The sequence below is a fragment of the Helianthus annuus genome, chromosome 4, assembly GCF_002127325.2.
Source record: "Helianthus annuus cultivar XRQ/B chromosome 4, HanXRQr2.0-SUNRISE, whole genome shotgun sequence".
Taxonomy (NCBI): Eukaryota; Viridiplantae; Streptophyta; class Magnoliopsida; order Asterales; family Asteraceae; genus Helianthus; species Helianthus annuus.
The window spans coordinates 110,037,055-110,109,143 of NC_035436.2; the positions used below are offsets into that span (position 1 = coordinate 110,037,055).

General features: G+C 35.4%; 3 protein-coding genes across 3 annotated transcripts in view; all 3 read left to right on the top strand.

Moving 5' to 3' along the window:
- Window positions 1-15,016: 15,016 nt before the first annotated feature.
- Window positions 15,017-15,777, top strand: LOC110934775. Its single transcript, XM_022177580.2, has one exon. The coding sequence runs from the start codon at window positions 15,143-15,145 to the stop codon at window positions 15,611-15,613; it is 471 nt and encodes a 156-aa protein (XP_022033272.1). The 5' UTR covers window positions 15,017-15,142; the 3' UTR covers window positions 15,614-15,777.
- A 27,448-nt stretch (window positions 15,778-43,225) lies between these two features.
- Window positions 43,226-45,703, top strand: LOC110933580. The gene is made up of 11 exons (XM_035989385.1): window positions 43,226-43,378; window positions 43,475-43,754; window positions 43,835-43,937; window positions 44,041-44,168; window positions 44,264-44,348; window positions 44,425-44,560; window positions 44,637-44,689; window positions 44,911-45,031; window positions 45,107-45,286; window positions 45,392-45,460; window positions 45,515-45,703. Exons 1-11 carry the CDS (start codon window positions 43,226-43,228, stop codon window positions 45,701-45,703), a joined length of 1,497 nt encoding a protein of 498 aa, XP_035845278.1.
- A 21,891-nt stretch (window positions 45,704-67,594) lies between these two features.
- Window positions 67,595-72,089, top strand: part of LOC110933582 — a 12,019-nt gene continuing 7,524 nt past the window's right edge. Inside the window, exons 1-2 of the mRNA XM_022176797.1 lie at window positions 67,595-68,186; window positions 68,273-68,470. Coding sequence (XP_022032489.1) covers window positions 67,595-68,186; window positions 68,273-68,470 — 790 coding nt within the window. The remainder of the gene's footprint in view (window positions 68,187-68,272; window positions 68,471-72,089) is intronic.

The following is a 72,089-nucleotide window of genomic DNA, read 5'->3' on the forward strand; positions in this document are numbered from 1 at the left end:
CACACTTTCGCAATCGTTTCGGAGTCAAAACCGGTCCTAACACCATGGATCTTGGCGTTTTAGAAATGCAATGAATAATATTTTGTAAAAATATTTTCTTGAGAGAGTCCTAATGATTGTAGTCTAGACTCGAGAAGGAATCCTAGTTCACTACAATCGAAGCTCTAATACCAAACTGTCACACCATGACTTTTGCGGAAGCGTATTATGTGTGACTTACTTAATATCATTGCATTCAATTATAACAAACAAGTATATGATTAAAACCATGATGTTCATCCATTAATATGTTTCAAAATAATACAACCCAAATTGTTTAGTACCAACCATCAACTTCGAGTTTATCTTACAAACCATTTAACTGAAACAAGTTCCATAAAGGACTTCAAACAAAAGACATATAAAAACCAAGGCTTTGACTTGTATGTCTTATCTAAGATAAAACATCCAAGTCAAACCCTTCAAAAGTTTGGATGACATCATTTCTTGTAAACACTTCTTGAAACCTTTCAGACTTTGCCAGATCTATCAATTTCCTAAAATACATGTAGTTTGAAAACATCAACAAAAGTTGAGCGAGTTCATGTGTTTTTGTATGTGTGCGCGAATAACCTTGTAAACATTTGTATGTATGCCTTTGTAAACCGGTATGAAAGCGTCTATGAACAGATCAATTAATGTGTAGCTAATACATTAATATGTGTGCAATGGTGTAGGAAGGCTCAATCCTTTGCGAATTTCATACCTGGCCACCCAGCGGGGACGACATAGTCACCTCATGGTCCAACACGCGGTCTCATGGGTGGGGCTCGCAACACCTAAATAGATCAATCACTCATGCCCCTCGGTCCTTATACAAGGATTAATGGTCTTAAGTTAACGCCTACCCATTCACATGATCTAACAGTTCATTCCTTAGCTAACCATACCATTTGTAAACGTTTGAAACATTTGTAACATGTATTTCACTCCCGAAGTTATAAAACTGAAAACAGTTAAAAGAAAAGGGGGACATGAACTCACAGATTTACGTTCTTCTGTCAAGTAATCACAAGGCTCCTTTTCACGGGTCGTTCGACAACCTACACACGTGCTATGTTTTATTAGACGGCTAGGTCGGGTAACAACTCGTAGTCTAGGTATTATGACTTATCATATTTTGAGTTACGTCTTTGATGTAACTTTGTATAATTTCCCAAAGTATATAATTATTAGTTAAAATAATAATATTTTAACTTAAATTATATTTATCAATTATTTGGAATATTGGTAGATAATATATGTTTGTCTTATTTTGTTTTGTAATTCCTTTATGAATATTTCCCAAGTATGGGTATACTTATACTTGTGTATTTTTAGAGTTGTGTATTTTGCCAAGTATTGGTGACGTATTCCAGTGTGTATTTGTACGTATGAGAATACGTATTTTCTTGTATTTATTAAGTATTTTGTACTTAATCTTGTATTTAATTTTCCGGAATATTATTTTTAAACAACTAAAAATCACCAAATCTTATGTTCTCAAAATATATATATTTTAAGAGAATTTTTATAGAAAAATATCTATAAGTCTTTCTTGGCAAAAATATTATACCTTGATATACATCTCAAAAATAATATATATTTTTAAGATTAACTTTAGAAAATATATTTCTACCTTTCATCCAAAATAATATATTTTTAATTGTTTAAGAAAATATATATTTTTCTTCACTAAAAAATAATCTATTTTCTAATTGTTTTAAGAAAATATATATATTTTTTTCTCCACTAAAAATAATATATTTTCTATTTGGCAAAATATGATATATTTTGTATCACTTGTAAAAATCTTATTTTCCGTTTTTTTGGTTTCCAAAATACCGTTTGTCATACTTGTCGAGTTAAGAACTTATTTCCGGAATTTATATATTTATAGTCCATAGTCCTTGTCCGGTTTGTCCAATATTCGGGTATAATTTATATATTTTTTTTCTTGGAATCTTTGGTAATATTTTGTATTACAATTTTGGTATTTTGGTGAGTTATATTATTTTCAAGTTCCTAAAATAATATAACTAATACACATAGTATACAAGTAACACACAATTTGTGACATCTAAATATATATTTTCCTAAGTATATACTTAGTCATTTTTATTTATCAAAAACCAACCTCCAATGTTTGTAATTTTGTAATAAAAATTATGGCAAGTTTTTATATGAAAACCATGGTAAAAATTCATTTGTACACACTTGTTTAAAAGTATTTTTCTAAGTGTTTAATTTCTACAAAAATTTTGCCATAGTTTCCCCTTAAAAATGGAGGTTTCCATGCTTTAAAAGCATATCATTTTCTTTTAAAATGTATCACCAATCATCAACAATTTAATCAAGACATACCATGAGCCGAAATCATGCAATTTACACTATGTCATGAACTTGAAAGTTTGTAAAAATTTGTAGTAACTTCACATGTAGTTTAGTAAGTTTAGTTACCCTTAAAAACATGGTTTATAGTTTATAAAACTCATTCTTGAAGATTTTAGTTCTTTACAACTTACATGATGATTTTCTAAAAATACTTCTTCTTGTATTCTTCTTATTATCAACATTTTTCTAGTCTTATTTTAAGACTAAAAACATGTTTAAGTTCTTTAAAAACCATGATGATCATGTAAATCTTGTAAATAACTTTGGTTTCTTGAGAAGATTATTTTTGAAATCATCCATTTTCAAGACTTACAACATGTATCAATAGTCATCATACTCTAAAACGACTTCATTTTCAAGTTCATGATTCACATAAAGGATGATGATTACTAATTTCACAAGATTCATCCTCATACTTGCTAGATCATGTGTTTAATCATAATCTAGCAAGCTTCTTATGATGATCAACATCATAATCACAAGAAATCAACAATCAAGTATACTACATACAATTAAAACATCTTGTTCTTCATGTTATTAAGCTTTATGTTTATGTTCATGCTTATGTTTCTTTGAGATTCTTATGATTAACAAGTTACATAATCTTTTAACCACTAAAATTAGAAGCAAAATCAAGTTGTGAGGAGCTTACTACTAGCACAATGGCTAGGGAAGAAACTATGATGAAGAAGATGATGTAGGAGGTGGATAAAAGCTCTTGGTGATGGTCCTTTGATGTGTGTTGGGGTGTATAAATTTTATGTATATTTTTAGCCCTTTTTACACTTTAGTCAAGTTTAAAATTTATAAACACGATATTTTACTAACACTAAACACACATGTGGGCAAGTGCACCTATCGTGAGCGTAGTATAGCGTTTGTAAGATACCGAGGTCGTCCAAGGACACAAGAGCTTTTAGTACCGGTTTATCCTCAACGTTTAATCAAATCAAAATTTTAGAAAAAAGTTTAAACATGAAAATAAAAACTAAAAATGCTGAAAATAAAAATAAAATAAAAACAGATAGACAAGATGAATCACTTGGATCCGACTCGCCTTTAGTGTAACCTTTGATTATTTCCGCACTTTTGCACTTTTTAAGAGATTATCATAGTTATAGTAGTACGCCCCTCTTTTGAAGGTAACGTTACCCTCAACCCAGTAGTTTGAGTCAGCAAGGATACAATTCTAAAGGGTTGGATTATTGAAAGATAATTAATTAAGTTATTAATGCGTAATGTGGTAGGCCCCTCTTTTGAAGGAGACGTTACCCTCGGCTAAGTAGTTTGAGTCAGCAGGGATACAATCCTAAGTAGTCGGGTTAATGTTTTCATAGTAGTTTACATATGAGGGGATCAAGAAATTCGAACCCCCGCCATCCAATACCAGTGGGTATTGAAGGAGGTCCTACTAAGCTTGACCCAGGTCCTTGCAGGATCAATACACTGAACAAGGCAAGACTCTTACCAAGCCATTCCCTTAACCCCCGACCAGGTAGCCAATATATCTCCATATAGACCATGGAGATATGAACGGTGTAAATCTTTTATTTTATATAGACAGTAAAATAACACCAAGACACCACGGACAAATGATAAGGAAGTTTCACCTTCAACATAAGAAACTAGTTATTAAAGTCATTAATACATAACCAAATAAAAAGTGCGAAAAGATTAAAAATAAAAAATATTACACTAAATGCTTGTCTTCACCAAGTGATGTAAGAGACTTAGGTAAACATGGCCTTTGATTGTCAAGAACTCTTACTATCAATCTTGGATCCCGAGACTACTACACACACTCTATGTTGGATGATGGATGATGGTGGTGGATGTGGTTTGTGATGGTGGTGGTGGGTGGGTGAAGTGTGAGAGAGGTGGTTTGCCAAAGGATGCCTTTGAAGTGAACCAAGCACCTCTATTTATAGCCTGCACAGAAGCCCGGACATGGCCCTGTGTCCATTGGGCACGGCCTCGTGTCCATCCATCTTCTGTTTCTTCATTAAATGAAGTTTGTCTGCATTAGTTGACCACGCCCCCGTGTCCGCTCGGCACGGCCCCGTGTGCAGAAGCGTATCTGTACTATCAAGATTTGCTTAGATTCTGCGAATCTTAGCGTTGACCACGGCCCCGTGTCCGCTGGACACGCCCCCGTGTTGGGTGATAGAAGCTTCTACAACTTTGTCTTTTCTGCAGACACTTGGGCACGCCCCCATGCTTATTGAGCACGGGGTGTGTTCAGCCTTCTGTTCTTTGTTTTTGATTGGGAAGATGCTGTCGAGGGGTCAGGCATGCCACGTTTATTCCTTTTCTTGTAATATTGTTAGATTTGGCTGCATTTTTTGCTTCTTTTGTTCATTTAAGCTCATTTAACCCTGAAAATACAAAACGAAGACAAAAGCACACTTTTTCCAACATTAGTACTAAAAAGGGTTAGTTTTATGCCTCATTTGATGTAATTTATATGTTGCATTTTACACACATCAAATACCCCCACACTTGAATCTTTGCTTGTCCTCAAGCAAAACTCTTTATAATGTGGATTACACGCCCAAATGGAATGGGTATAAGAGAAGGTTTTGGGCTTGTCTTGAGTGTCAGGAATCCAAGATTTTTTTTCGGCTTTATTTTTATGTTATTTACAATCCTATTCGTTATGATTTATTTAGAACATTACATAAGAGAAATTACTTATTTGGGCATAACATGACTCTTTAAAATTCCATTTATATACAAGTTCACATACCTCACAGGAGATCACTCAACACTCCGCCGAAGATGTATTTTTGTGAAACACACAGGACCGGCATGGAACTTACTTCTACCATATGCTTGCTAAGCAATCAATCCTCCTCCTTTTTAACTATACACCTTTGTAAGTATTAAGAGGACTTTGGGGAAAAGGTTAGGCTTGGGTTAAAGGTAGGTGGTTGGGTTAGTGGTTAGTAGAAAAGGGCGAAAAGCGTAAAAAGCGTCGGTTTTCATAGGACTTATTTTTGTGACTTTTTATTCTAATGAAGCATTTTTCAAACAAGGTTCTTTTTGATGAACTTGTTTGTTTATTTCTTGACTTCATCATTATTTTTTTTGATAAGGAATGTCACATGCAAAAACAAGCTTTTTATTAATATAAAGGGATTAAAATGAAAAAGGGTTTTGTGGGTTTAGAAATGAAAAGGTTTAGGCTCAAAGGGGTTAACTAGGGGGATTTTGGGTAGGTGGTAAAAAAAAAGAAAAATAATGGTGTTGAAAGAAAAAGGGTTAGTCCTAACGCCTCCATCATTTACTTACTTGGGTTTAAGTTAGTAAGGACCGGGAATGTATTGTCATGGCAAGTTCTAGAGTCGTAAGAAACCAAGCGGCTATTCACACAAGCAACGAAAAATGAGCATTTAGTTTAAAGTGTGTATTTGTATGCTCAATAAAGGCTCAAAACTCACTTTTTGTGGGAATGGGTTTTTATGTGATCAAGTATATATAATCAAATTTTAACTAGATTTGTCATGCTGTTCATAATTTTCTTATGTTGGTCCTTTTTATCACGACACTGTCAGTTGTAAATTTGTAAAAATATAACATTTTTAGAACTTGTAATTCCGAAATTAAACCAAGACAAGTAAAAAAATGAAAAGTTTTTGAAAAAAATTTGGGGTGTTTAGCGGTTCCAATAGAGTTTTGTGTAAGGCTTGTAATTAGGACATGCAAAATTCAAGGTTTTAGCATCCCCCCCCCCCACTTAAATTACACATTGTCCTCAATGTGTCCCAAAAATAAGTTTTTTGGTTGATTGAATGTGTAAAAGGTGTGTTAAAAACAAAATTTAATGTTACTGGGCATCTGGACACGGGCCCGTGGTGTCCGGGCATGGCCCCGTGTTCAGGTTGCCAGTAACAGAAATTATAAGAAAGTAACAGAAGCTTGGGCACGGGGGCGTGTTCAGCGAACACGCCCCGTTTCCAGTTACCTGAACTGGTCATTTTTCTGCAGATTGTTCAGCACGGGGTCGTGTTGGCTGGGCACGGCCCGTGCCGAACTTGCTATAATGAAGAAAATTTGTTGGGAGGCTCTGTTTTTGTGCATCAGGTGTTGATTCAAGTTTCCCTTAGTATCCTTCACCATCTCAAGTGTGATTTACCCATTACAACATCATCCAAACAACAATTTAATTAAAACCATCATTCCATTAAAATAAAGAGAGTTATAAAAAGTTCCTAATAAACTAAAATTTTAGATAAATAGGTCAGAAAACACAAGAAGTCTAAACCCGGAAAGAAATCCTAGCCTATAGTTAATTCTAATAGCAAAATTTCCAAAAAGATAACTTTTTCGTGGATGTGGCTTAAACAACTTCCTCCTCCGGATATGGGTCCCTCACACGTCGGCGAGCCGCTCTTCAATCTCCCTAGGGAGAAGAAAAGCGGGCTCATTTGCATCATTTAGAGGGGGTGTAACTTCCACCGGGACTTCTTGCAAGTTGTCAAGAGTAGGTTCCGGGGGGATTTCATCCCATCCGGTAGGATTATTGATTCAAAGTGCTAAGTTCCAATCCTCTTGGGGGAGGATTGGTTCCATGGGAGGTGTCACAAGAATGTTCAACCTCTGGTGCAAGAGGTTGATTTCTTGAAAACTGTTTTCCAGCCCCACCGTAAGATAATTTATACGGTCTATCAGGACCTCCTCTGCTGATGTCATCTCGTCAAGAGCTTCACGTAATGCCATTTCATAGCGTACAAGAGTTGCTTCGATTGAAGACTTTCTTTCCCTTCGACTGTTTCTTGAATGTGTAGAAGTGGTTCCACTGTTTTGGCTTGACATTCTACGACAATAAACTAAAAAGAGTTCATTTTAATGAAACAGTAACCTCGGACAAGACCCCGTGCTCAATGAGCACCGCCCCGTATTCACCTTTCTATAGATTTTTGGAACAAGGAATCTTGGAGTTTCAAATTATTTTTCAGACTTTCGAAGCCTTTTTAAGCAGAAATAACTTAAAACAATGTTGTAAAAATTATTTTTAACAAGATTCCTTGAATAAAAATCTATCAAACATCTCAATAAGGCTTGAAACCATGGTGATTTCAAGCTTTAATGGAGGTGTTTTGAGGTAAAAGTAAAGAAGAAGGCAATAGACAAAAGTGGAAAAGACAATATGGTTGTTGGGAACCTTCTTTAGAATATACCTAGGATGGTTTGTGTGAAGATCCACCAAATCTCTGTCTTTTGGAGTGGTCCAAATGTGCAGGAATCTTGGCTGCATTTATAGAAAACAACAGCAAGCTGCACACAGCCCCGTGTCGGCTGGACACGGCCCCGTGTGCAGACAAGAGCCTGACACATTTTGTCCGTATTCTGACCAAGTGTCAGACGAGAATCTTTTGGTGGACACGGGGGCGTGCTGATCTGGACACGGCCCCGTGCCTAGAGGCTATTTATGAAGTTTCGTCTATTTCTAAGGAATTTATCTGGATCAGGTGGTTCCTTACTAGACGGAACAACATCGAAGTGCCTGAGATACCTTAATTGCTCTAGATTTAGACGAGAACGTAAGAGGTTATCGGTGAGGGTGATTCCTATGCTAAATGTAGGTGGACATGTCCAACCCTTTCCCGGGCTCTCCTTAAAGAAGGTGTATGTCGAATCGCTCAGGTCTATGTATGCATCGAAGGAGGTCGATGGGGAGTCCTTCACGGCACAATCGACACAGGGACGACTATCGCTCAAGTTTTCGCAAGAGTTAGAGGTGATTTCGGGAACAACGAAGTTGTTTTTGTTCGAATGCGATCTCAACAATTCTTCTTGGGTATCGTCTTGAGGTGAATTAATGATATCCATTTCAATTTCTTTTACCCAATTAAGAATTAGATCTTCCATTTGAAATAATTCATCAAGAAGCATTTCTCCTAGAAGGGTCTATTGAGAGCATTCGAGGGAGAGATAGGGGTTATTTTTTACTTTCGCCCCTCTTAAGGCTACAGGAAAACAATGGGTCTATATAGTGGGGCTTGTAATTTAAAAAGTAACATTTTAAATCTTCATGATTGCCACCACATATTTGACACCATGTACCATAAGAGGGCCAACAGTAAAAAAAATCAGTATCACTCATGGATGTGTCAGAAATTACCAACCGTCGGGATCTTACAGTTCTGTTTTCAGTATCTGAAACTTGAGCACGGGGCGTGTTGATTGGGTGCGGCCCCGTGCTCAGCTACTGTCTGACTTAAAACATGATTGTCAGTACCAAAGATTGGGCACGGGGCGTGTTCAGCGGGCACGACCCATGCTGAGTTCTACAGAAGCTGAAAATTAAGAAAAAATCCTAAAAAATAACAAAAAAAGTAAGAAAAACGATTAGGCCGTTGATTCCTAACTTTCTTAAAATCCTTGTGTCCCCGGCAACGGCGCCAAAAACTTGATGTTTGTTGGTGTGTATATAATTTTAAGTATATTTTTAGCCCTTTTTACACTTTAGTCAAGTTTTAAATTTATAAACACGATATTTTACTAACACTAAACACACATGTGGGCAAGTGCACCCATCGTGAGCGTATTATAGCGTTGGTAAGATACCGAGGTCGTCCAAGGACACAAGAGCCACTACGTCAAAATAGACCTTTAGCCACACTTTTTCTAAAACCACTCTGCCACACTTTCGGTTAAATGTGTGGCTAAAGGTCATTAATCAAATTTCAAAACCTTCTAGCTTACTTTTAGTCACACATTTTATTTATTTATGTGACCATTATATTACAGCTCAAAACTTTTTGCCACGCTTTATGAGCAAAACTGTGGCATTTACCAGCAACACTAAAAAGGGTGGTTAAATGTAACCTACGGTCACAGTATTTTTTTAATTTTTGATACATGTGACCAAAACACATATCTTCAAAACCTTTAGTCACACTTTAAATATAAAGTGTGGCATTTAGTAGCCACATTACAAAAATATGACCAAATGTGATCTAGTGCCACAATATTTGATTCGTGTGACAAAAAACACATTGTGACATTCAGTAGTCATACTAAAAAAATGTGGCCAAATATAATCTATGATATTTGTTTTGTAATGATGTAAAGGTTTTATTAGTCACTTATAACCTTTTATAAGTGTGGCCAAAAGTTATCATTGGTGATAGCAACACAAAAAAAACATATCAATGTAAGTGATCTATTGTCACACTTTATCATCCGCTCTAGTGCATTCGTTTATATCCAGCAACAACTCTCTCCTAATTCTGAAATTAAGAACCATTGGTTTGTGGAGGAAGACAATGTACTTTATCCTAATTCTGAAATCATTTCAATCTACAATGAAGACACCACTCTAAAACAATACCTTCATTGTCTTCTTAAACCCTACAAATCTTCCACAACCACCCTTTTCCCTTGCCTATCCTGACTCAACACAACCACCGTCATAAGAATTACAACAATCGGTCGCCATTGTCCCCTCATGCTCTCCTCAAAATCGCTCGTGAGTTTCCAGCTAGTCACAATTGTCTCGAGTACATCGCCTACCCCAACTCCCCTCTCAACGCTGGTGTCGTGCCTTTGTGATTTTAGATTTGCAGGTATAACATGGCTACTTTAATTGTTACCAAATTTGATTTTTTTTTTGTTAAATTTAGTGTAGAAATCTGTTCTTTTTGTCAATTTTTTTGCCTTGACTTTTTTTTGTGACCTAATCTGACATGATTTGAATTTTTACACTTAATTGAATCTACGTGTAACGATCTCTTAATTTAGATACTGAAGTCGTTATTTAATTTACAAAATGAGATGTTGTGATCTGTAGGATGAATCAACTCATTTAACACTTGGATTCTCACATGAAAGATTTAGTAGTTTACTTGTTTTCACTGTAAATGGCAGTTTTTCTCAAGCTTTCTTTTTTGGAGTTGGTTAGAAATCAACGCCCATCCCTCAAAAGAAAATTACAAATATAGGCTTGATGCCTTTTGTAAGATTCGATTAGATTTGTGGAGTGTAGTTTCTTTATGTAGTTGTTCCTGGTTCACATTTTTTGCATATTATAATTGTTCTTTTGCAACTGCAGGAATGGCCAATGCTAAAAAACTAAAGAAAGATGGTCCAGTATGGTCAAACCTTGATCATGATCTCTGGTTTTTAATTATGATGCACTTGGGATTAGTTGATTTTATTGCTTTTGGTGGTGTCTGCAAGTCATGGAGATCACTTGTGGTCTCTAACTAGAATAAGTTTATGTTGGCTAAACAAGCCATTTGTTTGTCCATCTCTTCTCATTTGAATGAGAAAAAGTTTTACTTAGAGGACTACCGAAGGAGAAAACTGAAAACCACCATTCCTGATTCTAACTATGACATGATTTGTGTAGGGATAACTTGTGGTTACTTGATTTTTATCGAGACAAGAACCTGTGATTTTTGGCTTGTGAATCCCTTCACAAGGAAAGAACTTCGTTTATGAGGATTCCCCTTTATGTGCATTCTATTCCAAAACATATCAGGGGCCTTCTTGTCTTTTCACCATCAATGTCCGGGTGGGTTCTTGTGGTAATCGGCCCCATATTTGTTGGTTCAGGCCCCAAACTCTACACTCACACAAGACACACTCACGAAACACCCCCTTATATGTGTAATTATATGAATGTAAAGTTGCAGAGGTTACTGTATTTGATAAAAGAAAAGGGATATTTACTATTGAGAAAAGAACATGGCTTTATAGCCTACAAGATCCAACGGAATAAATAAGAAAAGTAGAACATGTTTAAAGAAAATGTGGTACTTCCCACATGATTGCTTGATTGGTAACGAGTCCGGTTAGTTCTCTCTTCATTTTTAAAATTAGTATGATGGAATTGAGCAACACACATATATAATAATAACCAATGCTACTATATCTTTGACTAATATGTACCTGGGACATTGATGCAGCCCAACATAATATTGTCTCTGAGCAACCTACCGCCAGTGGGCTCGCAAGGCTGGAAGATTGACAAAAGCACTGGAAGTCTGGTGACAAGGGTTGTCCATCCAGTCAAAGATCATGTCAAAGTTGGTCTGTAGAACAGAAAAAGTCTATGTTTTCCATGATTTCTGTTACTACATGCATGAATTCGTAGATGTTAGGATGTAGTTAACTATCTTATTGTATATTTAAATTATATACTGGAGAAATTAATCCGAAAACTCTCTCTTTCCCATTGAAATTCTTGGAGAATTGCCATCTTGAATCAGCTCTATCAGACACAAATGCAAATAGGTCTGATGCTTGTTCCCTGACTAGATCAGAACCAAACATATCTATACAATGATTGAAAACAAATAGATCAGTTACCTTGCATGCATCCGACTCGAGCACGATAAACGAAACTCGGGTTCGGGTCGGAACGGATTCGGGTCAAAACGGGTCAATTACAAAAAAGGGTTGTTTTGGTTCGGGTCGGGTCCGGGTCAGAATGGGTTTTGGGTTGGGTCGGGTTGGGTTGGTTAAAAATTGCTTTCTTTATAAGCTGATGAAGTGGTTGAGTGGTTTTGGTGCGTGTGAAGCAATCAAGGGGTCGTAGGTTCGATCCTCGTTTATGCCCGGTTTTTAGGCGATTTTCTTGAAATTTTAGTTCTTTTATTTTGCAGTTAAATTGTTCAAATTATCTTTTTTTCTTGTTGGTCAAGACTAGACCTGGCAAACGGGTCGGTTCGGGTCAGGTCGGGTCACGTGTCAAAAGAGGTTAGGGTCAAAACGGGTCAATTACAAAAAAGGGTGTTTTGGTTCAGGGCACTGCATTGAAGACTAGAACTTAAATAAAAAATGTCAAGCCAAAATGACCAAACGAAAACTTGTTGCTGCTGCAACTCAACCAATTCACGTCGAAACGGTTCACGTCCAACACAAGAATACAATGCAAAAAAAAAAAAAAAAATACAATAAATGGCATATAAAAGAGATGTCAATAACATTTATGTTCGCCTAAACCGCAGGTTGGAAAACAAAGTCTTTAAACCATCATATATGGCAGTTCTCATAAAAAACCAAACATTACATAAGTTAAAAAAAATAAATTCAATAATATTAAAAAAACAAAACATTACATAAGTTTAAAAAAAGATAAACTTAAAAAATAAAAGTCCTAAGAACTGAAAAAATATTAAATCGGATTTCATTTCTCGCATTGATAGACAGTGTTTTCTTCATTCCTTTCGCCTTTTAATCGGATTTCATTTCTCGCATTGATAGACTGAAGTTCAAGTAAAGGTAAACCAGTGCTGGTAGTGTTGCTAGTAGATGAAACCATATCGAAGTTATCGTCAATGTCCATCGGATATGTTGACCAAGTTGACTTCAACCGGATTGTGTACATGCTCTTTGTGTTCCCTTTTATGAAAGTTTTGATTCCGACACCTAGCAATGTATTCTGACCCATTAAACCATAATTCTGCATTATATTTTAGTGTTAAAATGCTGATTTTTGCTGAAATATGCAGAATTCTGCAGTTTTTGTGAGTTTTAGGCACTTTCCGGCACTTAAACTATCACTAGGAAGACAGTTTTATGATCCCTACTTTCCTACACACTATACTGGTGTAACTCTTGGTTTCGGGCTCATTTTGTCTCTTAACATCATGTCTGTCTGAGTACTGAACTCCCGTCAGTACTTCTAGTTTGTCTGATAACTATGCTTACTTTGTTTCGTGCACTAATTGAATCATAATGTGTTGCATGAAATAATGATAAGAAATCATGCAACATGTAATGCACTTGTATGTATATGACAATAATCAGAAAATCATTCATGTCATTAATCCAAATCAGGCACAGTCATTAAGATACAAATTATTGTTTAACATGTACGGAATTACAAGGAAAAATTGACAATTGTCACACCATCATCCCTTTGCTCGTGGGGTAGAATAACGTCGGTGTTCCTGTACTACGCCCGCCTACTCCTGCCAAAACTACGCTTATAGGAATTCTATAGAAGAATTAGCAAAACTGTGAGTATACTCGAACCCCCTTTTCTTTACACACTTTGGGGTGCAATATGTTATCTTATAAACTTACACTTAGACTTTTATACAAAACGCACGAACAATCCAATATATGCATGCATATGTTAGACTTGATACTTTAATCTGTGTTTGTACGTTTTGTGTTGAACTTGTCATTAACTTCATACGAGCCTACCCTTGATATGTATAGCGCTATAGGAGTAACGCACCGCCTGTGAACGTTGGGTCATGTTAAGTCTTTCTTGCGTTAAACTTTGGGTTGACTTGTTTGTTCACATGCCAGTTTATTGTTTATCTTGAATAACTAGTTTGCCATGTGGATTCGTTTAAACTTACTTACTTATGCTATGTATCAAAAACTTGTATACTCGCCAATGCCTTGTGTGTTGATCTATACTTTATAACATATTGCAGGATGATGCTGATGATTAAATGGACGTAGTGACGAGGTCTTAGATACACATCTAGAAATCGTAGATTTTAATTGTTGTATCAATTTTGTACCATACTTTGTTGTATCTTGTTTTGTTGTATTGAACTATGTTGTACTTGAATTTCTTGTATTGTAATCTGACTTTTGAAATGAAATGAAATCGGTTTATGTTAATTCTAATGTCACTTTTAATGTTGTGTGCAATTAGCAATCTATCATCGTCTCACTCCGATGTTTCCGCCATCGGTTAGGGTGGGACACTCGGCTCGGCTTGTGACGAGCCAAATTGGCTCGGTTTATCTCGCTTAGTAGCTCGGCTCGGCTTAGCTCGAATTATTTTACTTATAATATATTTTATTTTTAAATACATATAATATATTAGAAAAAATGATTATTATTTACATGTAGTTAGCCTTATAGTTTGATATCTATGACATATTTAAAGGTTGCTTGTCGTGCTAATGAACAAATATTGTATTTACTTGAAATATAAAACTTATTTTGCGTTGTTGAACGTGATTTTGCTTTGTAATGTATTAGGTTGAACTTATTTTGAATATGTTCTTTTTAAGTATTAAATAATATTTTAGAATATTGAAATTTGAGAGCTACGTATTAATTTTTTTTTTTTAAAATCGAGTCAAACCAAACCGAGCCGAGTCAGCTCGGTTTAAAACCAAGCCGAGGCCGAGCTTAGATTTTCAGCTCGGTTTCTAATCCGAGCCGAGCCGAGCCAGCTCAGTTTATAATCGAGCCGAGCCCGAGTTTGTCGTAGCTCAGCTCGGCTCGGCTCGGCTCGGCTCATGAACAGTCCTAATTTGGACTCACATGGTTTTGAAATAATTTTTAAGTAAGTTACATTAATAAATATATACTTGAGTTATTCATATTATGTGACATGCTTTATAAAAATACAAACATTTTAAAAAGTATCTGTTTAGAAGTTATTTTCATTTTATAAAGTATCTGTTTATAAGTTATTTTGATTTAATATTAGGTTGACTAACGTTTTATAATGTGACACTAAAATCAAATTAAACCTTTACATATGGCGCAAATAACGTAAAATACAATTCACTCGAAACCAAATAATATAACATATTAATATATGAAAATTGGCATGCATAATTCACCTCATGAAGTCTCATGTACACCCATGATGCCAAATCATTCCCCCTTTATCCCCACATACTCATCATATACCATAAAATATGAGATTAAGTCACACTTTACATTTTACACTCCATCCATTCTCTCTCAATTTCTTCCGACCTAAACTCACCGGTAAATAAATTCCGGCCAACCCAACATGACTTCCACATGCATGTCAAGATGCATCGCCAACGACGCCCGCATGCCCGTTCGGGCCACTTACGTTAACCTCTACAAATGGCCCGATTCAGACCGCGAATTCGTCCGGTCAGTGAGCCAAAACAGCCACCTGGAGAACCGAAACGGCCAGGGCCACCCGCGGTTGGTCGATAGCATCTCCTGCCGCCAACTTTACCTCCGAAGCTACACGTTCTCGCGAAAAGAGAGTTTGAATGAGAGAACTATGAAATGTATTGGGAGAGTTAAGGAAAGAGCTAATGTTCGTGGGAAACCGGGGAAGTCTCCGGCGAGTAGTGACGGTGGCGGGCGGCGAAGAGACGGTGGAAAGAGGCGGAGTAGGAGGAAGTGTACGATGGTTATGAAGGCTAGGGAGGCATCGTATGCTGCCTTGGCTTCTATATTTCGTAGGTTGTTATCTTGCACTACAAAGGTTGATGTTGTGGATTAAGTTTTGATCAAATGCATGAAGATCTAGACTTGTTTTTATTTTATTTTTTTTTTATGGTGGCTTCGATTTTATGTTTTTTTTTTTTTTTTTTTTTTGCATTATTTATGTTTATTAATGTTAATACAACAAGTTTATAATAATTGAAGCTTCCATAATTCCTTGAATTATTCGGCCAAAACTTTTGTACCTACTTCCATAATTAAATCAAATAACAAATCATAAATAACCGAATATGATTTTCTTTTCTAAACTGAGTGTTACTTTTTGGTATAATAACCGAGTTGAATCGTAACTAATATATGGTTTTCCTTTTCATTAAAAATATTGTTAGATGGTTTCTATTTAACTCCAAACTTATTGGCTTTATTAAGTAAAACTGTCTTGAATTGAGCTACACACGAAACGAAAAATCGGTTATAAGTTCCATTTTAAACGAGGGTCGGCTTAAGTACAAGTATTTTGAGGCTTGGTCTTTGGGCCTCCAAATAAACAGGGTCTCCAGCTTTAAAAAAATTAATAATAATTATATATGATATTTGGGCTGGGTTGCGATGAATATTATTGATGTATATCAGATTTGTAGGGGCGTTGCATATGGAGTAATGTATTTGCGTGACAATTGCGATTTACTCAATTTTTTTGAGGGAAAAAGGCCTCTAGTTTTTATTTCGCTTTAGGCCATCAAAATGGTTGAGCCGGCCTTGTTTTAACCCACAGTCGTTGGAGCTAATCGACTTATCTCGCCCCTTGTAAGAAACCAAGCATTTATTCTATTTGTAATTTTTTTAACAAATGACACAAATATATGAAAACGACACACATTTATGTTTGTTGTAGTATGTGATGAGCATGCGGGGCCAGAACTTCCACGTGAAAGAAAACTAGTCGCATGCTTGGATTCTTCGCGAACGGAGGAGACCATGAGTATAGAGATTAGGATTTAGGGTTGAATATGATGAACTACAAATTAAGAGAGCATAAATATTACTTTTGAAAGTGATGTAAATGTAATATATATGACAATTAATGTACGGGTGTTCAAATATTTGTTTGGAAATGTAATCTATAAAAGTTCGAAAAATACATTATAAAATTTTGAAGCTGGTAACTTTTAGTTAAGATCTAACTTACTCCATTGCCGTTGAAGAAATAAAATTTAATGCATACACCAATCTGCATATGCAATATGACACTTAGGCTAGACGGTATGGGGACCGTCCCAGCCCCGTCAAGGCCCGTCGCCGCCCTGTACACCATTTCCCCCGCCCCGTCGTCTCAATCGTCAAAGGGCAGACGTTGAGGACGCTCGCATAAGGACAAAAGTTGTTGATCTTCTTCTCATACACACATATACATACAACATATACATATATATTATAGGCTCATTCCCCATTTTCTTAGCTCAATCCTCTTTGCCCCATTCTCACACCCGATCTACGTGACGCTTACGTGGCTGGTCATCCTCCAAGGATAAGCCTCAACCATACCGTCTAGCCTTATTAGTTATTGAACTAATCAGTAAAACGTACATTTTATTGATGATACATTACGAAGATGTGATACACGTGAGTTGTTTCATGTACGATGAACATTTACTCAGACGTTTCATGTAATGGGGTGTTAAAGGCATAAATAGAAGGTGATACATAACAAAGTGGTCACGTGAAATATTAGATGCATTAAGCCTGATTGTATCGTTGATTTTCTATGTCCATATGAGTACGCTAATTTTGTAATTGTTCCTCAATTATGTATAACATTTCCTAATTATGTAACTTTATTGATGTAATATTAAATAATATAGTTTCAAATGATGATAATAAGAAGAAAAAGAAATATTATTTTAATATATACAACCATCATAAATATTAACTAGAGAAGTATTCCTCACTCTTGTATGATTTGCATGAGAGATTTAGTGGCCACTATGATGACTAGACGAAGCATTCCGGAAACAAAAAGGAAAGAAAAGGTTATCCCCAAATGAAGAAAGATGATTCAACGCGCAAAGTCAAAGAAATGCTACTTCAAGTGCAAGAATGGTTGTCATTGTCAACTACAATAGATTGTAATATTTTAGTGATGCCTTGACATGTTTAGATGAGTAAAACTTTATGTTTCTTTTGCGAATTAAATAATAAATTTATTTTTATTTAATATTTTATTTTAGCACTCTAATATTTTCATATAATAATTTAAGATTGATAATTGATATAAAACATTTTTAACATGTAATCTTCTTGAAGTGGAAGTAGTTGGTTTATGTTTGTAAACAAAATATACCTCGCATCGTTGTTTATTTTAAATCATGTAGATGCTTACTTATCGAATGCTATGAAAACTTTCGTAATCACATATCATGCTTCCGCCTACGGGCAGGGTATTACAGAAACGAGTCACAACATTTCATGGTATATAATGTACGGAAAGCTTTAATTTTTTTAAGAGATATAACCTATTTCTGAAACCTTAGATTTTGATCATTAAACTTAATGTAATATGTTTGGAAGTTTTGGTTATAAAATAGTATATTTGAAATACAAGAAATTTTATCTTACACCAAACCTAAACCTAATGGAATGTATTTGGGGTGTATTTGTGTTACACCTAGGGCTGCAAACGAATCAAACGAACACGAACAAGACATTGTTCGTGTTTGTTTGATAAGAAATATATGTGTCCACTAACTGTTCATGAATGCTTACCGAACCAGATTTTATGTTCGTGTTCGTTTGTTAAGGAAATGAACTTTTTCGTGTTCGTTGTTTGTTTGTTAATTTTAGCCAACGAATGTTGATGAATACAAATGGGCACGAACTAATGTTCATGAACGCAAATGGAAACAAACAAACATAAATGAATACAATATATAATACACTAACATTTATTAACTATTTTATTTGTCGAAATTTTGAAGTATTTAAATAAAATGTAAAACTAAAAACACTAATGAACTATCGAAAACAAATGAACACGTTAACAAACGTTCACGAACGTAAACGAAAATGCAACCTCTATTCAAAAAAGAAAAGCTCACTCAAAGTAGTTGCTTGATGATCTATGTTTGAAAAATAATTTCAAGTACCTATGAATTTAAATTAAATAATAAAATATCAAGTAAAAAAAACCTAGCTACTGTTCATCACCACTTCGTTTTCATATGTATAGTAGTCAATCATAATAATATAACAATTAATGAAATGTGAAACAACAATAATAACAAGAGCATTAATTACTATTTTGGCCCCTGAGCTGTAAATATACAAAACTACACTTACACTTATCAGAAAAAAATAATAGAGTTAGTGTTAAGAGCTAAAATCATTATAAAATGCGACCTAAGGTCTGATATGTCAAAAGATTCGTTTTTGAAAATGAAAAGGTTGAGACCATTTTTACAGAAAATATTTTAGAAGCCAAATGATTGGTTTATTAAAATACTAGTTTTTAGTCCCGTTTATTACATGTGTTGAATGATAAGATTGGTTATATTCGAAGAACAAAATAATTACAAAATTTGAATTATTCTTGATATTGCACATGTTAAATATAAATTTTAATATAAACACATATTACTCAACATGAACTATCCATATCAAATTAAAGAGAATATAACATTACTCGCTATAAATGACGCATTAAAGCAAATACTTTATATTTACTTGTTACTTTAGTAATAATAATTAGATATACATAATATCTATCTATTATACTAAAGCAAAATAAGGGTTGACTTCTTGACTTTGATGTGGCTATTCTCTTTGGCCAGAGAATTACAATTTGGGCGGCATTTTGTGTATGTATATATTTCATTCTATTTTCATTCAATGCTATTCATTTCATCAATAATTCCACCGCCTTCTCTCTTCCATTCTTTTCTAATTCGACTTCTTCATCTTCTTCAACGGATTTCTCATTTTCTTCATTGATCCATATCTTAATCTGTAAGTGTAGATGTTAATTCTTAGTTTAATCTTTCTTTTTTTGATCTGAATCTGAATTATTTTTTCAGAAACTATTTTTCTGTTCAAGAAACCCTATCTCCGATTGTCATTTAAGATTTGTTGTTTATGTTTATTATCTGTATAATTTTTGGTATAGAATTTGATGTTTACTCATAACCCTAAACCGATTGTAATGTATACTACCTTTTGTTTTGTTTATGATTAATTTTTATTATCCAAGAAACCCTATCTCCGATTGTCATTATAGATTTGTTGTTTATGTTTATTATCCAGATCTGTGTTTATAACAACTTTTGTTTTGTTTTTTGATTAATTTTTTGAAGAAGTATTGTTCTGTTGTAGAAACCCTAAGTCCGAATGTAATTCCAGATCTGTGTTTTATGTTTATTACCATTATGTTATTGTTATTGAATATGATGTTTATTCATACTCCAGCTCTTTTTGTTTTTGTTATTGAATTTGATGTTACATTTATTCAAATCGCTAAATCTGAATTTCATGAAAAAATTGTTTCATTTTGATTGAATCTGTATTCTATGAACCCTAAATTATTTGAATGTATTATTTTTAAATGTGTTTGATTGGTTTGTTTTTTGATCATTTTTATTTTAATTTAAGCCTGTATCTGATTTTCTCTCAAGATCTGTTGATTTTTGAGTATTAACATTACAGATGATTTACAATATATAATCTGATTTTTTTTTGTCATTTAAACCTTTTTGTGTAGGTTTCTAATATGCCTGGGACTTCTTCATTAAGGTATCGTTCTGTTTTTATTATTCACTAACTTATTCTATTATACATTTTAGATGATACATATTAAAGGTAATCAGAAGAAACCCTTAGTTGAAGAAAAATACAGTGAAAGTGTTTTGCTTGGAACATGGAGGTGTCGTTGATGTTGTCAAGGAGTCTCAGGAAATGCTAAGTGATATCATTTCCTTACGCTCCTCGGGAATGTCAACGACCCCTCAAAAAATTCCATCAAATCTCTCACACTGGTACAGAGTGTTTATTTTTCTCACCGGAGATCTCCTCTATATTCCCTTCAATTCTTTAACCGCCTTCTTTTCATTATATATGGAAGGTTGCAATCTTATTAAATAATCATAATTTATTTTAGGTAATTTTGGAACCGTTTCCGTTTGTATTGCATATATACAAAATTTTTCTTTTAATATAATGTTTCAATCGTTCACTTGAGAAGCGTGCTCTTTTTTTGTTCATCATCAGACATCCAAATACAAGCATCGGTAAGTATATTGCACCTCTGTTATTGATTTTTATTTTTTATTATAAAACCACAATTAAGTTGTTTGATTTGTATGTTGTAGTTGATTGTAACGGATATGTTAATTGTTATCGATATCATAAACCCCAATCTCTATTTACAATTGTTCTAAATACAATTGATATACAAATCCTGATTCAACTTATTGAAACGAAAATCAGTTTATCGATTGTTATGTAATATATATTTTTATTAATTAATCTTTTTATAGAATTTTTTCAATTTGTTATTTTGGTTATTTTTACGTTATACAAATCCTGATTCAACTTATTCATGAATCCTTTGTTTGTTAATTATTTTGATTGCATAATCATTGATTTGATGTCGTTTGTTTATGTATCCTGTTTTTGTAGGTATTTACTATGGGTGAAAGTTCATCAAGGTATTTTGTGGCTATTTTTATTATTTTCTAACAATAACCTTAACATGTTATATTTTGTTAACATTGTATTATGTAATTCAGTTACAGAGGACCCTGGTTCTGTAGGGTAATGAATCGAGCAGACCAACTTATTCTGGTAAATGAATAATTATTACTTTAGTTATTTGTGTTCTTCTTATTAAATACAGTTTATTATTATTGTATTGTTTTAATCTTTTGACTATAATTATAATTCATTTTCCATTTCATTGTTTTATTAGTCCATTCCCGATGATGCTGCTTCCAAACTATGGGGTGTTGACAAAGGCCCTACTAATGTTATGATACACACTGAAGATGGCCGTGTCTTTAATGTTTTTTTAAGCGCTTCTAAAGGGAAGTTATTTTTCTTTCATGGTTGGTCCAATGTTGTAGAACACTTGGGTCTAACCAAAGGATGTTTGGTAGTATTTAATCCTGTAGATCCTACTACGTTTAAATTAACAAGTTTCGTTGATGAGGTTAGTCGTGGCTCTTTCTGGAGATATATGCTCCCTCCATCATGTAATTTTTATGTAAGATAAATATGATTTTATTTTTCCTAATGTATTGAATTATTACTTTAGATATATTAATACTAACCTTTTTCACTTTTTTTCATCATCCTACAGGTCATTCCTCAATGTATTTTGCCAAAAAGTTACGATTATTCGTCAAATGATGTAACCTCTACTGTAATGATAGACAACCAAACATTTAACGTTTCCATTGTAACGTCTGACGGCAAAGTCGGTTTTACCGTTGGTATGGATGTAATTGTTAGTCTGTTTCAGTTGGAGGTTGGTTGTTATTTCTTATTCACCAAAGGTTTTGGTAATTTTTTCTATTTAAAAGTCTTTGGAAAAACGGTGTTGAAATCACTTATCCTGACGTAGATGTTGATGAGGTAAATTAAATATTGGTAGTTAATTATAAATTTTATACATATCAGAATGTAATACATTTTATATATATTAATTTGCAGATTGAAGTTGCACCTGTAGATGCTGAAAATGAAATTGAAGAACAACGGTATTTAATTTACCAACGGTACCAGACGTGAAAGAAGAACCAATGGTCGTGGTTTTCGATACGCTTTAACCTCATGGAAGAAGTTCATGAAAGCCGCTCGAATTAAGGTCCGTGACCAGGTTCACTATTCTTTTGATGAAAATGAGCAGGTTTTGAGTGTTGAGAGGGTTGTACCTTACGTTAGCCGTAGTAATTAGTTATATGACAATTGTCGCATGTTTTTTGCCTTTCAAGTTTTTTGGTTTTAACATTGGTTTTGTTCTAGAATTTCAAGTTTTTATATAATTTTGATCTTACTTCTTATTTTAAACACTATATGCCATGACTTAAAAGTTTAATCTATTATTTTAGTAATTTTTATTCCCACTATAACATTTTATGATAGATCAAAAACGATATACAAACTACTTTTATGGATAAAATTAAATTGATATATTCGCATATTAACATTGTTGATTATTGTTTACAACTAAATATAGTGTTTATAAAGTCACTGTTCAATGTGTTATATATATCTAATAAATCTACACATATTATATATCAAAAAACGATATATAAACTAATTTTGCATATATAAAGATTTTAATATTAAGGTATTCAGATAATATTAAGGTATTCATAAAATAGTATTTTGAACTTAGTATTATATATACAATATAACACTATGTTGTTACATTATAAACTTTTTATAAACCTTGCATTATAGATTTTATATTATTTTTAATTACATAAACTCAACTTTGACTTAATAGGTTGCAAATTCTAAATTTTTTCATTACTTTGAAACTTATTAATCATAAAAATTCCCTCCTTACTTTGCAATTTCAAATTGATAATTATCGAAATTGATAATATGCCCCATTTTTTTTTCCAGTTGATTCGTTTACAGACCTATAATTAGCCGAAAAAGTAAAGAAATATAGTATAGATATGGATGCACATTATATGGATATGCTCCTGAATGTGTGATATGTCATATTTTAGGTATTGTTTTGCAATGCTATACAAGCCTCAAGAACATATTTTGTATCTTCATTTCAGTATGCGTGTCGAAGAAGGTTGTAAGTGCTGAGTTTATAACTGCTAAGGTTATAGAATGCTGGAAAGCTTCATTTTCAATTAAAGCTAAAGAAGGAATTTAATATTTCAAATCCGTTTAATAAGATGGTTAGTTACATTTCAATTTATCATTTTTTTGACATATTAACCTATTTTTGGACATTTAAATTGATTGACTGTATTTTTAGAAAATACCTTTCTATTACATATTTCCATGTTCATGGTTTATTATAATTGATTTTTTCGATATTTTAATTTTGTATAATATACAATGTTTACTTAATTAACATTGCCTACCTATTATAAATATTCTTTAAACATTTCACATTGAAATCAATCTTCTCTACTCAGAACTTTGTCTATCAGTTTTCATAAGCGTTGGTAAGAATACCATTGACTGTTCTATAAGATATTGATTGATAATTTATTACAATGTGTTAGTATATATTGTTGTTTTTTTTTTCTAATCCTTCATTTGAATTTTATGCAGAAATGGAACAAGCTGCAATCACACTGTTGAATAATTTGGACCTCAACGTTGATAACTACACCATCAGAATACGCATTGTTTGTTTGTGGACAAGAGCTGATTTCAATAACGCTAGAAAAGTTTATTGTTATGATATGATAGTCATGGACAGTGAGGTAAGCGTTCATACACTTATGTTATAATTTAATTTTATATACTGTTAATTCTTAAAGTACGTATTTTTTGTATAATATAATGTTGTTGTTTGTCAGGGAACAAAAATGCAAGCTTTTGTTTTGGCTAAAAACGCATCTGGATATCAACATCTTTTAGAAGAAAAGCGTTGTTTGACGATTCGAAATCCTTCCTTGGGTGAGAATCGTCAGAAGGTCAAGTACGCTAACGGTGGTTTGAAGATTAACCTTAATAACAACACCGTTGTTGAGGAATGCCACGAGGCTATTGGTTCTGAATGGGGTTTTGATTTTACTCCGTTTGATTCTGTTGTGGAGGATCCAACAGCTGACAACAAGTTCTTTAAAAGTCCAATTGGTATCATATACAATTAAAACTATATAATACAACATAACACATTTTTTATTTTGTTGACACTTTTTACCTTTTTTCCCCAGATGTAATTGGTTTTGTGGTCAAAGGTTTTCCCTTTGAGGTGGACATAGAAACTAATAATGGAAAAAACCAGAAGAAAGTCACCTTTATGCTTGAAGACTTGAAGTATTTATTTATTTTTTCTTCACTTTTATTCCTTATAATATTATGTATTCTAAACTACTACTTTTATTGTTAACCTTTTTAATGTTCAGCAATAAGCAGATGTTTGTGACACTTTGGGACGGTTATGCGGATCAAATAATGGAGTATGAGAGCAGTAATCGAGGTGAAAAAAATGTCGTCGTAATCATTCAGTTTGGGAAATACATATTCTGGGGAGGTATCGTATTATTTTAAATATATTGTGTTTTTTCTTTACGGTTTCACTTTAAATAGTTGTTTAAATTAATTAAAAAAATTTATAATTATGTACAGGGCATTTGTCTGTTTATAATTTGTATACCGTCACCCGAGTCTTAATTAACAGTGATATTGATGAAGTTGCTGAGTTTAAACAAAGGTTCACTATCCTAATATGTTTTTATAATTTTGTAGGCAGCTCTGTGATTGTAAATAATTATTTTTCATTTTTTATTAGATTTATCGAGAAACTTTCTCCCGAAATTTCTTCCAGTTATTCTGGCTTAAGTTCTTCAGTTGTGAAGTCTGCCACTGAAGAGTTCCTTTCTGACTTGACTTTTTATCCCATTGGGTCGTTAAACTCAATAGATACGGTAACACGGATAAAAATTGTTTTAATATGTTTTCCTTTATCTATTTTATTATACATTATCTATATCTTAAACACAGACGAAGTTTGTTGTCTGTGACAACTCGCAATTTGAACCTACTTTCTGTAACGTTACGTGCTTACGTGAACTGTGTTAATTGAATGTTATGTTTATTTATATGTGAATGTGTGTTTATGCAAGTGACCCGACCGCACAAGATTCACGAACGCACAACACAAACCCAAACGCACAAGGCCATTTGGGCCGCATTGCTTGTAACCGGAAGCCATGGGCAGCCCAAGTTGGGTTCGGCCCATCCCCCTAGTCGATTAACACATGATGTGTTGTAACCATTCCACACTTTTACCATAACATTCTCACACACAAGAACCCTAGTTCTCTGATTCTCTCTCAAACCCGACGGCAAGCACAACCGTTCCCTCGAGGACAATTGTTCGGATCATCCTCTCAACCGGTTAGTGTTGGTGTTATTTACTTTGATAGATGATGTTTTGATTGCATATGATTGAGTAAATTCATTAGGGTTCATGCTAGTGGAATCAATGATAATAAGTTACATGTTTGTTAATGATGTTTAATGACAATAATCTAGTTAATCGGCTACATGATTATGAAATCGGAATTGTATGATGATGTTAACCGATTATCATATCTCCTCCTCGGAATTGTTTGCATAACGATTTAGAATGGAATGAGGGTAATCGGTTGTATGTTGAAGTAATCGGACCGGACCATATGTGTTGTTTAGATATTGTTATGTTTTGAGCATGTTAGGGTTCATGAGATTTGATGTTAAAAATGCTTGTTTGATTCGTTTGGATTATAGCAAAACTGTTAATTGATTTGATTTGAAACTGCCAAATCTGTTTACAACTTGTTACGGAAATCATGGACTACAAATCAGGAAAGTCAGTTACACACCTTGTCTCGACTCGAGACCAACATACCGGCACAAAACAGCACAACTCGAGACCACGGTTGCGGGTCCGGTTGCGACTCGAGACCGTGTAGTCTCGACAAGCACATGACAACTCGAGATCACCTTGTTGCGTCTCGAGACTTGGAAACCAGGACAACCCGAGACCGCCTAGTCTCGACTCGAGAACGTAGTCTCGACTCGAGACCGTTTACACGTACACTTTGTCATTGGGCCGCACACTGTTACGAGTTCATCTGATTGGGCCACATATTTGGATTTTGTTTTGTGAAGCTACTGTTGAACTGCTATGCTTATACGTGAATGCAATGGTCAATACTTGTACACAACTTGTTATAATACGTGTAGAACATACGTGCAAAACTTGTATACAAACCTGACTTGTATGATAAACATGCTAGGACGTGGTTGATCACATTGTAGCTTAACTGAAACTTTTTGTGTATCATACCGAGCAACCACAGGTGAGTTCATTGCATTTTCTCAAGCATGCGTCCCGGTGGTTTGGGACAACTGGTAAACATTTGGAAGGGAAAACTCTGGGTAAACAATTAAATTGGGTCTTGGTTATTGTACATGGGATTGATCATTACCAATGCTCGGTTAGGAGCATTGGGGTTGTTAAGGGGCACACTCCCCGGATACATATGGGCACACTCCCTAGGGTATCTAGCATGAGCAACATCGTATGGCAACGTTGAATCGCATTAACATACATATGGTAACAAAACCCGTTAACGAAACCTTGAACTCACCAGCATAGTCTGACACACTTGTTTGCATGCTTGTAGGTCATTAACGTTTGGAACATGGACTTGCTATCTGGGAGTGCTGGAGTGGTCATGGATCGAGGCTCTTGAATTAACTTACATTTGATACATTGGTTTTAAGTATTATTATGAAACATTTGCTAAACGATTATTTACATGCTTCCGCTACACAACACTTTGGGAATTGATATTATGTTTTATTTAAGTATTTACCATTGGTTCAATGTGATTAGTGGCTCGTACTCTGATGCGTAACACGCCTCGCGGGATTTCCGCAGGTGGGATTTTGGGGGTGTTACAGTTGGTATCAGAGCCACTGGTTATAGTGAACTAGGTTTTAAAACGTTTTGTAAAACCAGACTATAACCGAACAACTTCGAAAATCGATCATGACACTCAACTCCGGATTGCAAGGTTCGTCTCTCTCTCACTTTATACATTACTTGCTTAGCAGTCACACACTCACAACGTATATGAACTGAAACATTTAACACCATAGTGACTTGATAGTGCGACACTAATCTTCGACTCATGCGAACCATAGACCTGTGATACCATCTGTTGTGTTGTTTGAACGGGGGAAACTTCGAGCGCAAGCTAAGAGGCTCTGAGATGAACATGCAAATCGCCTTATTATTATGGGTGCACACTTAATAATAACGTGGGGTGCATGCAAGTCCCAGTGAGGCTTATCGAGCGTGAGAAGGGTTCTGCCTTACTATGTGTGAACTTGGTAGTACGTAAATATCAGTATGATACTTGACTTCCATCTCGTTTCGAATTTCTGAATCGGTTCATTTCCAACTATAGAATCATGAGTGGACGAGGACACGGACGTGGCAACATCAACATGACTTAGGCTGAGTTGACTGACCTAATCAATACCCGTGTGGCTGAGGCCTTAGCAGCCTATCAAGCTGGTACGGAATGTACCAAGTACTCTTTACTCTTATACCACGTACACGTCTTTTCACTCCTATAATGTGTTCCCTTTCGTCCTTTAGGTCAGCAAGTGCAACCTCAACCCAACCAGCCTGCTTGTACATTCAAAATGTTTATGGACTGTAAGCCACAGACCTTCACCGGGACTGAAGGGGCTGTCGGACTTATGAGATGGTTCGAGAAAGCAGAGTCTGTGTTTGCTATCTGTAACTGTCCCGCTGGGGACAGGGTGAAATATGTTGCGGGTACCTTGGCGGATGGTGCCCTAACGTGGTGGAATGCCCAGGTGCAGTTGTTGGGCATCGAGGGAGCGAATGCCACAACCTAGGAAGACTTTAAAGAACTGATCAGGGAGGAGTACTGTCCTCGGGATGAAGTCCAGAAGTTGGAAAACGAGTACTACGACTTGAAGATGGTTGGATCTGAAGTCGAAGCATATGTGAAGCGATCGTATGAATTGGCCGACATGTGCCCGAACTTGTCCCGGCCTATGTCTCGGAGGATCGAGTTATTCATCAAAGGGTTGCCTCCGCATGTGAAGAGCTTGGTCACTGCAGCCCATCTCAATGATTTGACACAGATTGTTCGTCTGACTCATAAGATTATGGACCAAGAGGTAGAAAGCAATTCGTTACCCCCGCGCATTTCAGCCGCTACTGCTGCCGCCCCCACATCTACTACTATATCTGCTAATGATAACAAACGGAAGTGGAACGATTACGACAAAGCATCTAGTGCGGGTCAGACCCAGAAAAGGCCAGACAACTATAGCAATCGCGGCACCAGCCAGTCGTCTTCTGTCAACCAAGGCCAAGGGGGTAGCCAAAGTCAGGGTCAGTATGTGGGGAGGAAGCCACGGTGTAACAAGTGTGGCTATCATCATTTCGGGCCGTGTGGTCGGACCTGTAACAGGTGTGGTAAGGCGGGCCATGAGGCCAGGGATTGTAGGGCCTCCCAGCCCAAACACCAGCAGCAACAGAACCAGCAAAACCAGAGGCAACAGGGACAACCACCTCAGCAGAACCAGGGTTTCAGGAAGGGGTGCTATCAGTGTGGTGACGAGGGCCACTTTAAGCGGGACTACCCTCAGCTAAACTAGAACGCTAACGACAACAACCGCCCAAATGATAACAATGCTGGGAACAACAACAACAACAACAACGGCAACAACGGGGGTAATGGTGCTCGAGGCAGAGTGTTCCAGCTCGGAGCAGGGGATGCCAGGAATGACGGCAACGTTGTAACTGGTACGTTTTCTGTTAACAATCGTATTGCTTCTGTATTATTTGATTCGGGTGCCGATTGGAGTTACGTGTCCCTAGAGTTTAGTCAACGATTAGGGATAACCCCAACACCTTTAGAAGTTAAACAAGTAGTAGAACTAGCAGATGGTAAAACGATAGAAGCCTCGAATGTCCTTTTTGGGTGCAAACTAGATCTCATGGGTCAAGTGTTTGATATTGATCTCCTTCCCGTTACGCTCGGTAGTTTTGACATAGTGGTTGTCTAAGAACCAAGCAGAAATTTTGTGTAAAGAGAAGATCGTGCGTATCCCTCTCCCTGATGGGGAGACATTATTAGTTCAAGGGCATCGTAGTGGGACGATGGTTGGTATTATCTCGGCCATGCGTGCACAGCAATATCTGCAAAAGGGGTATCCTGCAATGTTAGCGTTAGTCACTAACGCTCAGTCTGAGGAGAGAAAGATCGAAGACTTGCCAGTGGTGCGAGACTTCGCCGATGTGTTTCCAGAGGAGCTACCAGGGTTACCCCCTCACCGTCAAGTAGAATTTCAGATTGATCTTGCACCAGGAGCAGCTCCAATTGCACGTGCTCCTTACCGTTTGGCACCAGGGGAATTGCAAGAACTGTCTAACCAACTGCAAGAATTGTTGGATAGGGGTTTCATTCGACCCAGTTCTTCGCCTTGGGGAGCCCCAGTTCTGTTCGTAAAGAAGAAAGACGGGTCATTCCGTATGTGTATCGACTATCGAGAGCTCAACAAGGTGACCATTAAGAACCGCTATCCGTTACCACGCATCGACGACTTGTTTGACCAGCTGCAAGGGTCAAGTTTCTATTCCAAGATCGACTTAAGATCGGGATATCACCAGGTAAGGGTTAGGGAAGAGGATGTTCCCAAGACAGCCTTTCGAACGCGCTACGGACACTATGAGTTTTTGGTCATGCCGTTTGGATTGACCAATGCACCAGCGGTTTTCATGGATCTCATGAACCGCGTATGTAAGCCATATCTCGACGAGTTTGTTATAGTGTTTATTGACGACATCTTAGTCTATTCCAAGAACAAGGAGGATCACGAGCGTCACCTACGTCTCATCTTGGAACTTTTGAGAAGGGAACAGCTGTATGCGAAATTTTCTAAGTGCGACTTTTGGATTCGAGAAGTGCATTTCCTTGGGCACGTTGTTAACGAGAAAGGGATACATGTGGATCCTGCAAAGGTGGATGCAGTTAAGAATTGGGCGGCACCAAAGACTCCGTCTGAGGTGCGACAATTTCTTGGTCTCGCAGGGTATTATCGAAGGTTTATTAGAGATTTCTCGAAAATCGCACAACCTCTCACCTCGTTGACACAGAAGAACACGGTATACTCTTGGGGAACGAAGCAGGAAGAGGCCTTCCAGTTGTTAAAACAGAAACTTTGAAGTGCACCGATCTTGTCGTTACCAGAGGGAACCGAAGATTTTGTGGTCTATTGTGATGCTTCGATTCAGGGTCTCGGTTGCGTGTTGATGCAACGCGAGAAGGTGATAGCTTATGCTTCTCGTCAGCTGAAGGTGCACGAGAAGAACTACACGACACACGACTTGGAGCTAGGAGCGGTGGTATTTGCGTTGAAGATTTGGAGGCACTATCTGTACGGTACCAAATGCACCATCTACACCGACCATAGGAGTCTCCAGCACATCTTCGACCAGAAAGAGTTGAATATGCGACAACGACGATGGGTGGAATTATTGAACGATTATGAATGTGCCATCAAGTATCATCCGGGCAAGGCAAACGTCGTAGCCGACGCCCTCAGCAGAAAGGATAATGCACCTAGGCATGTGCGAGCATTGCAACTCACGATCCAGTCCAACCTTCCTTCCCAGATACGAGACGCTTAGTTAGAAGCGTTGAAACCAGAGAACGTTCGAGCTGAAGCTTTACGTGGCTCGAGGAAACGACTAGAACGAAAGGGAGACGGTGCTTACTACGTAACTGGACGCATTTGGGTCCCATTCTTTGGCAACTTATGAGAACTTGTAATGGAAGAGGCACATAAATCACGCTACTCTGTACATCCTGGATCAGATAAGATGTACCACGACTTGAAAACTACCTACTGGTGGCCCAGCATGAAGGCTCATATAGCAACCTACGTCAGCAAATGTTTGACTTGTGCTAAAGTCAAAGCCGAACATCAAAAGCCCTCGGGTCTACTGCAGCAACCAGAGATACCCACATGGAAGTGGGAACAGATCGCCATGGATTTCGTGACAGGGCTACCCCGAACTCAGGCTGGGAATGATACCATTTGGGTGATTGTTGATCGCCTTACGAAGTCAGCACATTTCTTAGCAATCAAGGAAACAGACAAATTCTCTCAGCTGGCAGCAGTGTATCTTAAGGAGGTGGTTTCTAGGCATGGGGTGCCAACTTCTATCATTTCAGACCGAGATCCGCGTTTCACTTCTGAGTTATGGCAGTCAATGCATAAATCGTTCGGTTCCCAACTCGACATGAGTACCGCTTATCACCCGCAGACGGATGGTCAAAGCGAGCGCACCATCCAGACACTTGAAGACATGTTGCGGGCGTGTGTGATTGATTTTGGGAAAGGGTGGGAGAAACATTTGCCATTGATAGAGTTCTCCTACAACAACAGCTACCATACAAGTATTAAGACAGCTCCGTTCGAAGCATTGTACGGACGGAAATGTCGTTCACCTCTCTGCTGGCTTGAGGTGGGTAATAGTCAGATCACAGGCCCTGAGTTTGTGCTTGAAGCATCAGAAAGCATTGTGCAGATCCGAAACCGTATGGCCGCAGCTCGCGATCGCCAGAAAAGCTACGCTGACAAGCGTAGTAAACCGCTGGAATTTGAAGTTAATGACCGCGTTATGTTAAAGGTTTCACCCTGGAAGGGTGTGGTGCGTTTTGGGAAACGCGGCAAACTAAACCCTCGTTATGTAGGACCATTCAAAATTGTAGAACGGATTGGAAAGGTGGCCTACAGGTTGGAATTACCGGCTGAGTTAGGTAATGTCCATGATGTATTTCACGTATCGCAGTTAAAGAAGTGTTTGGTTGATGAAACACTACTAGTACCATTTCAAGAGCTGAAGATAGACGACAAATTGCAGTTTGTCGAAGAACCAATTGAGATTATGGATCGGGAAGTTAAAGTTCGTAAACACAGTCGTATACCGATTGTGAGAGTTCAGTGGAACTCAAGGCGTGGTCCAGAGTTCACATGGGAATGCGAGGACCAGATGAAACTTAAGTATCCACATTTGTTCCCCAAAGATCAGGCAAAACCTAGCAAACTTAATGTTGATGCAACTAGTGAATTTCGGGACGAAATTCCCATTCAAGTTGGGGAGGATGTGACACCCCAGGAAAACCAGCAAACGATATAACTTACCTAGCTTTAACTTATCTAGCTTTCTCAGTGAGTGCGTACCAAATTTCGGGACGAAATTTCTTTTTAGTTGGGGATACTGTGACAACTCGCAATTTGAACCTACTTTCTGTAACGTTACGTGCTTACATGAACTGTGTTAATTGAATGTTATGTTTATTTATATGTGAATGTGTGTTTATGCAAGTGACCCGACCACACAAGATTCACGAACGCACAACACAAACCCAAACGCACAAGGCCATTTGGGCCGCATTGCTTGTAACCGGAAGCCATGGGCAGCCCAAGTTGGGTTCGGCCCATCCCCCTAGTCGATTAACACATGATGTGTTGTAACCATTCCACACTTTTACCATAACATTCTCACACACAAGAACCCTAGTTCTCTGATTCTCTCTCAAACCCGACGGCAAGCACAACCGTTCCCTCGAGGACAATTGTTCGGATCATCCTCTCAACCGGTTAGTGTTGGTGTTATTTACTTTGATAGATGATGTTTTGATTGCATATGATTGAGTAAATTCATTAGGGTTCATGCTAGTGGAATCAATGATAATAAGTTACATGTTTGTTAATGATGTTTAATGACAATATTCTAGTTAATCGGCTACATGATTATGAAATCGGAATTGTATGATGATGTTAACCGATTATCATATCTCCTCCTCGGAATTGTCTGCATAACGATTTAGAATGGAATGAGGGTAATCGTTGTATGTTGAAGTAATCGGACCGGACCATATGTGTTGTTTAGATATTGTTATGTTTTGAGCATGTTAGGGTTCATGAGATTTGATGTTAAAAATGCTTGTTTGATTCGTTTGGATTATAGCAAAACTGTTAATTGATTTGATTTGAAACTGCCAAATCTGTTTACAACTTGTTACGGAAATCATGGACTACAAATCAGGAAAGTCAGTTACACACCTTGTCTCGACTCGAGACCAACATACCGGCACAAAACAGCACAACTCGAGACCACGGTTGCGGGTCCGGTTGCGACTCGAGACCGTGTAGTCTCGACAAGCACATGACAACTCGAGATCACCTTGTTGCGACTCGAGACTTGGAAACCAGGACAACCCGAGACCGCCTAGTCTCGACTCGAGAACGTAGTCTCGACTCGAGACCGTTTACACGTACACTTTGTCATTGGGCCGCACACTGTTACGAGTTCATCTGATTGGGCCACATATTTGGATTTTGTTTTGTGAAGCTACTGTTGAACTGCTATGCTTATACGTGAATGCAATGGTCAATACTTGTACACAACTTGTTACAATACGTGTAGAACATACGTGCAAAACTTGTATACAAACCTGACTTGTATGATAAATATGCTAGGACGTGGTTGATCACATTGTAGCTTAACTGAACCTTTTTGTGTATCATACCGAGCAACCCCAGGTGAGTTCATTGCATTTTCTCAAGCATGCGTCCCGGTGGTTTGGGACAACTGGTAAACATTTGGAAGGGAAAACTCTGGGTAAACAATTAAATTGGGTCTTGGTTATTGTACATGGGATCGATCATTACCAATGCTCGGTTAGGAGCATTGGGGTTGTTAAGGGGCACACTCCCCGGATACATATGGGCACACTCCCTAGGGTATCTAGCATGAGCAACATCGTATGGCAACGTTGAATCACATTAACATACATATGGTAACAAAACCCGTTAACGAAACCTTGAACTCACCAGCGTAGTCTGACACACTTGTTTGCATGCTTGTAGGTCATTAACGTTTGGAACATGGACTTGCTATCTGGGAGTGCTGGAGTGGTCATGGATCGAGGCTCTTGAATTAACTTACATTTGATACATTGGTTTTAAGTATTATTATGAAACATTTGCTAAACGATTATTTACATGCTTCCGCTACACAACACTTTGGGAATTGATATTATGTTTTATTTAAGTATTTACCATTGGTTCAATGTGATTGGTGGCTCGTACTCTGATGCGTAACACGCCTCGCGGGATTTCCGCAGGTGGGATTTTGGGGGTGTTACATTGTCATTGTTGGGACTATCAAGAGTTTTGCATCGAACAATGAGTGGTTTTACAACGCGTGCACAACCTGCAACAAAAAGGTTTCAACCATTACTGTTGTTAAAGAGAAGCAGGATGGTACTGATGGTTTTGAAGAGGTTACTGTCTTGGAATGCAAGACTGATGTTTGTAATACAAAGAACGTTTCATCAATTCCAAGGTAAATATTATCCATGTTAAGTTTTGTTTGTCAAAAAAGGTAAATCTCATTAATATATTTTGCAGAATTAGGCTTTATATACGTGTGCAAGATTGTACTGGTATTGTGAGTCTGACATTGTTTGAGCGTGAGGTGACACAACTTTTGAAGGTTAATGCTAATCAGCTTTTAGACAACAACATTGAAGTATGTACTAAATAATTCATTTTATCATATTTATGGATATTATACAACAGTAAAGTATATTTTGCTTTTCAACAGTTAGCAAACGAAGGAAGCTTTCCAAAGGAGCTAAATTCTTTACTCAATATGAAGTTAGCGTTCAAGATTGCTGTTTCTTCTTTTAACATTAGCAAGAAGTCTGATGGCTACTCAATCTCCAAGATGACTAATAACCCGGTGGTTTTGTCCGAGCTTGATTACCATTTTGACACTATTCAGGTATATTTATTCCAATTCACCTTTGTACTATTATTACAATTTGCCAACAATGTTTAACTATTAATTATTATCATTTTTGTTTTTTTACTTTTTAAAAAAAAATCAGCCTATTGATGAGGAAGCCGTCAATGTCGAACCATCCGATTCAAATCGTAATGATGATTTGCCTGTTAAGGTTTACTATCCTTTACCTTATATATGATTGTTGCATCTGGATCCGCCACTGCAGATTACCAACGGTACCAGACGTGAAAGAAGAACCAATGGTCGTGGTTTTCGATACGCTTTAACCTCATGGAAGAAGTTCATGAAAGCCGCTCGAATTAAGGTCCGTGACCAGGTTCACTATTCTTTTGATGAAAATCAGTAGCTTTTGAGTGTTGAGAGTGTTGTACCTTACGTTAGCCGTAGTAATTAGTTATATGACAATTATGGCATGTTTTTTGCCTTTCAAGTTTTTTGGTTTTAACATTGGTTTTGTTCTAGAATTTCAAGTTTTTATATAATTTTCATCTTAATTCTTATTTTAACCACTATATGCCATGACTTAAAAGTTTAATCTATTATTTTAGTAATTTTTATTCCCACTATAACATTTTATGATAGATCAAAAACGATATACAAACTACTTTTATGGATAAAATTAAATTGATATATTCGCATATAAACATTGCTGATTATTGTTTACAACTAAATATAGTGTTTATAAAGTCACTGTTCAATGTGTTATATATATCTAATAAATCTACACATATTATATATATCAAAAAACGATATATAAACTAATTTCGCATATATAAAGATTTTAATATTAAGGTATTCAGATAATATTAAGGTATTCAGATAATATTAAGGTATTCATAAAATAGTATTATGAACTTAGTATCTATCTATTATACTAAAGCAAAATAAGGGTTGACCATTTGACCATTATGTGGCATATCTCTTTGGCCAGAGAATTGGGAATTTTGGGCGGCATTTTCCTTCTTCTTACCTACGCTTTTCTTCAATTTGGAAACCTAATCAATTCTCTCAATCAGTTACGCTCTTCTTCAATTTGAAAATCATTCTCCAGGCAAATTGATTTCTCTTTAAATCTCAAAACCTAATCAAATTGACATTGCTGAGATGCCAGGAAATTGAGAATTGAACGGCAATACTTTTCTCCTCTTTTTGTTTCACGCTAATCGTGTTCCTTCATCATCTACGATCCTAATCTCTGTCGTTCTTATTCATAAAACAAACAGGTTAGCGATCTTTCAATTTTTTTGTGTTCTTCAGTTATTGAATCTATTTAATTTCTTATCTTATGATCGTCTTTTCAAATCGAGGGCTAAGTGGTAGGTAATTTCACTATTAATTGCAAAACAGAGGGCATCTAGGGTTTTGCAAATTGAGTAGTGATTTGGGGGTTTATTCAGAATGTCCTTCCATCTCTCTTTTGTCAACCAAAACTATCGTCACTAATCTTGATTACATGTGTTTCGTCGAAGGCTCAGTTACATGGTGGTGAGACGGTGCATATGGTGGTGGTTATGATGAAGAAGGTTGATACCGTGGAAGCCTTAACGGTGATTATAGATGTGGTGGTTTTTAATCATCATATTTTGATTAATAGGATGCGGGTTGTTTAGGTTTAGCGGTTGAAATCATCAGTATGTTGAATCAAGAAGCGAACATCAACAATCATCATCATGTAAGTGAAGATTTGATTGAATCTGTATTGTTGTTGATTGTTTGCTTGAAATTATTTAATGAATGATCATTGTTTGCATGTGATGGATTTCGTCTTTATTTGCATGTGTGGATCTGTGAGATTCATTTTTCAAATATCGACGATCTGTTGATGCTTTTGGTTACTGGAACGACTTTTGAAGAGGTAATTTTCATTTAATAATCCATTGTAGATATTATATTATTGTAGATTGTATATGTAGATTAATTGTATGTCTTGAATCAGTTTTTTATTGTTTATGGTTTTCCATCAGATCTGGGAACCTAATGTTTGACGTTTGTTTGCTATTTGAAATCCCCAATATGATGTTGTTTGTTTAAATCTTTAAGTATAATTTGGGAATTTTAAATAATTCTTAAACCCTAATTGGGGGGTTTCTATAAATCTGTATGCTTCTATTTAATTTACTGCTTCTTTTCGTGTTCTAAAAATTGATTTGTAGGTTTATTGTAAATGTGAGCTTATGTGACCGACGATACGACATGTATTCTTATTTGCAAAAGTAGTGGCAGAGGAGACTTTCAGATGAATATTTTACTTGCTGAATGAGTCTATGGGTGTGGAATAACTTAGGTGTGTACTTTTTTCATGGAGTATGTAGTATCGAGGACCAACTATTCTCTCCTCCATAGGTGAAATTTCAAAATTTTTGCGCTAATTCATGCTGAAATGAAACATTAATTCGTGTTTAATTATTTATTCTGGTTTTTATAAATCAATTCTCTGTATTTTTTTTTTTCATTTTTGCGAAGATTTGTTGTATAAAGATTAAAGAGCTATGGAAGACATGTACATGGGCCACTGGTGGATGTTCTAAGAGATAAAGAGAGTTTTCTAGCTTTCCTCAAAGCCTCCTGGTACATCTGATTCCTCAAACATTTGATTTATAATTGTTGGGTTTTTATTTGTGGTTCAGAACAAAACCTTAATTAGGTTGTTCACTTTGTATTTTCTATTCAGATTCAGTAGAACATCTTTCTTTAATAAAAATCCATCTGCTGAAATTTGTAATTCATGCCGGCTAACTGTTTGTGTAAATGTCCCATTAAGTAATTTTTCATATGCCCAACATTTTGAAAAGCATGGTGAGAATTTTGGATAGATTACGTGGTTTACAGTTGTTTATTTTAAAAGGTTGATATGAAACAATACGTATAGGTAGTTTTCGTAAGCAATAATAAGGCTATGTCACTCTAAAATGACCTTTCCCTTCCATGAATCTACTTATTCAATCCAATGTAGAGGTGGAATTTTAATCCAAATACTTATGAATGGGTTAAATTGTTTTTTTTAATCTCAAGCAGGTCAATTAAGAAGATTTAGCTTAAAACACATGGGTCAAACTGAATAAGTGGGAAAATGGATGAAAGTCATGCGAAGTATATTTTCTCTGCACGGAATATCCTAAATCATTTTGTTTAAAGATGAAGATAGGTAATTAAAAGGGGCTCTGTATTTGTAACTAATGTTAAATGAGTGGATATACTTGGTAGGGATTTCTTTACACTTGAAAACATTAACCCTGCTGCTAATAAAACTATTTTCTTTTATTCTTTTTTGCTTGGCACAGATGGAGAAAGTTAAAGTTTGGTTAGGACATAATACGAACAAAAGTCAACATCTTTGATGTGATTACATATATATGGGACCTGAAGCAATAGATATTATGTTGGCTTCTACGTTGGCATAAACATCACAACACAATTAAAAACGCCAGGTGTGTTTCATCTATTTTACTCCAATCATAATTTATATTTAATAAATAAATATCATTTTAGAAAGGGGTTGACTAGCATTTGTATCAAATGAGGATATTGATGGACTTGAGCGATCTAAGGGGAGGCATGGCCGGGTTTTGTGGGATAGTACTAACTTCTATCGTGATAGTATTTATGCTAATCAATTTTCTATGTGGCAAACTGCAAAAAATAGAAACACGCTAATACGCTATACACTATTCCTGATTTTAGCAACTTTTTTTTATTTATGCACATAATAGAAATCGACTTGCATTTTATTGTCGATTTTAGCAACTTACGCTTTGTTTTCTACTGTAGCAATTAATGACAGGTCAAAATTTGTTGATCGGTATTTGTTACAAATTCCACATTTGAGATTTAATAATCTATCCAATTATAAACAAAAGAAAAATCTCACCTGCTGTTGATTTTGGCATGTCTATCTTCTTTATGCTAGGTAAATTATGTTTAAGATAGCTAGAAACTGAGGTAAAGGCCTACTATTTGCTATTGGGTTTTTGTGTGTGCATTTGAAAGTGATCACATGATAACTGATAATTCAGAAAGGATAATTTGCTCTAATAAGTTTGTGTTTTATGTTGTTTTCAAGCATCAAACCGTTGTACAATAGGTTTTTTGGCTTGTGCTTATAGGTAAAATCATATATAAACCTTATTTATAGCTATATTTTGGATAAGAGTTGCTAAAAACCTATAGGATATGTATGAAAAGTTATATAAGCACTTTGCGCCTCGGGTACGAAAAGTCCGCCACTTTTGCGCTTCGCCCTTCGCGCCTTGGTTTTAGAGGTCGTCGCTTTTGTGTGCCTTTCGCTATTTAAACCAAGGCGAATTGTATATGAACATCTCACATGTATTTACTTGGATTAAAACAACCTATATGATTTTCTTACATGATGTCATTCATAATTTTGTGTTCTAAGTTGAATAATTTTAGTACCGGCATTTAATTTATGTAGTTAATAACCGAATCAAATAGTTATATGAAAAGTAAAGAGATTAAACATATGGATTAGGAATTTTGATAAAAACTTATGCTCTCAATGATCTTTCTAGCATCCATGGAACTCTAAAATTGAAGGCACATAATAAAAAGGTTATCTAGGCTGGCCAGGGCTAGGGGTGGAGAGCCTAAGTGAAGAAAGTTATATTAGTATAGTTATGTAAGTTTGTGGTGTAAAATTGAAAGTATTTTTGTTTATCAATGCTTATCTTAGTTTACTTATACTTAACTCAGAAGTGAAATTGGTACCTTCTACGGTTCATAGAAGCATTTAATAAGGCACCAATATTTTTTTATTACCAAGTGGTTTGTGACGTAATGTCAATACTTGATTTCATGACCACGATGGCATTTTATATATGTGGAGGCATTTAATAAGGCACCAATAAGTTTTTTTACCAAATGGTTTGTGACGTAATGTTAATACTGGATTTCATGACCACCAGTTGGCATTTTATATATGTGGAGGGAAATATCAGTATCTTTTAGACACAATGGACATCAATCCCGATCCCTTAGACTTGATATTGATGATTTTATTAATGAGTTTAGAGACCGAGTTTAGTTATCCTAGATTGTTCCAACCGAGTATAAATACATATCGAAAGAAGTCTTACCCACAAATCAATTCTCTGTTACCGAGTACTTCTCCCCGATGAATGAATATGACAGGACATGGCCAGGTTTGTTACTGAAATAAATTATTGTTTATTATTATTTTATTAATAGTTAATACCAGGATTAATATTCTGTTTTTATGTGAGGTTTACCTAATTTTTTTACATGATTCAGCGGTTTACTTTTTATATTATCTTTCACCTATTACTGTTACCATCAAAGAAGAGCGACAGAGTTTTCTCCACTTCATAACTCGGTTATGTGCGGTGCTATGTGGTACATTTGCTTTGACAGGTTTGTCCTAACTCTTCTGCTAGAGCTTTAGAACCTCTAATTAACATTATAGGTAAATGGACTATAAAACTAGGGGAGGCAAATTGAGTGTGTTTAGGTCAAGATAAGTAATTTATATTATGGTTGAAAACGGGTTGGGTTGGGCCGGCATGCTAATACTTTCTGTTCATTTTTATATCTTTAATAAATATTTATGCTCATTTTATTGGACTAGCTGTACTCCACAGTACTTAAATGTAACTTAGACTCTATATATACACAAAATTAATAAACCCTATTATTCATGTATGCAAATAAATTAGTTATACGACTCTCTAAATACGAGTACTAAAACTATGTTAAAGTAACGCCATTTAGGAGGTTTTGTGCATTTGAATACTTTCTGGATGACTTTTGACCCGCTCGACCCGCTATTTTATAGTTAGATCTTGGCTTGACCCGAATCGATGCATTTGTGTACAAATGGGTCGGAATAGCCACCTCTGTATAGGACGATTTAGGTCAAGACTAGGAAATATATGTTCAAATATATCCTTAATTTTTTTGCGAAACAATCTTTCAATAGTTTGAGCTTTTGTTAAATGGTATGTTGTGAATTGAACCAACACCAGATATAGGAGAATTTATAAGTTAATGAAAGAGTTTGGCTTACTCACATGATAGAATTGTTTGGACTTCAAATTTATGTCTAAAACATCCAACATCATCAGTAATCTCTAATGAAAATAATTGGTTAATTTGTAATTTTATCTTGAAAATTGATTAAGAAAGGGTAAATTACAAGGTATATACTTATATGGTACATGAGTTTGCCACTCAAAATTGGAGACAAAACACCTTATTTGGTGGTGTGTTTTCTTTGTAAGCATGGTACGGTGATATTATGATTCAAAGTATAATCGTATATGGAATAACTTTGTTTTTTTGTCTTCCAATGTATGTGTTTTTACATAATATTAAATTTGAACATAAATAATTGGTTTTTTGTTGAATCCGCGTTTAACGAGGGCATTGAGGATGCTTTTCATAAATAATTAAGTACCGTTATACTTAATCGTAAAAAGAAGTGTGGATTGTGAATCTAAAATAAAAAATGTACTTAATGGTAAAAAGAAGTGTGGATTGTTAATCGAAAATAAAAAATAATGGTAAAAAGAAGCCATGTCAATAGGAATAAAAGCATGTTTTTTATGGCCATTTGTGAAGATAAATGCAACAATGACCATCAGAGAAAGACTACTTCTGTTGGATTACCTCTTTTTGAAAATAGCAATTGTATGCTTAGAATTGTGTGATGCTTTGTAAACAAAAACATTTGTTGTTACTTTGATGATTTTATTCATTTTTTTAGTATTCAACTGCTATCACAAATTGGATATGGAACACATGGTGGATTTTCGGTTTTGAGAAGACATTTTTTTTTACTTGAGAAGATTGCTTTCTTTCCTGAGTTAGTTTGAGTTTTAAAGCATGAGCATGGGTTTGATCGGCTCGGTTTTTAGAAATCGTATTTATATTCGAACAATTAAGAGAGACGTTTGTTCGAACAAAAGGCAATCATTAATATTCGAACAAACCTGTTTTTAGAAATCGTATTTATATTCGAACAATCGATTGGGCAATAACTAAAAGTATAATTGGGCACTAAAAGTATAATTGGGCACCATTAATATTCGAACAAACCTGTAATAAAGTATTTATACGTATTAAAGTATAAATTTTTTGTTGTTTAGCCACCCGTGTATTACACGGGGACTTAGACTAGTTATATATACAATATAACACTATGTTGTTACATTATAAACTTTTTATAAACCTTGCATTATAGATTTTATATTATTTTTAATTACAGAAACTCAACTTTGACTTAATAGGTTGCAAATTCTAAATTTTTTCATTACTTTGAAACTTATTAATCATAAAAATTCCCTCCTTACTTTGCAATTTCAAATTGATAATTATGGAAATTGACAATATGCCCCATTTTTTTCAAGTTGATTCGTTTACAGACCTATAATTAGCCGAAAAAGTAAAGAAATATAGTATAGATATGGATGCACATTATATGGATATGCTCCTGAATGTGTGATATGTCATATTTTAGGTATTGTTTTGCAATGCTATACAAGCCTCAAGAACATATTTTGTATCTTCATTTCAAGTATGCGTGTCGAAGAAGGTTGTCAGTGCTGAGTTTATAACTGCTTAGGTTGTAGAATGCTGGAAAGCTTCATTTTCAATTAAAGCTAAAGAAGGAATTTAATATTTCAAATCCGTTTAATAAGGTGGTTAGTTACATTTCAATTTATCATTTTTTTGACATATTAACCTATTTTTGGACATTTAAATTGATTGACTGTATTTTTAGAAAATACCTTTCTATTACATATTTCCATGTTCATGGTTTATTATAATTGATTTTTTCGATATTTTAATTTTGTATAATATACAATGTTTACTTAATTAACATTGCCTACCTATTTTAAATATTCTTTAAACATTTCACATTGAAATCAATCTTCTCTACTCAGAAATTTGTCTATCAGTTTTCATAAGCGTTGGTAAGAATACCATTGACTGTTCTATAAGATATTGATTGATAATTTATTACAATGTGTTAGTATATATAGTTGTTTTTTTTCTAATCCTTCCTTTGAATTTTATGCAGAAATGGAACAAGCTGCAATCACACTGTTGAATAATTTGGACCTCAACGTTGATAACTACACCATCAGAATACGCATTGTTCGTTTGTGGACAAGAGCTGATTTCAATAACGCTAGAAAAGTTTATTGTTATGATATGATAGTCATGGACAGTGAGGTAAGCGTTCATACACTTATGTTATAATTTAATTTTATATACTGTTAATTCTTAAAGTACGTATTTTTTGTATAATATAATGTTGTTGTTTGTCAGGGAACAAAAATGCAAGCTTTTGTTTTGGCTAAAAACGCATCTGGATATCAACATCTTTTAGAAGAAAAGCGTTGTTTGACGATTCGAAATCCTTCCTTGGGTGAGAATCGTCAGAAGGTCAAGTACACTAACGGTGGTTTGAAGATTAACCTTAATAACAACACCGTTGTTGAGGAATGCCACGAGGCTACTGGTTCTGAATGGGGTTTTGATTTTACTCCGTTTGATTCTATTGTGGAGGACCCAACAACTGACAACAAGTTCTTTAAAAGTCCAATTGGTATCATATACAATTAAAACTATATAATACAACATAACACATTTTTTATTTTGTTGACACTTTTTACTTTTTTTCCCCAGATGTAAATGGTTTTGTGGTCAAAAGTTTTCCCTTCGAGGTAGACATGGAAACTAATAATGGTAAAAACCAGAAGAAAGTCACCTTTATGCTTGAAGACTTGAAGTATTTATTTATTTTTTCTTCACTTTTATTCCTTATAATATTATCTTTTTTATGTTATGTATTCTAAACTACTACTTTTATTGGTAAACTTTTTAATGTTCAGCAATAAGCAGATCTTTGTGACACTTTGGGACGGTTATGCGGATCAAATAATGGAGTATGAGAGCAGCAATCGAGGTGAAAAAAATGTCGTCGTAATTATTCAGTTTGGGAAATACAGATTCTGGGGAGGTATCGTATTACTTTAAATATATTGTGTTTTTTCTTTACGGTTTCACTTTAAATTGTTGTTTAAATTAATTAAAAAAATTTATAATTATGTACAGGGCATTTGTCTGTTTCTAATTTGTATACCGTCACCCGAGTCTTAATTAACAGTGATATTGATGAAGTTGCTGAGTTTAAACAAAGGTCACTATCCTAATATGTTTTTATATTTTTGTAGGCAGCTCTGTGATTGTAAATAATTATTTTTCATTTTTATTAGATTTATCGAGAAACTTTCTCCCGAAATTTCTTCCAGTTATTCTGGCTTAAGTTCTTCTGTTGTGAAGTCTGCCATTGAAGAGTTCCTTTCTGACTTGACTTTTTATCCCATTGGGTCGTTAAACTCAATAGATACGGTAACACGGATAAAAATTGTTTTAATATGTTTTCCTTTATCTATTTTGTTATATATTATCTATATCTTAAACACAGATGAAGTTTGTTGTCATTGTTGGGACTATCAAGAGTTTTGCATTGAACAATGAGTGATTTTACAACGCGTGCACAACCTGCAACAAAAAGGTTTCAACCATTACTGTTGTTAAAGAGAAGCAGGATGGTACTGATAGTTTTGAAGAGGTTACTGTCTTGGAATGCAAGACTGATGTTTGTAATACAAAGAACGTTTCATCAATTCCAATGTAAATATTATCCATGTTAAGTTTTGTTTGTCAAAAAAAGTAAATCTCATTAATATATTTTGCAGAATTAGGCTTTATATACATGTGCAAGATTGTACTGGTATTGTGAGTCTGACATTGTTTGAGCGTGAGGTGACAAAGCTTTTGAAGGTTAATGCTAATCAGCTTTTAGACAACAACATTGAAGTATGTACTAAATAATTCCTTTTATCATATTTTTGGTTATAATACAACTGTAAAGTATATTTTGTTTTTCAACAGTTAGCAAAGGAAGGAAGCTTTCCAAAGGAGCTAAATTCTTTACTCAATATGAAGTTTGCGTTCAAGATTGCTGTTTCTTCTTTTAACATTAGCAAGAAGTCTGATGGCTACTCAGTCTCCAAGATGACTAATAACCCGGTGGTTTTGTCCGAGCTTGATAAACATTTTGACACTATTCAGGTATATTTATTCCATTTCACCTTTGTACTATTATTACAATTTGCCAACAATGTTTAACTATTAATTATTATCATTTTTGTTTTTTACTTTTAAAAAAAAAAGCAGCCTATTGATGAGGAAGCCGTCAATGTCGAACAATCCGATTCAAATCGTAATGATGATTTGCCTGTTAAGGTTTACTATCATTTACCTTATATATGATTTTTGCATCTGGATCCGCCACTGCAGATTACCAACGGTACCAGACGTGAAAGAAGAACCAATGGTCGTGGTTTTCGATACGCTTTAACCTCATGGAAGAAGTTCATGAAAGCCGCTCGAATTAAGGTCCGTGACCAGGTTCACTATTCTTTTGATGAAAATGAGCTGGTTTTGAGTGTTGAGAGGGTTGTACCTTACGTTAGCCGTAGTAATTAGTTATATGACAATTATGGCATGTTTTTTGCCTTTCAAGTTTTTTGGTTTTAACATTGGTTTTCTTCTAGAATTTCAAGTTTTTATATAATTTTCATCTTAATTCTTATTTTAACCACTATATGCCATGACTTAAAAGTTTAATCTATTATTTTAGTAATTTTTATTCCCACTATAACATTTTATGATAGATCAAAAACGATATACAAACTACTTTTATGGATAAAATTAAATTGATATATTCGCATATTAACATTGTTGATTATTGTTTACAACTAAATATAGTGTTTATAAAGTCACTGTTCAATGTGTTATATATATCTAATAAATCTACACATATTATATATCAAAAAACGATATATAAACTAATTTTTCATATCTAAAGATTTTAATATTAAGGTATTCAGATAATATTAAGGTATTCATAAAATAGTATTATAAACTTTGTATTATATATACAATATAACACTATGTTGTTACATATAAACTTTTTATAAACCTTGCATTATAGATTTTATATTATTTTTAAGTACAGAAACTCAACTTTGACTTAATAGGTTGCAAATTCTAAATTTTTTCATTACTTTGAAACTTATTAATCATAAAAATTCCCTCCTTACTTTGCAATTTCAAATTGATAATTATGGAAATTGATAATATGCCCCATTTTTTTCAGTTGATTCGTTTACAGACCTATAATTAGCCAAAAAAGTAAAGAAATATAGTATAGATATGGATGCACATTATATGGTATGCTCCTGAATGTGTGATATGTCATATTTTAGGTATTGTTTTGCAATGCTATACAAGCCTCAAGAACATATGTCACACCCCCAAATTACCACCTAGGGTATGTCCCTATTGGAGGTGCAACGATCCAACAAAGAGCCACCAATCATATCAAACACAAGTTATAATGTACTAAAATACCCAATTGAAAGAAAATATATCGTTTGAAAAGTTTAACCAAAACCAAAGTATTGAGCGGAAGCATAAAAGTATAAATGTATAATTGTGTCGAAACCCAATCGACATGAATGTTTATCATGACCATAACCACTCCAGCAGCATCAGACAGCAAGCTCCCAAGTTCCCTCAATAGTTACCTACAAGCACGTAAACAAGTGTGTCAGACTACGCTGGTGAGTTCAAGGTTTGTGTTGGTTTACCAAGTTGTGTTACCGATCATGTGAGTAAAACAGTTTACAAGACGATATGTTGTTTGTTGTTATGATGTTTGATGTTTTGATGTTGCTCATGTTAGATACCCTAGGGAGTGTGCCCATAAGTATCCGGGGAGTGGGTACCCCTTAACGACCGTTTGCTATGTTGCCTTCGTTAGATACCCTAGGGAGAGTGCCCATATGTATCCGAGGAGTGTGCCTCTAACAACCATAGCCATACCCAGATAATTAGTTCACGCCCGTCCTTACGGCCCGGTGTGAGGTTTCCCACCTAATAGCGCTATCAACTAATCACCCCCATTGCCCTCCAGGCAATAACCAAAACCGATTAAGTTATTTACCCAATGTTTTCCCTTCCAAATGTTTACCAGTTGTCCCAAACCATCGGGACGCATGCTTGAGAAAAGTGCAGTGAACTCACCTTTGGTTTGCTCGGTAAGATTAAGTACTCGTTTATCAGTTAATCAAACACGTCCTAAAATGGTTACCGACAACAATTAGTCTTAGGTGCACATAATCCATATATTTCACGAACAATCAATTCACGTATTTCTTGTTCACATATTATACAGTCAAGATGCACGTATCACACACATATAATTCAAGTCATAACAGTTAGTCCATCAACCCTGTATCATCCGGGAGTCACTTAGCATGTAACAGCCCACTAAGGCTTCGGCCCACTAATTAATGTTGTACTAGTTTACAAATCCAATTTATAACATAACTCCATATTAATACTAGTTTACCAATTTAAGACTAATATTGGTCCCTTAGATTTCAGCCCACACTAACACTAACTCCCAGCCCAACAGATTGATAATACACCATGCCTCATGAGGTGTACGGCCCATCTACGAGCAGGGCCCAATCTGCTTATGTTTGCCCCACAATATGGGCTACTAGGCGATATCATCAAAAAAAATATAGCAGACTTCATACCATTAATCTTATGCAATAAGCCCCATAATTCATTTGGATTTTGATTTTGCTCGGCCCATAAGTCCTATTATACTAATTCCATTAACAGTTGTCATATGACTTATACCTTCTGAAACAACCATGTGCCTAGACTCGGGACCAGGAAACCTTGTATACTCAGATTTTTATAACTAACCGCGGAACAAATAAACCCAATCCAACATCACAGATTGAATCAACAATATAACTATCATCATACAATAATTATCATACATGCAGATTTATGTTTAGGGGCCTTAAACATTATGATTAATCCGATCACGAGTTTACATCAACATAACACGACCACTAAAACGCATGATCAAGGGACTCACCAATTAACAAATACATATCACGTAACTTTACAGGTTAACCTAATGTTACCTATAGCCTATCCTACCATTAATTCCCTGTCCATATTTCATGTAACATGCATACTATTATGTAGTCCTGGTCGTTTATTAATTCACACAAGAGATTACGATTAATAAGGTTCCACATAACCAAGACACAACATCGCCATACCTCTATGATAATTCATTAATCTCCTTCAACATCTCAAATAAACAATATCATGCAATCAATCAGGTTCGATATTACATATAATCACACCATGCAGTTATGAATATCAACAGACAAGAGTCACTAACCACGATTTTAATCCAACAAGATGCTTCACTCGATTCGGGGGGGGGGGGTTCCTTGTTGCCGAACGTAGATTAGAGAGAGAGATAGGGTGAAGTTTGTTATGGTTTTAAACTAGTCAAAGATAGGATTAGAGTATATACGTGATTTATACTCTAGCTCCCATCCAACCGATCTAATATAATCCTACTCGGATTCCTCCAGGCCAGACGTGCCTACCAAGGTTTAGCATAAATGTGCAAGCTAAATAACGGCCCAAAGTACAATGAAATAATGTTCGGCCCGACTACATAAGTGTTGGCGCCTGTTTATTGTTATACTAGCTACCGGCCCAATGAATTAGTGTCCGGCCCAGGTATATTAATTATCGGCCCAATGCTTAATGGACATGAATTGGGTGTAAGTTAATACGTACAACAAAATAGTGCACAATGGAGTAAAATAATGAGGATCTTAGGATTGTTAAGACGACGATGCTAACCTGAAAGGTTCGGTAAGGTTCGGGTTGTCACATCATCCCCAACTTGAAAGAAATTTCGTCCCGAAATTTGACAAGCGTCAAGTGAGAGGAACGAAGTGAGAAATCAGGATTGTTGCGAGTTCTGCTCAGTTGTGACATCATCCCCAACTTGAAGAGGAATCTCGCCCCGAAATTTAGCAAACAGTCACTGAGGAAGCTAGTTTTGTTAAGCGTTTTCGCGGGGTGTCACATCATCCCCAACTTGAAAGAATTTTCGTCCCGAAAATTGATCTAAAACAATGGTTTGAAGTAAGTTCCGACGAACTCGATTTATAGATACTTTACAACGCCTGGGGGACTAATCTTGTGATCAGTGGAAATCATGGTATGGTGGTTAGCATGTGGTTATATCAGTTGCCGATCAAAGAAATAGGGGATTAATGAGGTTCGTACAAAGAATCGAGCGAAACAGGGGTCCATTAAACATCCGAAGGATTTGGCCAGCAAATTTGTTGTCTAGAAGTAATTTCCAGTAGTGGTGCATGGCGGCATGGCACAACAGGGAGGTTCGTCACATTGCGGTCACGCGAGTGTATAATTTGTCCAAAACAGAGTTTGGTGGGTAAAGGTTAGAGTTTGGTGGGTAAAGGTTAGTGTTGCAAAACGACATACGCGTGTAACTGTGACTGCTTCACTTCTAGCGGCGATGACAAGTGAAAGTGATAAGGTTCGTCTACAGGGATGCGTGGGTATAGTTCTCCTAATCCCGTGTTCGTTCGGAAGTTCCATTCTAGCGATGCCTTCACATGGTTAGCTCTATTGAAACAAGGGTGCACTGGAGGCCCTTGTGATCGGTCTAATCGGTGCCTTCAGTACCGTCCAAGTAATGCCTCCCACTTAAATCCAATGACCACGGTTTCCACCGGAGGTTGTAGGTCGTGCAATTCCTTTCCGTAACACCATCATGGTATATCGCTGGATCATCGGTACCCTCGGATAGAAGCGATGCTTCGTGTGTTGTAGGGTTGGGTTTCAAAAGCTGTAAGGACGTTCTCCGATTTTATTTCTCAGGAATTCACAGCTCCCCGCTATGCTAAGGAGGTTGAAGTTGCGAAACCTTCGAAAATCCTATGATGAAGCTGTGATAGTATCTAGCAAACCTAAGGGATTTCTGTTTCCCATAAGGAATCTGAAATTGCATAAGGTCAATCTGAAATTCCGCCTAACGATGTGGTAGTAAACCAGCTCACTCTTCAGGAGGTATGTCAGAAAATTCATGGATAAGTGGAAGACACTCGATCTTCCTTTCTTAAAGCGGCAAATCGGTGACAAGAGTTAGTATGGCAGGGTAGCCCTTCCGTAGACACTTCTGGGCTTTCATGATTGTGACAATGCCAACAACGGCACCATTACGATGATCTTAAACTGATAAGGATTCCCCACTGGGGGGAGGGAACGCACGATTTTCGGTTTGCAGGGAATTTTTCCGCTTGATACCTAGATAACCAAGTCCATGTCAACGACCATGTCAAAACTTACAAGAGTATTGCATCAACCAACAGAGGCATTGCATCAACCAATAGGCACCGGATAGTACAAAGGCCAGCGAGAGGTTTACCATAATTAAGGTAACTGTCGTAGAGTCAAAGATGTGACTCTTGTGGTGCAAGGGTAAAAAGAGGTAAGGTGACGACTCAGTACAAGAAATATCCTTTAAACGATAAAATAAGAAATCCATTCAAATTAAACCATATAAGTCACTACATCGAATATTCGCAAAAGTTTTAATCACCATGATTGTTTATACGAAAACAACTGAAAGAAAAATAACTAGATAAACGATTGAAAGACGAGTCAGTCGTCCACGTCACCATCCCCGAGGTCACTACCATCATCATCGTCCCCGTCATTATCCGAGACCTCCTCTGGCTCTTCTTCCTCCTCCTCTGGCTCTTCCTCCTCCTCTTCGGGCTCTTCATCAGACCCTTCCGCCTCTGGTTCGGGAGGTGCCGGGACTGGGGCTGGCTCGGGTTCAGGTGCGAAGCGGGCTTCCTCCAACTGATGGACCCTCCAATCCATCATACCTATGCTTTCGGCATGCGAGTTAAGCCTTTCATGATCCACTCGAGCGTCTCTCAGTATCAGACCTTGTACCTCACGCCCTTTTAGGGCTTCTGCCTTCAAGTCAGTAGTCCTCCTAATAAGTTCCTGTATCTGCTTCTCTTGAGCTTCCAATCGCCCTCCTTGGGTATCAACCTTTCTTAGTAATTTCTGATTCTGCTCCATTAAGACTTGGTTTTGTTCTATTAGAATCTGGTTATAATCTCGGAGGGCCTTACTCACAGCCGACTCGGCCTGAGCGCTGAGGGAGTTAACTGGTAGTGCATGCGTAGGTCGGGAGGACGACTCCCCGCCCTGTGCGAGTCTCTTCCTATAAGCAGCACGCGTCTCCATCTGACGCGGGGGTGAGTGAGTATCAGCGGGTGCCTTCCCTGGCGCCCGGGATTGGTCGGAAGATGCGGACGATGTAGACATGCCTGTCGAGTTGATGACGTAACGCAAGTTAAACGAAAGAATGCACACTCACAATGTTCCAAAAGAGGGTATTAACGCAGAAAGGAAAAAAAATGACAGAAAGAGTAAGCACACAAGGTTTCAATCAATAGTTGCTACGTCCGTTTCCTCGTCCACTCATGTTTCTATATATGGAAATGAACTGATTCAGGGGTCGAAAACGAGGAAAGTGTTCAGGTTTATCACGTTGAGAACGATTAACTACCATGTTCATACACAAACAGGGAAGAACCCCTCTTACACTCGTTAAGCCTCATTAGGATTTGCATGCACCACGCGTTATTATTATATGTGCACCCATGATAATAAGGCGGTTTGCATGCTCCTCTCGATGCTTCTTAACTTATGTTTGAAGTTTCTCCCACCCCAATCAACACAAAATATGCACTATTAACAAGATTAGGATTTACTAGATGCAAGTGTTAGGTTACACTATCAATGTGTCATGATGCCTACCATGTCGTATCGTGCATGCTATAAATATGGTTACGTTGACTAGGCATATAATGCATAAGCTAAGGAGGAGCGAACCTTGCAGTCTGAAGCTGAGTGTCATGGTCATCGTTTAGATCAATTCGGTTATAGTCTGGTTTTATGAAAACAATTTTTAAAACCGAGTTCTCTATAACCAGTGGCTCTGATACCAAACTGTCACACCCCCAAATTACCACATAGGGTATGTCCCTATTGGAGGTGCAACGATCCAACAAAGAGCCACCAATCATATCAAACACAAGTTATAATGTACTAAAATACCCAATTGAAAGAAAATATATCGTTTGAAAAGTTTAACCAAAACCAAAGTATTGAGCGGAAGCATAAAAGTATAAATGTATAATTGTGTGGAAACCCAATCGACATGAATGTTTATCATGACCATAACCACTCCAGCAGCATCAGACAGCAAGCTCCCAAGTTCCCTCAATAGTTACCTACAAGCACGTAAACAAGTGTGTCAGACTACGCTGGTGAGTGCAAGGTTTGTGTTGGTTTACCAAGTTGTGTTACCGATCATGTGAGTAAAACAGTTTACAAGACGATATGTTGTTTGTTGTTATGATGTTTGATGTTTCGATGTTGCTCATGTTAGATACCCTAGGGAGTGTGCCCATAAGTATCCGGGGAGTGGGTACCCCTTAACGACCGTTTGCTATGTTGCCTTCGTTAGATACCCTAGGGAGAGTGCCCATATGTATCCGAGGAGTGTGCCTCTAACAACCATAGCCATACCCAGATAATTAGTTCACGCCCGTCCTTACGGTCCGGTGTGAGGTTTCCCACCTAATAGCGCTATCAACTAATCACCCCCATTGCCCTCCAGGCAATAACCAAAACCGATTAAGTTATTTACCCAATGTTTTCCCTTCCAAATGTTTACCAGTTGTCCCAAACCATCGGGACGCATGCTTGAGAAAAGTGCAGTGAACTCACCTTTGGTTTGCTCGGTAAGATTAAGTACTCGTTTATCAGTTAATCAAACACGTCCTAAAATTGTTACCGACAACAATTAGTCTTAGGTGCACATAATCCATATATTTCACGAACAATCAATTCACGTATTTCTTGTTCACATATTATACAGTAGAGATGCACGTATCACACACATATAATTCAAGTCATAACAGTTAGTCCATCAACCCTGTATCATCCGGGAGTCACTTAGCATGTAACAGCCCACTAAGGCTTCGGCCCACTAATTAATGTTGTACTAGTTTACAAATCCAATTTATAACATAACTCCATATTAATACTAGTTTACCAATTTAAGACTAATATTGGTCCCTTAGATTTCAGCCCACACTAACACTAACTCCCAGCCCAACAGATTGATAATACACCATGCCTCATTAGGTGTACGGCCCATCTACGAGCAGGGCCCAATCTGCTTATGTTTGCCCCACAATATGGGCTACTAGGCGATATCATCAAAAAAAATATAGCAGACTTCATACCATTAATCTTATGCAATAAGCCCCATAATTCATTTGGATTTTGATTTTGCTCGGCCCATAAGTCCTATTATACTAATTCCATTAACAGTTGTCATATGACTTATACCTTCTGAAACAACCATGTGCCTAGACTCGGGACCAGGAAACCTTGTATACTCAGATTTTTATAACTAACCGCGGAACAAATAAACCCAATCCAACATCACAGATTGAATCAACAATATAACTATCATCATACAATAATTATCATACATGCAGATTTATGTTTAGGGGCCTTAAACATTATGATTAATCCGATCACGAGTTTACATCAACATAACACGACCACTAAAACGCATGATCAAGGGACTCACCAATTAACAAATACATATCACGTAACTTTACAGGTTAACCTAATGTTACCTATAGCCTATCCTACCATTAATTCCCTGTCCATATTTCATGTAACATGCATACTATTATGTAGTCCTGGTCGTTTATTAATTCACACAAGAGATTACGATTAATAAGGTTCCACATAACCAAGACACAACATCGCCATACCTCTATGATAATTCATTAATCTCCTTCAACATCTCAAATAAACAATATCATGCAATCAATCAGGTTCGATATTACATATAATCACACCATGCAGTTATGAATATCAACAGACAAGAGTCACTAACCACGATTTTAATCCAACAAGATGCTTCACTCGATTCGGGGGGGGGGGGGTTCCTTGTTGCCGAACGTAGATTAGAGAGAGAGATAGGGTGAAGTTTGTTATGGTTTTAAACTAGTCAAAGATAGGATTAGAGTATATACGTGATTTATACTCTAGCTCCCATCCAACCGATCTAATATAATCCTACTCGGATTCCTCCAGGCCAGACGTGCCTACCAAGGTTTAGCATAAATGTGCAAGCTAAATAACGGCCCAAAGTACAATGAAATAATGTTCGGCCCGACTACATAAGTGTTGGCGCCTGTTTATTGTTATACTAGCTACCGGCCCAATGAATTAGTGTCCGGCCCAGGTATATTAATTATCGGCCCAATGCTTAATGGACATGAATTGGGTGTAAGTTAATACGTACAACAAAATAGTGCACAATGGAGTAAAATAATGAGGATCTTAGGATTGTTAAGACGACGATGCTAACCTGAAAGGTTCGGTAAGGTTCGGGTTGTCACAACATATTTTGTGTCTTCATTTCAGTATGCGTGTCGAAGAAGGTTGTCAGTGCTGAGTTTATAACTGCTAAGGTTGTAGAATGCTGGAAAGCTTCATTTTCAATTAAAGCTAAAGAAGGAATTTAATATTTCAAATCCGTTCAATAAGGTGGTTAGTTACATTTCAATTTATCATTTTTTTGACATATTAACCTATTTTTGGACATTTAAGTTGATTGACTGTATTTTTAGAAAATACCTTTCTATTACATATTTCCATGTTCATGGTTTATTATAATTGATTTTTTCGATATTTTAATTTTGTATAATATACAATGTTTACTTAATTAACATTGCCTACCTATTATAAATATTCTTTAAACATTTCACATTGAAATCAATCTTCTCTACTCAGAAATTTGTCTATCAGTTTTCATAAGCGTTGGTAAGAATACCATTGACTGTTCTATAAGATATTGATTGATAAGTTATTACAATGTGTTAATATATATTGTTGTTTTTTTTCTAATCCTTCCTTTGAATTTTATGCAGAAATGGAACAAGTTGCAATCACACTGTTGAATAATTTGGACCTCAACGTTGATAACTACACCATCAAAATATGCATTGCTCGTTTGTTGACAAGAGCTGATTTCAATAACGCTAGAAAAGTTTATTGTTATAATATGATAGTCATGGACAGTGAGGTAAGCGTTCAAACAATTATGTTTTAATTTAATTTTATATACTGTTAAATCTTAAAGTACGTATTTTTTGTATAAAATAATGCTGTCGTTTGTCAGGGAACAAAAATGCAAGCTTTTGTTTTGGCTAAAAACACATTTGGATATCAACATCTTTTAGAAGAAAAGCGTTGTTTGACGATTCGAAATCCTTCCTTGGGTGAGAATAGTCAGAAGGTCAAGTACGCTAATGGTGGTTTGAAGATTAACCTTAATAACAACACCGTTGTTGAGGAATGCCACGAGGCTATTGGTTCTGAATGGGGTTTTGATTTTACTCCGTTTGATTCTGTTGTGGAGGATCCAACAGCTGACAACAAGTTCTTTAAAAGTCCAATTGGTATCATATACAATTAAAACTATATAATACAACATAACACATTTTTTATTTTGTTGACACTTTTTACTTTTTTTCCCTAGATGTAATTGTTTTTTTGGTCAAAAGTTTTCCCTTCGAGGTAAACATGGAAACTAATAATGGAAAAAACCAGAAGAAAGTCACCTTTATGCTTGAAGACTTGAAGTATTTATTTATTTTTTCTTCACTTTTATTCCTTATAATATTATCTTTTTTATGTTATGTATTCTAAACTACTACTTTTATTGTTAACCTTTTTAATGTTCAGCAATAAGCAGATCTTTGTGACACTTTGGGACGGTTAAGCGGATCAAATAATGGAGTATGAGAGCAGCAATCGAGGTGAAAAAAATGTCGTCGTAATCATTCAGTTTGGGAAATACAGATTCTGGGGAGTATCGTATTACTTTAAATATATTGTGTTTTTTCTTTACGGTTTCACTCTAAATAGTTGTTTAAATTAATTAAAAAAATTTATAATTATGTACAGGGCATTTGTCTGTTTCTAATTTGTATACCGTCACCCGAGTCTTAATTAACAGTGATATTGATGAAGTTGCTGAGTTTAAACAAAGGTTCACTATCCTAATATGTTTTTATAATTTTGTAGGCAGCTCTGTGATTGTAAATAATTATTTTTCATTTTTTATTAGATTTATCGAGAAACTTTCTCTAGAAATTTCTTCCAGTTATTCTGGCTTAAGTTCTTCTGTTGTGAAGTCTGCCAATGAAGAGTTCCTTTCTGACTTGACTTTTTATCCCATTGGGTCGTTAAACTCAATAGATACGGTAACACGGATAAAAATTGTTTTAATATGTTTTCCTTTATCTATTTTGTTATACATTATCTATATCTTAAACACAGACGAAGTTTGTTGTCATTGTTGGGACTATCAATTGTTTTGCATCGAACAATGAGTGGTTTTACAACGCGTGCACAACCTGCAACAAAAAGGTTTCAACCATTACTGTTGTTAAAGAGAAGAAGGATGGTACTGATGATTTTGAAGAGGTTACTGTCTTGGAATGCAAGACTGATGTTTGTAATACAAAGAACGTTTCATCAATTCCAAGGTAAATATTATCCATGTTAAGTTTTGTTTGTCAAAAAAAGTAAATCTCATTAATATATTTTGCAGAATTAGGCTTTATATACGTGTGCAAGATTGTACTGGTATTGTGAGTCTGACATTGTTTGAGCGTGAGGTGACAAAGCTTTTGAAGGTTAATGCTAATCAGCTTTTAGACAACAACATTGAAGTATGTACTAAATAATTCCTTTTATCATATTTTTGGTTATTATACAACACTAAAGTATATTTTGTTTTTCAACAGTTAGCAAACGAAGGAAGCTTTCCAAAGGAGCTAAATTCTTTACTCAATATGAAGTTTGCGTTCAAGATTGCTGTTTCTTCTTTTAACATTAGCAAGAAGTCTGATGGCTACTCAGTCTCCAAGATGACTAATAACCTGGTGGTTTTGTCCGAGCTTGATAAACATTTTGACACTATTCAGGTATATTTATTCCAATTCACCTTTGTACTATTATTACAATTTGCCAACAATGTTTTACTATTAATTATTATCATTTTTGTTTTTTACTTTTTTTTAAAAAAATCAGCCTATTGATGAGGAAGTCGTCAATGTCGAACCACCCGATTCAAATCGTAATGATGATTTGCCTGTTAAGGTTTACTATCCTTTACCTTATATATGATTTAAGTTTTACTCATTATCTGTTAAATGTATATTTATAACTCATCCCTATTTATTTATTTTATTTTTCTAGGATTCTATATCCCAAACGGGAGACGATGTAACCCCTTGCTCAAATGTTTTTAAAGTTGGCTTTACAACATCGTTTGATCAGAAGGATGCTGACTTGGATACGAACAACGAACGTGACTTGAAGCGCAATTTTGATACCGTGTATGACGTGGATGATGTTTCTTCCCAGTCTTCATCAAAGATGCGTAAAGACAGTGGTGTCGATGAAGTGCTTCTAATGCCAAAGAAAGAAACTTAGTCATCTATAATTCAAACATTTGATATCATCGTTTGTTTTGTGTTCTGTATTTGTATATTTTTGTTGGGTTTTTTTCGAAATTTGACAATGGTTTGACTCGTGTGGTTATTTTATATGAACGTGATTGTTTCATGGTTTAGTTGTTTCTTTCGAAAAACAAATTTTTTTTTTTTTTTTGCTAATTGTTGTTGTTAATTTTACTTTTTTTTCTTATATATATGTCATGATTATTCTACTTTTTTTTCTTATATATACTCTACATTATTTAAAAAACGTATAAGTTAATATAAACATATATATTAATCAGAATCATTTTTAATACAATCCGTTTTTAAAAAAATAATGTTACTCCCTCCATCCCAGTAAAAGCGTCATATTTTGAATTTTCAAAGTCTTTATTTATAAAGTTTGACTTTAATTATATATTTTTTGTGTTATATAAAACTTTAATTATATATTTTTTGTGTTATATGTAACTTTAAAATATTCATATTATTTTATTAAATTTGTAACGATAATTCAATTTCATGATCATTTTTAAATTTATGAGCAATTTAATTATAGATGTAATGTATTTAAGTAATGTACAAAATACGTTATCAAATTCTTTTATAAACAGTTACCATAATTTATTCTAAACATATATATTAATCAGGTTATAGAAAGTATTTCATACTATTTTTTAAAAAAAAAATTTAACGTTTTAAGTAATACAGAATTTAAAAAATACAATCCGTTTTTAAATTTAAAAACTTTAAATATACAGAATTTAACGTTTTTAAGTAAACTCCTTGTGGTTAGACATTGTAAGGAAATTCTTTGTGGTTAGATATACATGATTTAAAAATACTAATATTTTAACACTTTCTTCAATATTTATTAACCATTAGTGGAACTAAAAGGGTGTTGTGGTAATTTATGGTTAAATCCATTGTATTGGCGTCAATGTTCAAAGGATAGGGGATGTTTATGTAACATTTCAAATGGCGGTTGTAATTATGTTTTATTGTCCTTACCATACGCAACCATCATATCAAAACTTCATCATCCCAATGATAAAGTGAATCGCCGACCGGAACTACTGCTACGATTATCGCCGGAATCATCTGTATTAAGCTGATCGACGCCGGAATTAGGCCTTGGCATCTTGATTTGTAGGTAACAACATTAAGTTCCTTTAGATTATTTATGAATTTTTGATATAATCTTTTCTATCTTTGATTTTTTACCTATACATTGATATACTTCGAATCTTAACCGTTTATGTTGTTGTTTTCCATAAGATTGAGACTTTAATTGTTAGAAATTAGTGTTTGTAGTTTATTTTTGTTATCCTATGTTCAACTTTTGTTTATATACTGATTATACTTTATACATAAACGTTAGGTTATGATTCTGTATTTAATCATTCACTTAAAATTTGATAGATACGGGTATAAGAACTTTAAATTTCAGAATCATTAAAATTAGTTATAATAATGTCTGTAAGGTCATAGAAATTATGGATTATTGAACCACATAAGTTTGTGTTTTCATGATTTGAATCTTGAGTATTGTTAGTCCAATCAGTGTTCTGTCTGTAGTGTTTTTTGTGTATACTGTATATATTACTGTTCGGTAAAGTATGAGAATGTGAAATTATTTGTTTTTTTTTTGAAATCAGTGTTCTTAGCATATTTATTTTTGCAGATTTGAAAATGTATACATCGTTTGTAAAGTATCTTCTGAACCCATCATCATTGAGTATAGTAAGCATTCTTTATTTTACCTATAATTCAGTATTTTGATTATTTTTTTTTTTGTATTTTGATGTTTGAAACTTATAATTCTAAATATACTTAATTAAAATATATATATACAGGATGTCCCGATCACCTTTGTAACTCAATTTTATGGAGAGGATTGGGCCGATAGGAAGCTGCGTATATATCACTCAAGTGGGAAAATTTGGATCGTAATGTTGAAACGAGTAAAATGTATACCAGTCTTGACTGACAGCTGGCAAACCGTTGTTTCAGAACTCAAACTTCAAAAGGATTGTCTGCTGATATTTAGTCCATTGAGAAAAACTGGTCTCTATCTTTCATCTTATGTTAATGGCGTCTGTGGTCAATCTTATTTCACAATTAATCGTCATCTAAGTTTGGGTTTTACGGTACGTAATCTTATTTTATTTTCATTACATTTTATCGTTAACATGTGTTTCACACTTTATAATCTAACGTACAGGTGGAAACTCAATGTATTATGCTTCATATTATGTAGATAATTGAAGATTCTTTTGTTCAACAATGTTTTGAAGATAATTTAGTGGCTGGCTCATATGAAATTAATTATAGCGGTTATCCGTGGACAGTGTCAACAAGTAAGTTTAATTCACACTATGTATTTTCACAAGGTTGGACTCAACTTTGCAACAATCTTGGCGTTCAAGAAGATGATTTACTGGTTTTTGAAAAACTTGATGATGTTCTTTTTGGGTTAACCGTGTATCGAGACGAGGTTGAGATAAGGTTGAGCAAAATGGTTGAATCTGATGATGATGATAATGTATTTCAGATCTCTAAGGCCAATTACTTAAAAACGCTTTTTAAGGTTTGAATTTATTAAGTGATACATTTTGTATCCATTTTTATCCTTCTTTGATTTTTTTTTTCAAAATGATGTTTGCAGGACATAGAGGAAGATGATAACCAGCCAACTCCTGATGAAAGTCCATCACGAACAGTCCCGTCACGTACACTGAAGAAGGTTCATGTTAAAGAGACAATGCAAGATGTAAGTTTACAACCACTAAAATATATCTATATTAATTTAGTTATGAGAATTGCGTATTATAACTCATGTTTATAAATTCAAGCTTGAATTAACCCATACCAACGTTGGTACTGATTTGAAACCTATGGTTGCATCTATATCATTAGTGTTATTAGCTGTTTTTTGGTTGTTTGTTTTTATGAACACATTTTTTAATTAATTTACTTGATAAGTAGGGTACATGAAATACTCTCAATTGTCATATTAGTTGTATTATATGTTTAACAACTACATTGTTTATTTCCTAGGTAACACTGTCAAATAGTTTTTCAATACTGATGACATTGTACAATTACTTTAATAAATTTTGTATATTAGAAAAATTAAGTGCAGCTTTATTAAATCGATTTTAAAGTCTGTCTGGGATGTATGTTACCTGTTTTTTTCTCAAAATGTATATACATTTTCTTTATTGAATATGATGCAGTATAATTTTTTGTATCAATTTAAATCACATATAAGATGTTAAATATTGGATGTGCTAACTCTATTCTTTCACAACAGGTTAAAGGAAAAGGAAAAGCTAGACTTTATGTCGATCGATCCGACACAGTCGAGAATTTGAACAAAGAATGCAAAGGCCGAAAACGTTATACTGCTGAAACTGTCAAGGTATTAAATATTGGATCACATGTGAGAATAGTCAACAATTAAAGATAACTTTAATTTTACAATATATACTATATTTTGTGCTAATTACCTATAGATATTTATTTTTCTTAATCAAGGCAAAGAAACGGTTAACTGTTGTTCAAAATGTCAAGCTTCGAATGAAGGTTTCAAGGAATCCAACCAAAGTTTCCGGTCTCGGCATGGATCCAGAATTCTTCAACTTTAGCCGTAAAGCAGAGTATAGGCTGGTACTTTTTTCTTTTTACATGATCAACCATAAAAAATTTTATAATTTTTTATATTTGCTTATATTTTGCTTTCTTTCAACGCATTTAGCGGCTTCCTGTTGAGGTTGTTAATAGAGCCGTCCTGTCTGAAAGCTTGCAACCTATATCTGTGCAAAACATGAATGGTGATGTTGAAGTTTATGAAACAAAGACAGAGTTAAACAGTGGTACGTTACGTTACGCCGTTGATGGATGGAGGAAATTCATGGATGATAACCAGTTGCAGTTTGGACACATGTTGCACTTCACATATGTAACTTCACAGAGGAAGATTGTGTTGAACGATGTAACTTCAATCTAACGAAGACTGCTATAAAGTGTGTTTAAAACAGCTATGGTTTGGTAAGTTGTTTGTTAGTCTTTTAAATAGATACATTTTGGTGGTTGTGTTGATGAACATGAAAACTTTGCGTACTTTCCTATGGTTTAGTTTATTTAGATGTTTTGTAATGATACCAATAACTTATTTTGTAATAGGTTTTTAATGTTGTTAGTGTTTGATATGTCTATTATAGTAAGTAGTTACAATCTTCATATTTCCACAATACATTTTTTTATTTAATTGGAAAGACGTGATCAATCTCATTTTCCTAAAAAAAATATTGAATATAAGGTAAGTAAATTTATTTATGGAAATCTATATTACAATTTAATCACTACCAAAAGTAACATATTACATAAATATCTTTCATTTTTTGTATATTCTATCTCTATATATTGATATAGATTTGTTCCAATTTGTTAGTTCTATATCCCCCTTTCATTTCGTATTGGCTGATTCAATAAGAATTGATCAAAACACTTATCTTCCGTTGCTAATTTGCTCCTGGGTATTCAACCTTTGAACTCGGTTAGTTTGTTCACTTTGTATTTTAATCTATTGTTATTTAATGATTTACCATCTTATTTGAATCTGTATGTATTTTTTTTCACAATATTTGTTTTCGCATAGTATCATTCACTTAAGTTGCATGCTGTCATTATAATATATCTTTATAGTAATATATGTATACATATATAATACACAAATCATAATTGTTATGTATTTCATATTTTTTTTGTTCCGATGTAGTTCAGATCATGGAAGCTATTGATTTTGACACCTTAGTCGTGGAAGTTTTGTCTAGGCTCCTTGCAAAATCAATTTGTCAATTCAAATGTGTTAGTAAAGCATGGTGTGCAGAATTATCAACTAATCAGTTTGCCATTTTGCATTGTGTATGCCTTAATAAAGCTAAAAATCGGAAGCTAATATCTTTGAATGATATGTCAATAGATGTTGATAACGTAATCTGTGGCACGATTGAATTTGGTTCAACGAAAAGTATATCTTTTCCCATCGAGACTTCACCACTGTCATTACGTTTTCTTTCTTCTCTCGACGGACTTTTATTAGTTTACTGTATTAGAAAACTTATCCTTTGGAATCCAACTACTAATTGGTATACTGTTTTATCTGATGAGTACCCTGAAGATGTATTCGATCACGAATATGATACTGGCGCTATCTACTACGATCAATCTAACGACCTTAAAGTACTCCACATCAAACGTCGATACAATAATGTATTTGCAAGTGTCTATTCTCGACGTTTTGGTATATGGAGAGATGTCGAATTCATGAACTCAACTAAGTTTGGTTCAACTTCTTATGCGTGGTCTGTTGGAACACTATCCGCTTATACTGTATACTTCATTGTTTCACAATCTTGGTGGGTAACTGGAAAGAAGTTTATAGTTGCTTTTGATGTTTTATCTGAAACATTCAAACTTATAAATTTTCCTTTGAGTAAAGATCTTATTCCTAGCCAAGGACATCTTATCACATTAAACCGGAAGATTCACATGTTTGTTGTTTCCGAACCTGAAGAGCTTATTGTTGAACTCTTCAAACTCGAAGGTGAAGTATGGCATAAGGTTTTATCTTTTCAGAATTCTCAAACAGTTTCTTTCCAAAGTAGGCGGCACCGACCACATATAATGGAGTACAACACATGGATTTTAATGAGTGAATGGGGACATATGGTTACCGTTAGACTAACGGACGAAGATTTGCATTATGTAGAAGATGTTGATAAATTTAACGGAGTTAACGGAGCGTTATTCGTAGAGACTATTATTTCTCCTTTTAGTTAGAAGTTATATAATTTGTTTTGTTTCTGTTTTTATTGTTCCCAAGTACTTACTTTATTTATATAAATTTTTTGTTTTATTTTGTTTTTATAATTTATGATGCTTTTCATATTATTTTTTGTTCATTAATGTTAATTCGTTCTATTGTTGATATAGACTTTTGTGCAACTGTTTTTTGTTTATATCCTTTACATAAATTTTATGATTTATGTGTCCGTAAAAAATAGAGATCGATGTACACAATTACCACCATAATGGTTTGTTAGAGTTTATATATGAATCTGGATTGATTAAATATTACTTTACATGTGCTCCAACATACCAACTTTTTAATGTAACATTTTTTTTAAATTTCCAGCAATGCCTAAACGACCAAAGACTGACTCCGTATACAATGACATTGATAAAGAAAACACTGAAGATGGTAAGTTATTTTAACTTTTTCAGTTTTTTTCCTACTCATTCCTAAAAAAACAATAACTTTAAAATTAGCGGGCACATGATAATTAGTTTAACAACTATTTGAGTATAGATATATATTTTTTTATGCGCAGTTCACCGAAATGGAAACACATCCACCGACATTGTTAACGGTATAAAACTAATTCTTTCATTGTCCATTTCGATTCTTTTACGCCTACTTAGTTAGCTAACTATTATGCTGGAATTGTTTATTAATTCTTCCATTTTTTTATTTATTTCTCTTCAAAGTTCGACGAGGCAGAAAACCTTTATCAAGCATAACCAATGGTATTATTTTAGCTTTATATTTTTATAACAAAATGAAAATTATGGAAATTGATTTACAACTAACTATTTTCATTTGTTTTTGTTTGTTGATTATAATTTTTGTCAATATGTATACGATTTTCTGTTAGTTGTCCTCCCAATTGTTACTCAAGACGAGGCATCTCATAGAAGGAAATTAAGGAAATTATACTTGGATAATAAGAGATTAAATGGAGGAACTACATCCTCATCCCTCAATATTGTATCCACCAATATTAATTCCACTTCCATTCCGTGTGTTACACAACATCGTCCAGTTTCACCTGATGGTATGTTATTTTACAAACTATACTTTTTAATAATATGTTATAGATTATTTTAATTACTTTTAGTATGAAGTAAATGTTATATAAATACGTGTCAATGAATTTTTTTTTGTGCTTTAATATTTTCTATTAGTGAATCGGATTCTACAAAACAAGGATAGAGATAACATGCAATTACATAGATCTATTATTGACAAAAGAAGATCTAATACCATAGGTGTTACATCGGATAACATAGTCAATCTTATTGGTTGTCACAATTTTGAATCCACTCCTGATGTGGCAAATAATGTTACTCCAAGTCCCTCAAGTATGGTAACAAGTAAGTAATTTATTAATTTAATGTTTATATACTTTATTACGTTTCTATTCTTTTGCATCGATATTTTGACTATGTTTTTTATTAATTGTACTAGGTAACATTAGTTGTAGTACCAGCAATCTGACAACGAGAGCAAATGGTTTTAGAATAAATATTTCAACTGGCATCACATCAACCACCCAGACATCATCTTTGAACTGTAATTTGCCAAGGCTATCATCTGGGAAACGTAAGTTGGTATGCAAAGCACGTGTTTCATCTCCTATACCGATGATCGACTTGACCACATAGGAAACCGTAGAACGAGATCCTTATAAAGGTGTTTCTACAGGTTAGGTTTCTTGACAAGTAAAGCTACAAAATGTAAAAAATATCAACTCATAAATATGTATATCTTATTATTTTAATTAAAAGAGTATATATAACTCTAATGTTGTATGTTTTAACAGATTATTTGGATTATGGTGATCAAGTTATTACTTGTGAAGTTTGTTATGCAAAGTTATGGGATGCAGAGAAAGGAAGCGGAAGAAAAGACGGTGGCAAAATATGTCATATGTTATGTTGTGGTTATGCCAAAGTTGTGTTACCTGATTACAAATCTGCGACACCTTATTATAAAAGTCTATTCATGTCCAATGACAATGAAAGCAGGCACTTTTTGAAGAACATTCGACGTTACAATTCTATGTTCGCGTTTACGTCAATGGGTGGTAAGGTTGACCAGACCGTTAATACTGGTAATGCTCCTTTTTGCTACAGAATTAGTGGTGAAAATTATCATTCTATTGGTAGTCTTGTGCCAGAAAACGGAGGGAAACCTAAATTTTGTCAGTTATACATATACGATACTGAAAATGAGTTGGCAAACAGGCAATCATTTTTTAGGTACCATGCATGAACTAATTTTTTTAATAACATTTATTTTAAGTATATATTTACTTACTATTTCAATTTTATGAAACAGGTCTTCAGACGATGCTTTTTCATCAACCTCTTCAGACGAAACTGATAATAAGCTGATACAACAAATCAAAGCAATGTTGGATGCCAACAATGTGCTTGTGAAAATTTATAGGATGGTTAGAGATGGCTTCCAACAGAATCCTAATACTACTTTAAAGCTTCGCCTTATTGGGAAAAGAGAACAAGATGGTCGGACTTATAACTTACCTACTTCCTCCGAGGTTGCTGCTCTTATTGTTGGAGAATTGATAATGCTCTTGAGAATAGAGATATCGTTGTCGAGACACAAACATGGTCATTAAAAAGAATAAGTGAGTTGCATCCTTCCTATCTTGCACTTCAGTATCCTATTTTGTTCCCATATGGAGACGACGGTTACAGAATTGACATACCCCATAGGGGTGTCATTGATGTTACTAACAAGAAATTTCCGAATTGTACAATGGGAGAGTTTTTTGTGTGTCGTGTACAAGATCGTAGTAACCAGTTTTCATTGATTCTAAATTCTCGACGGTTATTCCAACAGTTCTTGGTTGATGCTTATACGATGATTGAGAGCGAACGACTTAACTTTATAAGATTTCAGCAACATGATCTCAGGTCTGATACATACGAGAATATTCGAAAACTAAGATATAACGGCCAACAAGTTTTGTCTAAGGTTGGAAAACGTATTTTCCTTCCATCTTCTTTTACAGGCGGGTCACGATATATGATGCAAAACTATCTTGACGCTATGGCCATTTGTAAATGGTATGGTTATCCCGACTTTTTTATAACCATTACCTGCAATCCCAAGTGGCCGGAGGTTCAAAGGTTTCTTAAGGACACAAATCTTAATCCGGAGGATAGGCCTGATATTTTATCGCGAATCTTTAAAATAAAGCTGGATGCAATTTGTAAAGATTTGAAAGACCTTCATTTGTTTGGAAAAGCTTCAGCTGGTATGTTATTAAATTTTCTTTTTTGAACATGATCTCAATGATAATTAACAGTTTCTTACCTTTTTGTGTAGTTGTTTACACTATTGAGTTTCAGAAGCGAGGATTGCCTCATGCGCATATGTGCTTATTCATGGAGAATGATTACAAACTTCCAACTGTAGACCATATTGATCAGTTTATTTCTGCAGAAATCCCTGATATAAACCAAGACCCAGAACTATATACGCTTGTGAAAGAGCATATGATTCATGGTCCATGTGGTAACGCTAGAATGAGCTCTCCATGTATGGTTGATAGAAAATGTTCAAAAGGTTTTCCCAAGAAATTTCAAGATCACTCAACCTTGGATTGTAACGGATTTCCCTTTTACAGAAGAAGAGATGACGGTTCCTTCGTTTTAAAAAATAGAATTGAGTTAGACAACAGAAGTGTTGTACCTTACAACAAAAAACTTTTGAAAAGATATCAGGCGCATATAAACGTTGAATGGTGCAACCATGTGGCGTCAATAAAGTATTTGTTCAAATATATTAATAAAGGTCCTGATAGAGCAACAGTTGCTGTGGTTCCGAGCAATAATGAAAACAAGCAAGCAGAAAATGATGAAATTAAAGAGTATTATGATTGTAGGTATATATCGGCTTGTGAAGCCTCTTGGAGGATTTTTTTCGAATGAAGTTAATTATAGGAGTCCTTCTGTTATGAGGTTGCCTTTCCATCTTCCTAGACAACAAACAGTTTGTTTCGGTCCTGATGAAGATATTAATCAAGTGCTAAACAAACCATCTATGAACTCATCAATGTTTTTGTCTTGGATGCAACGTAATCAAGATCCTAAAGACCCTGTTGCACGTACACTAACATATGTACAGTTTCCACGTCTTTATGTGTGGAAGCTTGACCAGCGTATATGGGTTCCGAGAATAAAAGGAAAAACAATTGGAAGAATTCATTCCGTTTCTCCGTCTACCGGTGAAGCGTACTATTTAAGAATTCTTCTTAACAAAGTTAAAGGACCAACATCGTTTGATGATATTAAAACAGTTAACGGTCGAGTGTACGATACTTTTAGAGACGCTTGCTATGCGCTTGGTTTGTTGGATGACGACTCGGAGTACATTGAGGCCATCAAAGAAGCAAATATATCAGGTAGCGCAGGATATATTCGCAATTTATTCGCCACCATGTTACTGTCAAGCACTTTATCTAAACCTGAAGTAGTCTGGGAAAGCACATGGAAGTATATGGCAGATGATTTTCTGTACAGATTCTCAAAGTATCATCGTGTTTCAGGTAAAATTATAAATTTCATATTATGTTTTTGTTACAGTTACTAAAAATTTACAGTTAAATTTAAATGTGGTTCTGATTTTTCACAGGTTTATCAATTCCTGATGAGCAACTAAAGAAATATGTTTTATGCAAAATCGAGAAGTTTTTAACTCGGAATAATTCATCGCTTCGAAGATTTGTATCAATGCCTTACCCGGATACTTCATCTTTAGATAACTTTCGCTGCCGATTGATTAACGAAGAGCTTGCATACGACAGAACAGATTTACAAAATGTTTATCAAGGTCAGGTGAATTTGTTAACGGATGAACAACGTTCAGTATACGAAGAAATTATGAACGCAGTTTGTCACACCCTCAAAATACCACCTAGGGAGTGTCCCTGATAGGTGTGTGACGTACCAATAACGAGCCACCAATTACATTGAACCCATACAAGTTATAAATAAAATCCCCATTATTAATAAAAATATACTCAACAAGTTAAAATGAAAATCAATAAGTTCAGCGGAAGCAAATAGTAAACCAAGTTAAATTGTTTCATAACCAAAGTATGGTCTTATGAAATCAATCACATAATCCTTCCAGTCGACCCATGACCACTCCAGCTACTCCAGACAGCAAGTTCCCCAAATCCAAGATACCTAACGACCTGCGAGCATGTAACAAGTGTATCAGACAAAGCTGGCGAGTTCACAGTTTTAGAAAACGTTTGTTACCGGTTGTATGTAAAACAGTTCACTGACAATGCAAGTAATATTGTTAATATCTCAATTCCGAACAAGATGGCTCCTGATGTACATGACTGCCCTTTCCCACGTACTCCTATCCAGTACTGGGCCCGACTAGGTCATTAGTTCACATCCGTCCTCTGTAGGAGCGGTGTGAGGGTGCCAAACCTAAGTAGTGCTACCAACTAATACCCGTTACCCTCCAGGTAACATAATAAGGGACTTACAAGAATGATAGGTGAGAATATTAACCAATATACCCGTTTTTACCCAAAAGACTTATCCCTCCACGGGATACCCACTGACTGTCCCCAACCACTGGGACGCATGCTCGAATGTAGTGAACTCGCCTGTGGTTTGCTCGGTAAGATTATTTACTCGATTAACAGTTGAACAACCACGTCCTAAAAGGGTTACCAATAATAGTCAGTTTTTCATGCATTTTTCGTACAACTAAATTGACGTATTCAAGGTTCACATCAAGCATAATCATCGTTCACATAACGCACACATATAGTCCATTTCACAACAGTTTATTCATGCACCTCGCATATCAACCAAATGCTTAAAATGTAATCACTCAAGCATGTTTTACGCATTCATACATAATCTACTAGTCCTCTATTCAATTCAGCTATTAAACATGTTTGACCCAAATAACAAGACAAATATGCACCACAGTTATTAACACAACAATCGTTCATTGACCACCAAATAATATTAGGCACAAACACTGCCTTGGCAGTCCTTCTTGGCCCAACGTTGCTGGCCCAAGTCCAGTTACGTTGCCCAGTTGGCTACGGCCCAACTGGGTTGTGTGCATAGGAACCTCGTGGCCCCGTGTTGTTTTCGCGGCCCAACTGCGAATTGGCTCGGTTGTGGCCGAGAATCACAATTCAGGTTATATTCAGTAGTTACATGTGGCCCAACTAATAAGCTAATCCAATACTATCTAACAATCTAATACCAAACATCAGCCCAGACAATAAGCATATGACCTGTCAAGGTATTCGGTCCAAACCAACAATCCCAATCATGCGTTCAATGCTCAAACAGTGACCCAACATCACCTACATCATGCAATTCTAAGAAGAAATCACATCATGCAACTCATCTATTATCCTCTATTATTCAACCCACATAAACTACATTCAACACTTATTTGTTTAGAGCCTGTGCGTTACCATTCCATCATAAGCCACATAATACCACATAAACCATCATTACTGTCCCCTACTCGTGTCATGTACATCCGCACACTAACAGTTTCAAAAATGATCAACAATTAATCATGCTTTAACCATATGTTTATAAATCAAATAGTTGATCATGCCCTATATCAGACGTAACAGTAACAACCCCATACATTAGTCATATAATGATAACAATATCAAATCTAGTTATAATCATAATCAGTGTTCGCTTACACGTATATCCCTCCAAATCATCATGATCATTCTCATCAATTAATACATTCACATGGTCATCAGACCATCACGTGTAAGCTTGGCAACAAGTATGTGAATTCTATTGCTTATTGGACCTACCCACTTTAGTGGATCTGACAAACATTACTACCAATTTATCACTACATGAAAACCATCAGTCATATGTCATGCCATGTGAACCTAAATCATTGTTCTAACTAACCTACTAGACTTTCATATTCATCACATATTATGAACATCAACATCATCGCACCACTATGTCACATATTATGAACATCAAAATCAGCGCACAACCATGTCACATATTATGAACATCAAAATCATGATCACTACCTACATCTAGGTGTGTAAGAGAATTATAATAACTATAGCACAAATCATATCAGTAAGATCATAGGTTAATACCGTATTAACAAACCCTATTATCAAGTAACAATTAACCCATCAAATATGAACATAACCAACAACAAGAACATGCATCGCTACACTATGTCTACATGACAAAAGAATCAGGTTTGAGACGTTAAGAAGTTATACTAACCAAGGAGGGAAAAGAAGTATTCGATCACAGCAATCTTCGCAAGGGGGGTGTGTTCCGTTGCCGTCGTACCATTATTGGGGAGATAGGGTTTTTATTTGAGTTTCAAACTAATCAAGAATATACTACGTACAAAAATATATGCTAAGAATTGGGGCGGTTCACCTTCTGGCCGTGATGATGCTTAAGCCCAATTAAATGGGCTGCCAAAACATATTGGTACAACAGTCAATACTAACGATCAAGGCCGAATCACACAAGCAACATATAGGCAAGACATATTGACTTCAATAGTTTGGGGTGCGGCCCAATCATGTACGCAACACAAGATTCGGCCCAATTCACACACTCAAACACGATTACTCGAACACATTATACATTTAGCAATTAGTCACAAGTGTTTACTATTTTTTTCTTTGCCGTACGGAATATAAAAGCGAATAACACGAAACAGGATCGCGAGGCAAAGATAATACTGACCTTGCAAGTTCGGGTTGTCACATCATCCCCAACTTGAAAGAAATTTCGTCCCGAAATTTGACAAGTATCCCAAACAACAAGGTGTTAGATCAGGATGACTATGGATTTTCCTCGGGTACTACATCATCCCCAACTTGAAAGAAATTTCGTCCCGAAATTTGTCAATGACGTCCAAGGTTGAAACAACTGTTTGAACAATTGAAGATACTAGAGCTTCATCCGATTATGGCGTTTCCACGTGAACTCCGATCCACGTCTGGAGTTCCAACGAACACTCACGATTGGAATTCGACTAGGTTAACGAACCTTGACTACATCGCATACACTACCGATTCTTGCCAGACTATTGAATGGTCCATCGTGACGTCAGTTAGGCTCAGCATGCTTCCCAAGCATTCCACACCCTCCTAGGGTGAGTTTTTCAACACGATACGTTCGCCTACAGCAATCTCCCAGCGTTTCCCAAGTTTATCAGCTTTCCTTACGGTCACGCGTTGCCGCCAATCGACTCCCGATCCAAACTACCTTCCCAAAAGTTTTAAGTTGTCAACCATCAAATTATAACAAGAAGGTTGGCATTATTGTCTATGTAATGCCTCAATAAAGCTGTCTGGTTACCAAGACGATAACTGCCGCAGTAGTACTCAACCATAGGTAAGAGTCCTTCCAATTTGCACCAACGCCAGTCACACACATGCTCACAGCAT

Bases quoted from the DNA above. Each gene is read 5' to 3' on its own strand.
- LOC110934775 (XM_022177580.2), top strand. From the start codon at position 15,143: ATGACTTCCACATGCATGTCAAGATGCATCGCCAACGACGCCCGCATG.
- LOC110933580 (XM_035989385.1), top strand. From the start codon at position 43,226: ATGGAACAAGCTGCAATCACACTGTTGAATAATTTGGACCTCAACGTT. The intron at 43,938-44,040 runs GTATTTATTTAT...TTTAATGTTCAG, and splicing joins TTTATGCTTGAAGACTTGAA to CAATAAGCAGATCTTTGTGA. The intron at 44,169-44,263 runs GTATCGTATTAC...AATTATGTACAG, and splicing joins GAAATACAGATTCTGGGGAG to GGCATTTGTCTGTTTCTAAT.